Genomic DNA, 72,089 nt, shown 5'->3' on the forward strand with positions numbered 1-72,089 from the left:
TGTAAATAATAATTTGTGCCTAAGATAGTGTAAATAATTTTCATTTGGAACCATCTTAATTCCATACTCTGTGTACATCTAAATGGTATAATGTTATAAGTTCTCCAATCTGATTCCTCAACGTTAGATTCAAGTATGGTTTCCCATTTTAAATTTGAGGCTGATTTCTTGAATATTGACGGGAAAAGAGTAAATATAAAACAAATTGCTACTCTTATCAGAATGTAACAGTTTATGGATGTAGTAAGGAACTATAGGCAATTCTAATGATAAGTGGTCTGAGTTAAGGGTAGCAAGATTATAATTTTTTTGTAGTTGTTTCACACAACTGATCAGACTTTGGTAAGATAAGAAATTGGCATTGCAATGAAATTTAACTACAAATTCATTAAAATCTAAATATTTTCCATCATTATACAGTAGATCTTTAACCGACCGTACTCCTTTCTTGTACCAATCTGAGTAAAAAGGTGTTTCATCACCAATAATTAGTTGTTGTTGAACCAAAAAGGAAATGTCAGAAATTCCTCTACACTTGAGGTGTATAGTTGCAATAAGCTTTCAATGTAAGCTGCCCAAGCCATAAGTACATCGCTCCAAAAAGGATTATTCATGTTGTCTGCATATTCTCTTATTGGACTTGGGCCAATTTCAAAGAAACTTTAATACTGGTAGTGGAGGTAGATTTACGCAAAGAAGATTTTGAAGGTTTGAGTCTTTTGTCAAGATTCTTTTTTATCCAAGACAGTTTTTGTGACTGGATTGTTTTAAAGATATGTGGTACATTAATTCCTCCATCTTTATGTGTACAGTACATTTTCTCTCTCTTTATTTTATCAGTCTTTCCACCCCAAATAAATTGAAAATAGTTCCTTCGCAGTTTGTCAACAATATTCTGAGTTGGATTAGGTAACAGTGAGAAGAGATGGTACAATTTAAGCAAGAGAAGTGATTTTAGTATTGTATTTCTTCCCAATGGAGTTAATGTCCGGAATGACCCGATTTTCATTAAATTTAATTTGTTTTGTAGTTTTGTCATAAAAAAATTTTCTACCATTACATCAACGTCTACATCAAAGTCTATTCCAAGCAAGTTAAAGCTCTCTACCCATTCAAGATTCCATGTGTTACATAGTTTAGGTTTGATCTCTTTTTAGATCCAATCCATATAATTTTACTTTAAGTCCTGAAACCCTAGCGAAGAAAGTTAGTTCATAAATTGTTGTATATAAAGATTTCTCAGTTCCATCGAGAATAATAGTTATGTCATCAGCAAATTGTGAGAGAATATATTCAATATGTCCAATTTATACACCCTTAATTTTTGTTATTTTTCAGCATAATGGCAAGGATTTCTATACACAATAAAACAATGTATGCTGATAATGGGTCGCCTTGACGACAGCCACGTGATATTGGAAAGAAAGGAGTAGCAAATCCATTCACAAGGATACAAGATTTTATATCTTTGTAGAGTATGTTTATCCATTTTTTTATTACTGGGCCAAAATTGAAAAACTTAGTACTTTATCAATATATTTCCAATCAACTGTATCAAACGCTTTTTTCAAAATCTAGTTGAAGAAGCAAGCCTGGAATATGATAGTTTTCAGTGTAATGCATGATGTCATAGATAAGCTGGGTGGCTTCGCCAATATAACGGCCTGCCATAAATCCTTTTTTTCATTTATAACGATGCCAATAAATGATTTATGCATTTGTACCCCCCTAGAGTATATGTGATCTTTAGGAGACCCTTTCTTCACTAAAGCCCTCCAGTGACTCTTTATTTTCCTTGTACATGTACATAGGCTCTCAGCGCAGCGAGCATGCATTCGTGGGCGGACACTGGCGCTTTATGAATATCTTTATTATTATGAACTCGCATGCTACATGAATGTTGGAAATGACAGTTTTCATCATCATTTCCATAAGTTCAGTTATTGCAAATGCACAATTAGACTTCAAGTTTCTTCCTACTTCTCGTGGTGGATGATATACTTTTTGTTGTAAATGGTTATCATGTTCATTGTGAAATAGAGGGAAAGAGGAGAATAGATCTCGTGGAGATGCATTCAGAAAGACTGCAGATCAACAGTCTCAACTGTGAACGATATAATTTCTCAAATTCCTAAAGACCACAACTACGGACCTGTACACAACGAAGTCAAGGTAAATCTTTTCGACTGTAGCAACAATAACGATAATTTCTAAGAAGATACAAATGTAAAAGCAAAATCAATCTTGAATATATTGTGTATTCCTCAAAGTCTAATATAAAGACTACTTTCATAGATATTAATACTGTGGATATTTTAATGTATAGTTTAAAAATATGTATTCAAGTAATCATGACGGGATTGGCAAACAAGCATAATCAAGATTATATCAATGCCGCTCCCTAACAATAATACATAGTGACGTACACTGTGTGCAAAACATAATGGGAATCTACAAGGGTAATATTGAAATATGTGATCATTAACAAAGAATCGTTGAAGGCAAATAAACTCAGTTTAAAATTTAGTAGCTGTTGTGATGTCATGATATCAGCATATACAATAGAACGAAGTTTGATAAATTGCGAGAATTTCTTGGAAGATATGATATCGTTATTTGATTTAAGTGAAATGATCAATGATATTCAAAAGAAAATGGTCATTTGTAGTGCTATAAACGTTTTATGTAAATAATGTAAGATTGTGCATTGTATGTTATTTAAAGATAGCAAACCGAAACATGAGTCTCATTAACTTATTCAGACAATGACCTACTTTTCAGCCGATCCGAATTTTCTTGTGTGAAAGTGAAAAGACACCACACACAATTGGTTACACTGAATTCTAATTTCTTGTTTCATAAGAAAATGGTATTTATAAGTTAATTTTAATTAAAAACTTTAATAACATCGTAGTTCTATATTTTATGGCGAGGTGTAGGCAGCATGACCTTAACTAAGACGTCACAGACTGCCCCTGTTTGATGAGGTCGTAAAATGATTCACAATTCATCTGGCTCACTGCTTACACATGTTATGTGTTCTTTGCGCTTATTCATTGTAGTTTGTAACGCACAATGTGATTGATATAATATCAAGTCCGTACCAGACCGCCAAACTGTTCTAGCGGGATAGCCTCGTTTTGAGATTTCCACGATTTCCAGATTTCCGTTTGTCAGTGCACGCTGTACGACAGAGCCCGCTGCAAGACGTGTTTGTAAGGATTAAAAGGAGCGTAGTGTTGGAATATACTGTATCAAATAATACAGATTACTATTTATGTATCCAGTTGAATGAACTGGTCTCAAACTTCTGGGCTGGTTATTGTACTAAGTTGCACAATAGGACGGAACCCAGTCAGCAGGAAACGAGACTGTTGTTTAATCCATGTTTTGACTTGTTTATCAATAAAACGTTCGCATGAAACGTTGCTTATTTTAGTCTGTAAACTTTTAATGTATATATTGTGGTTTATGTATATGTATTATTTATCATGTAGATAATAGAAATTACTGTCCGAATGAATGTATAATAAATATGACACTACACAGCGTGATTCTTGTTCAGTTATTTGCCAGTGAACATTTTAGCATTACCATTGTCAACCTTTTCGACCTTAACGACATACCCCTGCAAACCGACCAGTTTGTTTCGGCCTTACGGGACCTAACCATGTGTACAATACGTACAAAAAGTAGTAAAGGTAAAGGCTACATTTAACGGAAATGCACGTTTGAAATAGTAATGAAAGCGCAGTGTATATACCAAATAATGGAATGTGTTTTGCGCACAGTCGGTGAATACTTTGAACAGACTGGCCACCAGAAGTAACTCCACTGTTGTACTTTCTGAAAAGGATTTCCAGATAGACCGTTTGCAAGCATCTTACTCTGCATACATCGAATAAATTTGCAAGCGTTTAAAACAGCGAACAGGAAATCCCGGGCGAAGGAAAGCCGGGCAAACGGATTACTAATAATGGAAACAAATATTAAAACGAAACGTGCAAACCTGGGTAGTTACACCTCCAGAGTTCGCAAGTGTTGGGTTTTGCCCATGTTAGAATTTATTCAACAATGAAATAAAAAGAAAACTATGACTACATACCAAGTGTCACGTAGAAAAAAATCCAACAGTTTTCATGCTATATGTTTCCTTTGATATGTTAGTAGTGAGAAGGTTTGTCGAGGCCCTTAGCTCGTGTCATGTGACGTCCTGGGCAGGAACTGACAGTGTTTTGACGTCTTTCCTTAATTACCCAATAGGGGCTCGATAATTAAGCTTTAATGGTTCTGAAGCAGGACAGAATATTTATTCTCAGAAGAGCAAAATGGCTTCAGCAAGGATAGGAGCTGTCTTGAGCACATATATTCACTGTATACAATCGCCAAAGACAGAACGATAGCAAAAAAAAGCACTTTCACATGTTTCATTGACCTGAAAAAGGCTTTTGACAATGTGAACGGTGACTGTCTGTGGTTTAAGTTATGTCAAACTGGAATCAGTGGAGAAAATCTATTCACCAATCACATTGCTGTATGAAGATGTTAAATGTTCTGTGAGGGTTAATGGTCATATGAGGTCAATGTTTGGTATCGACAATGGTGTGAAACAGGGATGCTCCTTATCCCCCACTCTAGTCTCAGTATACATTAATGACCTTGTGGAAGATATAAATGCTCTAAATTGTGGAATTCGTGTTGATAATACCTGTGTGTCATTGTTGCTGTTTGCAGATGACATTGTACTCCTTGCCCCAAGTGAAGAATGATTACAGAACATGTTAAACACAGTGTCAATGTTGTGCTCTAAATGCCGTCTTCCCTCAACAGTGATAAAACAAAGATAATACACTTCAGAAGTAAGAATATCAGCGTAACTGAAAGTAAATATTTCTGCGGACAACATGAAATTATGACTGACAACAAATATAAATATTTGGCTAATGTTTATTATAGATATTTTAGATAACTGTTGATTAACACATGTATTAAAAACGCCCAAATATACGATGGCCAATGACTGGCTTCTACAATTGAAAGAATACTTAAAGACCAACTTATACAATCCCGGCGTAGTGAAATTGAAAATAGTACAAAAGCTAACTACTACAGAGTCTTCAAAATTATTCCATCTTTCGATAATTATCTGTTCCTTCCATCTGTTCGTCACTATCATACTCTTAACTGACATTCATAACCTCAAACCATTACTTTCCTGTAGAGACCCGTAGTTGGTATAATGTACCACGCGATCAGAGGGCATGCCCTCTTTGTAATCCATCTGCTATTGCTGAAGAATTTCATTACTTCTTCCGATGTTCAGCCTTTACAGAACTTAGATCAAAGTTCATCAGTCCACATTTTATAATTTTTCTAACATGTAGCCTTCAGGAGAAAACAAACATCATTTAAAGAAAATGTTGTTAAATTTTCAAAAGATGGTGTCTACTTTTATCCAATTAAGATAATTCTGGTGGTGAAATAAAACAGTCTGCCAGAAATAGAGGTCAAATTACATAGGCTTCAGACAATGCTACATTCGGGAATCAAACCCGTGATCTCAGAGTGAAGGGCAAATGCTGAAGGTACCGCCCCTACGAAAACTACGAAAAGAGATAGTGATGGCATAAGATCAAAGGCCCCACTTTGCCCATTATAATAATTAATTAGGGGATATGCGTTTAAACGGAGTACGATGTCTGTAATTTCATTCATAATAGTATGTGGGACCATGCCATTTAAAGACGTTTCCCTCTGTGTTAGTCATAGGATATATATTATGAGTAGTTTGATAGTGTAAATCATGCTGAGTAAGAATGCAGATAGAATAGATTGTACGTATTATAAGTCCAAAGTGTCCCTATTATAGCGATCTATCTTTGGATGCTTTCTTCAGCTTGTAATACTCAAAATATGACTGGAAAACTGCGGATGTGACTCCACCTTTTAACTTACTCACTCAGGAGACGCATGGTATTCAGAGGTCAATTCAAAGCAGGATGCATGTGGTCTTGAGATGAGCCAAGCTGAGACATCCAGTAACATTGTAATCATAAGATTCTGATTGAATGTAAACGAAATTACTTCAAGGGGAGCTATCAATTCACGACGATAGTAATTCCCTTAAGAGTAATTAATCCACCGTGGCTTGATACAGTTGAAGCTGTGCGTGTACTCAGTGCACTGATTAAAGAGATCCATTTCATTATCAAGTTTGAAAGTTACTAAACTGGTAATAAATCTGATAAAATGATAACCTTAAGTGCAATTGTTCTTTTGGAGTTCAGTTATGGACAATCTTAAGTATAATTGGTTCTTCGGACTTCAAAGCATGAATCCTGTAGGAATCTCTTATGGCAGTGTGTAAATCCTAATGATGATTTACGCCCGCCCAAAATGTAACCTGTATATTAAACACTTCACAGATATGACAGCTTTACTACCTACATGTAAGAGGCACCAACAAGTTTTGAAAGTTACTGTGTTATGGCCGTTCTAGTCATGGAACAGATAAACCGTACACAATTTATTCATGGATTCTTGGAACATATTATACACATGTACGCTGATAGAGTCTTATTTTATGCATATATTCATATGAATGCGCAGCGTTCAAGACCTCTTTTGTGTTGTTTTCTTTTGTTTGATATTTAATGTATTTATATTCTTTCGTATCAAACATAGAAAATGCTTACAAATGAAAGAACTGAATGATACAAACGATACATAAGACTTTTGGACTTCAAAGTCATCGGCAAGGGTCACGCAACACATGGAATTCATGCAAGTCAATATGTTCTTTAGAAGAACGTTATTTCAATTCATTACCTTCAGTCAGCCTGTGCTGATGACACTCCACCGTCGACTGAAGCCGCCTCGTTTATGTCATACTTGCTGGAGATCAAAGCAAACTGGCTGCATTACGTAAGTGTCCATCAAGTCAGACGCAATCCGAATGCATAGGGGCAAAAGTCAACATTGGAATTTAATATGAAAAAGCACTTCAATCTATGTTGTGCGAATAATTGACCTTAGTGTTGACATGATCGTCTGCTGGAAATGGGATGTATTTGAAACATTACTGCTAAGTAGACATTCCTGCAAGAATATGTTTCAAAGCGTAATTAACTTCACAGCCCAAGTGTGAAGACCGTGGACGTATCCATTGTGCACAGCAAACACCCTTAGGTACATCAAAAGTTCATCATGAAAGATATGATTGTACATGTTTCTTCTGCATCTCTATTTCAAGAAACACTAGACATGAAGTATAGAACTTTGTAGCTCATATTCACCAATCTGGAAGAGGAAGGTTTCTCAACTTCACACGAGAAGAGAGTATAGTGGGAAATTAGGATCACCTTCGTCATGATCGCACGTGCGTGCTAAGCCATAGGAAGATATGTATTTCACATCTCATTAATTTTATTATTTTTCCAAAATTATGTTGAAATTATTATCAATATTACAAAATAAAGGACGGACAGAAAAGGTCAGATCATCAGAGTAAAGTTAAAACTAACTGGCACAATACTTCCAACCAATAGTCCAGATGACGTGAAATAGAACAGCCCATTTCTCTGTACCATTTGATATACATTTGATATTCTACCCAGTCAGTCAACTTTGCTGCATCACTGAATTATGATTTCTCATATATCAGCAGCACAGCAAATAAATGAAGAAATGATTGATCCATAATACATAATTATGAATTATGCCATACATGAAGAAATTGTCAAATGCACTTACCATTAATTTTAATCACTTGTCATAAAGTCAGTAAGAAGCTACACAAACCGGGATTTGGGCAAGGTCATATCAAGCTGCAGGTGCAGGTCTATGTCAATATACCAGGAACATCGCGGGTCACGCACAGTCATTGGCTCACTTCTCTGGCATAATTACTGAAAGGCATCAAACTGATGGAGATGTCATTAAGGAAATGCTCTTATCGCCAAATCGAATATGTGAAGTTGACTGTTGTCTACTGAGTAGCTCATCAGCGCCATGTACTAACCAATGTTAATCTATAACTAATAAAACTAGTTCTGTGTGTGTCGGCTTTGGCTTATTGTGCTGCTTGATGAGTAATCAGAGAATGTATTATCTACGATACGCTGATTCATGATTATTCCTTTTCAAAAGTGTTCTTGCATAAACACTATCCTTAATGTCATGGTAACCCGGAAAGGTAGAATATATTGATATAAGTTATTAGCACATCGTAGAGGTTTATACAGCTGAATATCGCCTGTTAAACGACATGTTCCAATACTATCCTGAGAACTCCGGAAACACCACTGAGAAGAAAAATATTCCACTTTATACATTCCATACATGTTATCATGACTTTGTTCTTGTTTGATTTTCTATGGCAAAATGTTCGTGTGATTCGGCTGAATTGATGATGTGTGAGTCTGGTATTAATCCTGTAATGCAGTGCTTTCACAACCATATAAACCATACATTTAATCATGGTGGCAACTTGAATCAGTTGTTAATGCGTTAATGCAGACACGTGCCTTCTTGTTATTTCTTGAGAAGAATTCCCAAAGAAAAACTTAGAATATATAACCCATGGTTATAGTTCCAACAATTTAGGATCTCGTTTTCTTTTTTCTGGGAGTTAAACTGACTTTCAGACAAGTGAAGATATGAGCGTATATTATTTATGATCATTTGCAGCAAACGCTTTTGACATTGTATAGTTAGAATTGATAGAATTATAACTGGGCGGCAAGGTATTTGGCAAAGGACAGGCATTGTAATATCTCCTTATATCTTTATGCACACATTTGGTTCAATTAAATGAGTTACGTTCCCGCAGACAATCTGCATATAAACATCTGCGTAAACAAACATGACACCATTGAGCATTCCTTGCTTTCAATAGGATAGACCCTTTCAAAATACTCTAAATCACATCTGTTTACCAAAGTGCTCCAAATCATGGTTTTTTCGATTAACTTTTTCATTGTGTGAGATAGCGTTTTGGCGGGTACTACCGGTTCGACCGGTCATGAATTCCCTTTTCTGGAACCCCTGACGATTTCCAGTGAACCAGTTATAGAAATTCCATCACTATTTTGTCAGTTGCATCTGTTTGGATGAAGCCAGTTGTTCGAAATTTGATGCCTGTCCAGCACTACCGGTAACACCCGCCACTCATACATTTGACATAAGACGGAGGTCTGTAAATAATCGAGTCTGAGTCAGACATTCAACAGGTGATTGTAGCCTAACGTCGCACCCAGCAATTTACAAAAGGCAAGAAGGAATGTGAATAAATCAAGTCGGGACTGGAAAAGATCATGATCAAGGTTTCTTCGATGTCAAGCACCCACATGGTGCTTGAAGGTTGCATGACTGTGGTCTACTACCTACTTTCCGTCCATGTTACGCCAACATTATAAAAAAAATCAGCAATGTTAATCAGCTTTTTCAAACTTAACCTCTGCCCTCAGGTTGACAATCCCAAACGTTTACCACTGAAACTCACAAGAACCCGGTATCCAAGGTGCTGTAGTTTGACGCAAGGAACGACCGGATCGGAGAATTGTTAATAGCCATTAGATGCTGAGTGGAGCACTTAAAGCTACTTGGTTGCCTTCCATCGTCTATTTACGAATATGCATAAGTCATGGCGATCTATGATCTAGCTCGAATATTACTGAGTGCGTCGTAAAATACTCAATTGTTCAATATCCCCACTTGGAAGCAGTTATTTCCCAATCAAGATGTATTTCATTCGAATGCAATTTACAATTCCAAATAATTTCATGTTATTTCTATTCAAACATATCTTACTTTACTTTTATCCTGTCTATTTTGGACTCAACTAAACTGATGTCAGACAAAGGACGTGCATATGAAGGTATACATTTGGCGGCTGTCTGTCCAAAGTACACTGAAGAAAATGGCCCACGAAAACAACCGAACTCATTTACCTTGCAAAATACTGTCTGCGTGTTTATATGTAATGTTGGAGGCAAATAACCACTAATCTCAAGTTTCTCATTTACCTAGGGTACATTGTCTCTGATGCAAGAATCTTCGTTATGTAATTTTCTTTCATGCTACCCTCACGGAAGAACATTCCAATCAAGGCTTGACTTAATAGTACATGTGCACTTCCAGACAAACCCATTTCTTCCAATGTCGCATTAGTTGAGCGATATATGTTATGATTCTTGCGCTCAAAGTGGCTTTCATCTCGATGTGTAATTTACACCAAAACAAAAGTTTTACTCTACAGCAGTTATGGAGCGCCATCCCGATATTATCCACTTCAAATCCATTTGCCTTTGCGTCAAAGTACATGGATATACACAGACAATCTGGAAAGTATAATATCTCTTTTTCTAAAATGTCATCAAAACCTTTTATGTTGATTGCCTTTAGCTATAGTTGTAGAGTGGGTAAGTGAGTTAAAATTTAAAGTCACATCGGCAGTATTTCAGCCATATCGTGAGTAAGAAAGTTGTAAGTTTATTGATGAATAAAAACAAAGTTAGAAAATATACTTAACTGTCTGCAAAGGACAGTAAAACAACTAGATTATTACAGAAATAAATTTAAAACTAGTAATTAAATCTAAATCATTTTAACTATAAATGACAATACAATACAAAAAACAGGGCTGTAGATTGCCAACAACTGAAAGTAGATCACCATACTACCATGGGGAATCTCTACATATAATGGGATCTAATAAAAAGCAGTTTCTATGATGCGATACACAGGCTATATGCCTATGGCTTTTCATCAAACACCAAATCCAGCTTCCTCCCGATCATGATACATGGTATTTTCACACAAGATTCCTTGTGGCGGGTACGTCTTTCTGGGAATGTTTTTTCCTGTATTGATCTCATCCGTCTTGCACAGAAAAGAACTAAATTTCAAAGTGGTGAAATACCAGACTTCTTTCAATTTGCCAATGCTCAACGTTTCATGTCACAAAAAGACGCACCTTCTCCAACTCTTGCTAATGTTAATATTGAAAATATGCTACTGATTTATCATAAATCAAACTGATAATTAAATACAGCTGCCACCATACCTTTCCACGCTGTACATCTAAGAGCAGTAAATGAGAGGAAATGATGTGTATGATGCATATAATATGACTCGGAGTAGTTGCACTACATGTTACATGTATAGTACTCCGGATCCCAGAAATATTTGAGAAAGTTGTTTCGGCAAATATCTAATACATGTATATAAACTATAGAAGATTTACTTAAATGAATTTGTTGAGATGATTTTACAGTCTCAGTGCCTTTTCAGTACATTGTGAGACCTCTGGAATGCACGACTGAATGCGCCTAGGTACACAACCGATCAAAGTTTGTAGGAAATCGTGAAATATCCCAATATTCGATCACTTCTTTCTTCATAACCTCAATAGTTCTAAGTACTTTTTGGTTTATTCTGTCCTTCATTAGTCCCCGCACTTTCTCAATAGTGAGTGAGTGAGTTTAGTTTTACGCCGCACTCAGCAATATTCCAGCCATTTTCAATAGGGTTAATATCTGGGCTGTAGCTGGGCCAGTCTAACACTGGAACATTTCCGTCCAACATCCACTGTTTTGTGTAGCCCGGAGTCTGTTTTGGGCCGTTATCATGCCGGAAAATCCAATTATCTTCATACAGGGTGCGGTGGGGTAGCCTAGTGGTTAAAGCGTTGGCTCGTCACGCCGAAGACCCGGGTTCGAATCCCCACATGGGTACAATGTGTGAAGTCCATTTCTGGTGTCGCCCGCCGTGATGTTGCTGGAATATTGCTAAAAGCGGCGTAAAACCACACTCAGTCAGTCAGTCATACAGTGTTCGGGCAATTGGAAGGAGATGGCCATTTAAGATGTCAACATACCGTTCCTTCGTCAAATTTCCAGTGTAAATATACACCGGCGTCATTGCATGTGATGATATCCCACCCCACATGTGGAATTTCGGGCTATGTTTTGGGCGTTGGTAGATAGGTTTTGCGGTATCTTTTGTCCAAATGTTCACACATTTCGGAAAAGGCCAGACAGAACTTTTATCAGGAAAGAAAACATTATCCCAATCTTTATTTTCGTGAGCCCTACACCAGTTTAAATGTCTTTCTGTTGTGCATCTGTCATCAATGGTGAGGGCATACCGCGCTTTTTCACCCAGTTAAGTCTTTGTAATTCTTGTCTTAGGGTTTCATTACATACCCGAGGACTTCCTTTATTAATCATCTCATTTCTGATATTCTCAACGCTCTTCAATTTTCTCCTACTCACAATCTGACCGAGTCGCCGGCGATCCGTAGTACTGAATTTTTTGGCCTCCCTGTCCCTGTCTTGTGCTCAATCCCAACTCCTGACTTAGTATTCTTCAAATTTCTGCATACTGTCGACAGAGAAATGTCATGTCTACCAGCTAACACTTTTGCATTAGTCACATACCTTTCAAAATCATTTCGAAACAGCTTTCTATTCTCTTCTGCTGTCAAATCTGCCATGTCAACAAAGAAATCCGTCTGCTACACCAAGGGAAATAACTCTTGATGTAGTAAGGTTCATTCCTACGCCTTCAAGAGTTGCCTCCCATATTGAGTACCTTACTACATAACGCAACACCTATTTGAGAATTCTATAATCAGTTTTAGGAAACAAAGATTTTCTCAATAATTTCTGGGAAAACTGTACATGTGCAATAGTACGATATTATAACAATGCACCCGTTGCTATGCCACTGACTGCCAGTATGCATGGAAATATCGTCGTTTGAGCTGATATTTCGACCCCCAAACACGGGGTGCTAAAGACCAAAGATACTATAATACGTGTCTTGAGTTGAAACACTTTAATGAAAGCTTTTATCACTGACAATCTGTAATATCTGCTTCCAGATGTTACGGATCACGTTATCACGTGTGCGACTGCCTCATTTGGAAGAAAGTCTGTCTTACAGCTATTGTCAGTCTTATAAGTACAAGTATGAAAGTTACATTAGTCGTAGAGCATATCTCCTAAGATACACCCTGTTGCAATGAACATATTCCGTTTCACGTGACAGTGTTTTCACCCAGCAAAAGTTATTCGTAATCATACATTTTCACTTTCCATTGTATACTTTCGGGGAAATGACAGTAAATCACAGGTACATTTTTCAAATTGGAAACAAGTAAAGACGTTGATTTTACACTGTGTGTCGATACTGCCTTTCATTCAAAACGAAGTATTAATATTAGCAGATTGCCTGGAATGCATAGTAATCATTGGCTTGTTTTGTTTCAGTTCTTGTTGGTTTCTTGCTGTTGTTGTTATGTGAAGAATACGCATAGAAACGTTTGTTGTATTTGGACCATGGTTTCAGAGATGTCGTTACGCCAACACAACAAAAAGTCTGAAGGATAAAACGGAAGTGAGGGTGAATAAGAGCTATTCTTTGCCACTTTTCCCATATCCATACTCTTCCAATAATTATGGAAGTACGAAGAATTACCAAAAGTAATGACATCGCGATCAACACGAATGATGCCAACAGACTTGATTAAGTTCTTTGAGGGGCATTTTAGAAGTTGTAAGATTGATTATGCAGGTTTGTCTTTCCAGTTTCAATATGCTATGAAAGATGATATCAGCTGTTTACACCATGAATAATTGCCAATGGGGACACGTGTGCTTCAGTTCTAGATTATTTCTGGTACATTAAAAATGTATAGCCATATAGGAATTAAACTATCAAGTATCACCATAAAATGTAGGATTTACGTGTCCTTCATCAATGTTTTTTTCCGTTTGAGTAGGCTTTAGATAGTAAGCCTCACTTATTAACTTTGCTAATCATAGGAATGGGAAATTGGGGACACATGTGGGCCAAATCCTTTTCTAATGCACTACGTAATGCATAGCCACGTGAGTACTAAACTAAAAGGTCGTATTTAAGACGTCAAATAATGTAATCATTATTTATATTGATAGGATCTTTTGTTGATTTTGAAGCTTGGAGTCAGTATAATGTGTCAGAGTGGGTTATTCATTTTCAGATTGTACCTCACTGGGCTGCAGCTATCAAACTGGGCTGGTAGAAGCATAAGAACCCTTGCATTATTCAAATATGAACGTCAAAACCCTTTGAATTCAAATCATAAGAAACCTCTGCCACAAACAGATTCCGGTGTACAGAGCCAACTACATCATTGCCGTGTGCTTATGAATAGTGATGACGCTAGGTCGTTAAAGGGTATGCAAATCTTTTACATGACGTTTTCATCTCACCTTGATGCAGCAGAACGAGCAATTGACCCCGCTTTGCCGACGGCGACTGAGCTGGATGCAACCGTTGTAGAGACTATAGATATTGTAATAGAATCTAAAGTATAAGTATTAAAAACATCATGTAAACTTTGTCAATCACAAGTGTCACCTATTTTCGTTATATCACGATCTATCTGCAAATGTCAATCCATATTTTTAACATTAAAGTAAATTTTAACCTAACAACATCATAGACAGTTACCTGATTCTGAAGTTCACTGATCTGAGGCATCTTTAAGGGGGCATATTCACTGTTGACAGTTGTTTTATCAAGCACTGAACGTTCGCGGTAGCAACACTTGTCAGACATGACCTAATTACCACTGTGTGTCACTACGCTATTTACATCCATGAAGGATTCTACTACTGATGTCATTGTGTACTATTATTGTACAGACTTATGTATTTCATGTCTCCAAATGATATATTTATTCACTGTCTTGAATCATTGTGTATTTTGAGTGTTAACACCGATGTTTGTCAGGGACTATTTCTTGTGTACACTCCTGCTTCGTGGCTATTTATAGAAAGTAAGTGTGACTTTTGACCCAGATAAACAATGACTTATTACACTTGTTAATGACGATTTTCTGATAACTTTCTTGCTCAGAAGTGTTGTAAAGTGTATTCCATGATACATACTAATAAAAATTACACTTGATTGAACTGAATAACGAATTTGATCTGTTTGACATTTCTCGGGTTACGGTGACCTGTCAACAACATTTACGTTAGGCTGAGTGACTAATTATAAATTGGATGTCCGTTTTTATATGAAAGCCACATATTCATTATCTGGTATTTTCCTGCATTCTATGGTAGAAATTACGATATAGAGGACAATGTATAACCACCTGTATTTCCTACATTTGTACCTGCAATATGACAGTCGTTTCGTGTTTTGACATTTGTTGCCGACAATCATTCTAGGCACTAATTGACAGTCTGCTGTCCGTTTTCTCTGTTTGCATTTACAAAATATTTTAGCAAACTTGTTCGTGTCCGAATTGTTAAAGGACACATAGGACAACATCAATTCCTGGATACAGGGCATATTGATGCTACACTGGGCCAAAGTTGTCAATGGTCTTAGTATACATTTGACGTCTGTCAAAATGTCGTCCCGCCGCTTGACCTGAATATAATCGTTGTCCTTATTCTTGTTATATAACATGTTTACACAAATCTCACTTGTCCATCATGGTTGATCTTTTCGGACACTTTATTTAACATAAGGACAACACCATATGATAAAGGAAACTGATGCTTTTGTAAATTTCACTTGTCATAGAGCCGACCACAAACCAAGATGGCGGCCACTGACGATACGTTGACGGAAAGATATTGTCCGTTTTATTATAACAAATTGTCTCGATGTCCTGATCATTTCTACTGTGTCCTTATTGTATTCGGACAAGAAGGACAACATAAGGACAATTAGTAGTCACTTACTTGTGTTAGAAATGAAACTGCCTATGCAGCGTTTCTTGTATGCAAGCCATCAAACCTGTGTTCTGATTGGTTGAGAAAGGTCACATGACCTCCTGATGATGCCTATAAATACGATCACTGGTCAAGGCCTGACACACTCGATACACACTCGATTCGGATTCGATTCACTCGGGTCACTTGATTTAGATACAATAAGACTTTCAGTCTGATTAAAGGCTCCTGCTCTAGTTTTTACCTGGCACCTACTGACTTAGATTTATCACCATAACTGCTTCTAGGTATATATTTTAAGTCAAATTACAATCAATTTAATAACTATATTACATACTCAGTAACATTTCTGCAAGATATTTGAGTTGAAATAACAAAATAACTATTTCCTTGGAGACTGAGCTTTGTCATTAGATATATATATATAGGTCGAGTAGTGTGTGATATTTATTGGCATCATTTATTTTATTTCATTGCTAACAAAATCCCATCTACATTCTTGCCATTGAAACAAAATTAAAACAAAGTTTGCATATATCACGGCAAACTTTGCTCTCTACTTCATCGTCTCCTTGTGTTATTTGTTTTCCCACGTGCACCCCAAGGGTGTTACAATATAGAGAATTATGTATTTCATTGCCTCAAATTCCGTTGGTGGCCTTTAGGGTTGGGAATTCTATTTTTGCGACATGATATTTCCCTCCATGAACCAAAAAATAAACACTTTGGAAGTTAAAATGTGGTATCAAAGAGAATGTCTACCTTACAAAGCTATATTTTGTATCAGTCAATCAATCCTATTTTCTGCACTGGTGAGGCCACAGTTATACATATAATTTATGCTGTAGACATTTGCGAATGTATTTTTGTCAGTGTAACTAAGCATAATGGATCTAGATGTTGACATGTACGAAAGCCTAATGCTGCCACATTTGTAACATTTGTTTCCGACACATTTCTCGTTGTGTGGACTATTTTGTCGGCGCTTGGGAGTATTTTTCTCGTTATGTCAATTGTTTTCTCGTTTTCACATTTGTTTTCTCGTTTTCTCAATTGCTTTCACGTTATTTCAATTATGTTCTCGTTGTTTTGAGTATTTTCTCGTTACATTAGGTTTCTGTCAAAAAATGAAATTTCGCGTATTTTCTCATACCTTGTGAAGAAACCTGGAAAACAATAAAGGAACACTTGTACTTTCATGTGTTCCCTTATTCGTTTCTATGAGTATATTACAAGAGGTACATGTGATTCGATGTGCATGTCAATATCACGTTTATGTGAATGATATAACCCCTTCTTCTAAATCATACATGTATTTTCAAATAAAATTGTTTTAATATTGTCTATAGTGATGGTTAGATCTCACTTATTCAACGTTGTTCCAGTACATTGATCTCATTCTCTATGCACGTATTGTTCAGGAAAAGGATAATATCATCAGCAAATTGAAACAATGCAACTGGGTTGTATGATAATGTAACTGAATACTATTGGTGCAGTTATCATGGATCTGATTTGCCAATTCTAAAATTCAGAAAGACTTTATTTTGTAGATGAGTATATTATGAATGTAACAGGATATGTGTTCCATGAGACAGTAGCGGGTATTTGGTTTTAAGAGCTCATATGTACGTGTGTATGGGTTTAAACAGACTTTCAACTGACTGACTAGCTGGCCAAATAGCTGGATTCTTCGACGGGTAAGGATAACGGTATTCCACAAGTATTTTAAGAAACAGCGCATTATACAAAGCAAATATACTGCTCCTGATTTTATATTGCGCGGGGTATTCCGGCAAAACTGTCGGGTCTTGGCGCACTGTAACATCACTGTAACACAATGAATTGTTTAAAAGATTGATTATTCAATCTTTTTCAACTTCAAATGAAGACATCTTCAAATATCACAATGGTAAATTAAAATATAATCAGTGTTTCTAGCCAGAGGCCTTGGATTAGGAACTGTGGAAGTCAATGTGCGCAAGAATCTGTTTACTTTATTGATTCAAAACGAATACCGCAGAGCATAAGAATCCCGTATTGCAATTAACCGGATCTGGATGCTTTGAAAAATGGTTTCTGTAAAGGTGTTTGGGCAACCATGAATCAATACTGCACAAATGGAATACTTGAACCAGCAATAGTCTGAAAGCAGTACAGCGGATTATCAAAGAACAATGACAATGTCTTGTGAATGAGCTTCTTTGTCGATATTAGATTGGCCAATTAAAGGATTGGTCACTTATTCTAATGGATGTTCACTACTGAAGAAATGGTGATTGGGAGCACTGCCGGTCGATTAAGCTTTATTGGACAGATCAGTCGTGATTAGTTCGTATGTGCACTGTGGCGAAGTGTATTGCCTGATTGATTTTGTAATTTCCCCTTTGAATATATTTACTTTTCAGAAGGTCAAACATTCGCGCCGCTTTGTACCTCGGTATGCAGGTAACTCCGTATGTCTTGATACAACTTAATGTTAACACAATAAATCGTTTCTCCAGTTTTGTAGAAAAAGGTAGTCTATGCAAGTCTCTAACTAAAGATAATTAGTTTGTCTTTCGATTCTTTTAGTTTGCATTGTACATTAATATAGAACATATAGTTGACTCAGTGAGTGAGTGAGTGAGTTATGGAGTGGAAGTGAAGACCACTTTGAACAGTATTTCAGCTATGTGATATGACATGTCAACTCGATGTGACAGGAGATTCTGGAGTGGTGCAGGTATCCCATGAATATCATCTTAACATCAACGCCACAACGACAAAACAGAAGTTTCATTACGCCCAGGACGGTATACTCGGCGTAAGAGGTACAAATATACATATAGAATACATAGGATGACGCAATGGTTTACATGGGTTATTGTACAGTGTTCGTGATGGTATAACAGAATATACACAGGGTTTTTTAAAGCACAGTTTTTACAGTGAAACAATTGTGACGTTATATCCTTCCAAAGTACAGACCTTCATCATTTTTACATCTATGTATCCATGGCCATTGATTGTACGCGATGAAACAGAATGGACAGTTGCAATAAATACAGCCTAAAATATCAATACCGTCTCTGAATCAGACGTATAATTTTAAAGATGTATGTCAGGCATAATCCTTCTATTCATCGTTTTGCCATCTGGCGTTGCCCTACACAAATTGATATGGAATTGCATAATGTGACTGAATGTATTTACTGCTTTAGGCTTGCTCCTGTCAGATGAAATCATCAATAAATGTTAACGGCTATTCTGTCACACATGCAGTTCCAAAACGTGGGCAAAAGGTCAGGGTAACCGAAAGTTTGGCAGTTGACTATAACTTCCCTCACACATAATTGATTTCCTTTGCTGGGTAGTAAACGTGATTAATTACTAAAAACTGCATCTTGACAAGCTGTTAAATTGGATGCCATGTCAATGAACACGCGCGTCTTAGCTATCCACTCAGTCACGAAATGTGGTATCGGCACATCTTTGAAATACCCTCTTTGTACCTTCTCTAGTCAAGAGAATTAGTTGTCACATTGATAGTCGCATGTCAATATCAAAGACAGGGCACACATCACTCAGCATTACTGGGTTCCTCAGTCTTTAACGGCCCTTACTGACGTCAAATGTTATTATTCATGGCAATCAACATTTTATCCCTTCCAGAGAGTCAAAACCAAATTAACACTATCCCGTAACAACCAATGTACACAAACCATGATGATGACCAATCTATGTAGTGAGAATAGATTCATTTTAGGATCCATACAAGCTTCATTTTTAAGACACGTTTAACGCATCAGTGTCGTAAATGCAATTATGCCTTATGCTATTACCTAACATAATGGGTAGTTGACCTATCCATGGTAAGACAATTGTAAATTTCTTTGTATTTTAAGGCCGCACTCTGTAATATTACAGCTACATGGCGTCGGTCTGTAAATAAAATGTCTGGACTAGACAATCCAGTGATCAACAGCATGATCATCGATCTACGCATTTGGAATACTATGACATGTGTCAACCAAATCAGCGAGCCTGACCACCCGATACCGTTAGTCGCCTCTTACGACAAGCATGGGTTGCTAAAGACCAATTTTAACCCGGATCTTCACGGGTAACAAACGTAAATTTCATGCGTTCAAGATAACACATGTCTGAGTTTTAAACTGAAGGTCATATCATTAGACTGTTACACAATTCACAATGCTCCACGATGTTTCACGTGGGAACAATACCAGTAACAATAACGTCATATGATCACGCATTTCCCGATGATCCTGTGCTGTGATGGGGTCACGTTTGCATTAAAGTCAATGTCAGACCACTCAAATCAACAGTGAAGGACAAGCAGCAATCACCCTAAAACATGGGCTATCTGCCTCATGCCCAGAGATTGTCCACACTTCATTAATGACAAATTAAGTCTAATTTGCGATTTATTTTGTGTATACAATGTAAGGACATGCAAACAGTATCAAACACGAACAGACAAGTCTTCAATACTGTATATAAAGCGAATGATGGTATAATTGTGTTTCAGTCACCACTTTTGAGTTTTGATCTGCACAGAACTACATACTACCATGAACTCCACTTCCATAAATGGTACAGTCAATTCGACGACTGTTCCAACAGAAGCATCTACAGCTGAACCAGAACCTAGTGTATCTTTCTCAGGATTTGGCTATGACATTATTGGCTTTATACAGTTTTCACTTGCCTTTTGTAGCTTCTTTGGAAATGGTATGGCCGTTCTGATATTCTTAAAGCATAAGCAGCTACGGTCTCCGACCAACACTTTCATCATGAACTTAATCTTCTGTGATATGTTGATGGGGATGGTGGCCTTTATATCAGCATCTGCTGCCTTCAACCATGGATGGGTATTCGGGCACAATGTGTGTGTTTTTGAAGGATTTATGGTGTATTTCCTTGGCCTGGCATCAATGTACCTCTTGGCATCTATTGCACTTGACAGATATGTTGTAATATCCAAACCACTGTCAGCCTCCAAGATTACCCAGAACGTAGCCCTACTATGTACTGGTGTCTGTTGGGTGCTTGGCTTCCTGTGGGCACTATTTCCCATTTTGGGATGGAATGAATATACCGTTGAGGGTATTGGGATCTCATGTAGTGTGATCTGGCAGAGTGACGACCCATTCTACTCCAGCTACATCATCACCATCTTCTTTTCGTGCCTTGTAATTCCCGTCTGTTTGATGTCCTTCTCCTACTACCACGTATACATGGCTGTAAGTATTGCTTGAGTGAGTAACCCCGCATCAGTGATTTTGCTCAATTTCGCGGCTACTGTAAGTATTGTTGGTAACTGAACTCCAATATTGGAGATATATGAAGGCGATCAGTAAATAACCGAGCGTGGACCAAACAACCCAGTGATTGACATTTCAAGTATCGATCTACGCATTTAGGATATGATGACACGTGTCAACTAAGTCAGCGAGCCTGACCACCTAATTCCGTCAGACTGTTTCCTATAATACGTACAATGTTTGAAACTGAAAGCTAGGTATGGGTTAAGTTCAATATGCATTGGCTGCTCAAAATCGATTCTAACCCGGATCTTCATGGGTCTGCAATTATTTAAGTTGATGCCAAGAAACAGAAGGCAGATTGGAATCTTAACGTCGAAGGTTAAAAACAAATATCGGGAAAGTTTTTTGGCGAGATGTTTTCTTGGAGTATATTTTGTATCATCGAACATTTATTTGACAAACGTTTGTTGTTTTGAACAAAGCAATACTGTTTCACCCTTACAACCGCTGGCATACTACTGAAATAAGAGGAAGATGATAGGATTTGTCTGATAATTGTTTTAGGCTGTATATCGGCTAAATTAATTATATTGTGAAATGACAAACTAGTATTACTGTGGTAGGTAAGTATGACAAGGGTCAAATGATCAAAGTAGATGATTCACAATCATCCTGCTTACTCATTCTAATCACCCGATCTCCATTAATCGGCTCACTCTTGATATCAATGCATGGGTATTCGTGACTTACGCTGTTCATGGATTCATTTTAATAGCTGATAATGTTCTACACACGAACATAAGATTACATAAAAAGAATAATGCCAAAAGCGGTGTGTCATTGAACTCTGTTACTTCATATTAAACTGAACCTTAGCAAGTCAGGGGCTAAGATAGAGCGCCTCTTTTTAGTAGTTTTGTGTCCAACTGTCAACTATTTTGTGAATTCAGATATAGCCCCGGATAGATTTAATAACAATTTATTTCCCACAAAAAATATCTTGGGACCTTTGTGATGCTGGAATGCATCCCAGAGTCCGATGATCGAGAATACAAATCTCACTTTCGCTCTGCTTAAGTTCCAAGATTTGTGAACATTACATCGTTATGCCCCTGGATTCCAGTAACTGTGAGCTTGCAAGACCTCCATCACATGTGCAATGCGGCGGACATTAAGTTAAAACGACGGGGGTAAACTGAAATACTGATCAAGCCAACTAATTCACTCACTCACTCACTGATTGAATAGTCACATGCTTTTTGCAACATTTGTGTTAGTTCTGTTTGGATCTTGTGTGGCCTTTTTGTGTAAATTACAAATTTGATGGTATTTTTTTCAATTTCTGTATTATCACTGAACCAAGCATGACGAGTGAGGGAGTTAAAGTTTATAGTCACAGCGGCAGTATTTCAGCCATATCGTGACCTACAATAGTTTTAAATTCATGATAAATGCGCAAATTTTAAAAACGTGTCGACGAAGTACAGTAAAACCAACTAGTATATCACAGTAATAAGAAATATAACTGGCATATATCTCTAAACTAGGATTTCAAATTAGGACAATATAATATGAAAAAGACTGAGGATCGCCAACAACTTAAAGTAGATCACCCAAGCATGACGAAGTAAACAAATATGACAAAAATATTAATCAATGACTTCATGCACGTACTCTCAGTCGCACTCTGAAACGTGTTGTTGATGTGTTAGTACAGTAACGCTTTTAACACTACTGACTGATCCAACAACATTGATACTACGCAAACATATATTAATTCTACTATCTCATTTTGGCAGGTGCGAAACGTCTCGAGGAACAGTGTGTGGGACACCAAGAGCCGAGTCGCCAGGAAAAAACTGAAAGTAGAGAAGAAGATGTTGAAGACGTGTGTAGCGATGGTTTGTGAGTAATCCTTGCTAACACTATATATGATACAGAACAAGCTTTATGGATGACAACTTCTTTTTATTCGTGAGTGCGACGCTTCGATACAGATTTTTGCACCGTTGTCAAGCAGGAATGGAACATGAAGAAGGGGGATGTATATATACACATGTATACTGAATGTAACAATATAATAAAGACAACAACTTAATTAACATAATTGGCTAGGCAGTAAGCTGATGGAACCAGAGAGTAGACAAAGGACGGGCGTGGAAGCCAATGATGTACAAATAATAATGAGATGTTTATACAGTAGAGTTTATACAGTAGATTGGACTTGGTGGATGAGTGCATCATAAGCGGATGGAATGAAGTATCCTTGGTCTCGGTTGATGGTGGGCGTTTGATGTGGATGGCTTCGGTGAGCTTGCTTGTTAGCGAGAATGGTGATGTCAGACCACTCTATTTGATGATTGGGGCTTGCTTTGATGTGGTCTGAGATGGCTGATTTGCTGTCGGAATTGGTAACAGAGGTCTGATGTTCTTTCAATCGGGTGTTGATGGGTCGGGACGTTTCGCCTATGTAGGTCTGTCCACAATCACTCATCCACCAAGCCCAATCTACTGTATAAACATCATTATCATTATTACATCATTGGCTTCCACGCCCGTCCTTTGTCTACTCTCTGGCTCCATCAGCTTACTGCCTAGCCAATTATGTTAATTACTAGTATGTTGTTTTCTTTGTTACAGGGTTACATTCAGTATAATTATATATATAATTATATATATATATATATATATATATATATATATATATATATATATATAGATATATATATATATCTATATCTATATCTATATCTATATCTATATATATATATATATATAGAGAGAGAGAGAGAGAGAGACAAAGTCGACCTTTGGGCGACATTTGTGCGACCTTTAGGCGACAGCTGTCGCCCTAAGGATATATTTCTGTCGCCTAAATATCTGCATGTCACAACTATGTTCATTTTCCTTAATAACTATTCCTATATATATACATCCCCCTTCTTCATGTTCCATTCCTGCTTGACAACGGTACAAGAATCTGTAACGAAACGTTGCATCACGAATAAAAAGAAGTTGTCATCCATAAAGCTTGTTCTTTATTGTACTTCCCAACTTCTAAAATGCCACTCAAAGAAGTTAACACTATATATGTGTTTTAATTGTTAACACACAATGATTTAATAGGACTTTATTTCTGCAGTACATAGCCATTGAATACGCATCCTTTAACAATATGCCCATAATACCAATACACGTGGGTTTAAACGTTGCTCACATATGTAATATGATCGAGCACCTAAAGTAAAGTATCTTGAGTAGCATCTAATAGGACTTTGTATCATTTAACACAGCGTTGACGTTTGGGTTTCAATTTCTTCGTCTGAAGCATACAAGGCTATCTGCATTCATCCAGCGCGTGACCATTTATCACATCTGGTAATGGTTTCTCTAAAAAAAATTAAACTGAAAAAGTGTTAGATTTGACAAATTAATTTATTAATCTTTCTCCGAAGACAACATTTTAAATATTCAACGTGGTAATTTTGCTTGTTCTGTGTGCGTTGGCTTCTCGCGCCGTGTCTCTGCAGCTGTCATCACCTGGGGCTTCGTTCCCAAATTAAACTCAAAATGTTGTTCAACCCAACTCGCTCTCTCGTTATGACTTTTTCCTCACCCATTTTTATGACTTGGTGCAGTTTTATCCCATATCTGTCACGCATTTTCCAATGAGATTAGGTTTCATTGAAATTGAAGACTCGATAATGCATTTCAATTAGTTCATTACGCAATGCGATCAGATTATCCTTTTCCTACATACCGTTCGTGTATGGCATTAACATAAATTTACACGTGTCTTCGGCAAATATGTTTCTGTGGGAAAGTACCTTATTTGAACCATTAGAGTGATAAAATATTATTAAGGTAAAACACGAATCCTGGACCTCAAACAATCAATTTTGCACCGAAAGATATCATCACTTGCTTGATAACGGCGTCAGCATCTACACCGAAGCGTCGCAGGTATTGTTCAGGGCCTCTTTTCACAAAGCACTAAGGTGATCGTAAGTCACTAAGGTAACCTTCGTGCAATGTTAACGAATGGGAGTGACGGTTAAGCTCAGTAAAGGATGCATCATGAAAGGAGCCCCTGAACGATATTGTCCGTCCGCTTCACACACCTCTCGCTTGATATGTTGTATGAACAGTTTATTTCTTGTTCAACGCCGCACTCAGCATTATTCCAGCTACACATGACGGCGGTCTTAAAATAGCCGAGTGCAGATGATGACACGACCCAGAGCATCGACCTAGGCTATGACATCCATCATCAGCCACGTCAGTGACGGTGACCACCCTATCGTGTCAGTAGCGTCTTACGACAAACATGGGTTGTTGAAGACCAATATTTTTTTCTAACCCGGATCTTCATGGAGAACGTCTATATGAGGTTGGTTATAGTTTAACGCCGCACTCAGCAATATTCAAGCTATATGGCGGTGGTCTGTAAATATAATCGAGTCTGGACCAGAAAATTCAGTGATCAACAGCATGGGCATCAATCTACGCAATTAGATCAGCTGAAGACCAATTCTTACCCGGATCTTGACGGGTGAGTTTATCAGAGCATACTATGAGGTGATGATGAGAAGTAGCCGATGGGATAGGTATACGTATACTCTGTTAATCGTAAACATCTGACTACAATAGCCTTGCGACAAGACGGTGAACAATATTTTCTTGAAGATCAATTCTAACGTGTGACAAACTAAACACTTCCGTATTGGTAACTGCGGAAACCTCTTTACGACAAATGTGTATTTGTGACGTGTCATTATTTTGTGACCGCCTCCGTGGTGTAGTGGCCAGAGCGTCCACAAGGAGAGCGGAGGTCGCGGGTTCGATCCCCGACCGAATCATACCAAAATACGTTAAAATATGGTACTTATTGGTCCCTGCCTGGCGCTCGGCATGAATGGGTACAACAAGGACTGGTCGGCTCGGAGTCAGTATAATGTGTCTGAGTGGGGTATTCATGCTTCACTGCGGCGTGATATCTCAGTGGGCTAGCACTATAAAACCAGTTTCAGTCTGGGCTAGTACAAGCAGCCGCACATACACATACACACGCATGCACGTCGTCATATGAGCGAAATATTCTCAAGCACGACGTTAAACCCAATTTCACCTCACCTCATAATGTATTGTACTGTGAAGCATTTCGAATCGGGGGTCATCTCAAAACAATATTTATTTAATCTTTAACCCTCGCAAAGACACGAGGGACTGTGCCCCTACCCTGCACATTGACACAATGTTATGTCTGTCTGTGATATGCTAACACCACTCGTCAGTTTACTCTCAGTTTGCATTTAGCGGTCGCTCTAACCACTACACCACGGAGGCGGTCACAATGCATTATGTCATAATGTATTGTACTTTGAAGCATTTCGAGTCGGTGGGTCATCTCAAATATATATATATATATTTGTTTTAGCACAAAGATACGAGGGCCTGTGGGTAGGGGTGGGGATGATTGTTGGTGATGAATATCGGGTATAGATGAATACTGTATGCACACCTTCCCGGTGTTTATGCCTCTTAGAATGAATGCTAGTAGTCTATGCGGGCATCATGTTTCATTCGGCCGGATGATGTGGATCTTAAATGTCACAATAACAAGCCATTAAACTGAACAATAAAAACTTCTTTCGACCGAGAACTGGACCAGGTGTAAAAGTCAATACGCCCACAGTATTTGTTTTTGTCACTGACATTTGTTGCGCAGCAACAATATCTTTAGAAATATGTGAATGTTTTGTTGTTTTGTTTTACGCTCTAAGTATTTTTAGGCCGTCAAGGAAAATGAGACGGGCAATGTTTCAACACTGGACTACCAGTGTTAAAAACATAGCCCGTCTCACCGTCCTTGACGGTCTATTTTTGTGAAGGACGGGCTATTAAATAAGTAAGGCAGTCCTTTGGTCGGGCGGAAATATTTGAAAAAATATACTTAACTTGGTTTGAACTTCGTCTTATCTATTATTATTTCATTGTTTTAGTTTTTGGGACTGGCTGTGTTTGTTAAGGGCTGATCACTTTTTTTTGGACAGCCAGTCCGTGGAAAGGCCATATTTCAATCTATTTTATACGAATTCGGTTCGAGCACGATGACATTTCACAATACTGATAAGCCGTATCGATCCCATGTAAGGAATGGAACCAAATGATTTGCCAAATCACAAGGCTACACAACCGTGCATATAATACTAAGAGCAAAGCCAATATGTTCTAAAAATATTATTTCTTCAAAAGTGTTAAAAACATATAAGACGAATGTCAAAATATGCAATAAAGGTTAATTGCATCTTTCAGCTATATTTCTCCTGTCCTGGCTGCCCTACACCGTTGTGTCCTTCATCTCAGCCTTCGGCGACCCTACCCTGATCTCCCCGCTGATGGCGACAATACCCGCCCTGGTGGCCAAGTCGGCTGGCCTGTGGAACCCTCTGATATACGTGGCAACCAACAAGCAATTCCGCTATGGCTTCTACGCCATCATTCCATGCAAAGGGATCAAAGACTCGCTGGTGAAGAAGGAAGAAAAACAGCCAGAGTCCTCGGAGGAATCGGATCTGGATGAAGAAGACGACAAGAAGAATACTAAAAAGGTAACGCTTGTAAGTTCCCGACCTGATAACGGACCCTGTGTCAGACCGGAACACTGGTGCACAGAGAATCCATCAATGATGAGCATTGGATTGCCTGGCCCAGACTCGATTATTAACACTGCAGCCAGATAGCTAGAATAGTGCTGGGTGCAGCGTTGAACAAGAGCAAAACAAACAAAAATGAAAATCTACGGATGTCAATACACAATACCATTTAGAAACTGGTCAAATGTCATATATGTTATATTTGGGATTACACTTTCTTAGTACACATTCTAGTACTTTTGTTTGGTGAGACCCATCCGGGATTCGAACCCACCCCCCTCAGAGTCAGGCACCTAATCGCCAGCACCCAAGTCTGCCGCCTAACCCGCTCAGCCACTGATCAGCCACATATGAAAGCCGCGGTAGCTGAGTGGGTTAGACGGCTAACTGTGTGCTGGCGATTAGGTGCCTGACTCTGGGGGTGTGGGTTCGAATCCCGGATGGTACTCAACGGAAACAATCCACGGATATGACGGGAACATGTCTGTAGGGGTCACACAAGGTGCATGTATGAGACGTAAGCAGGGTCGTATTATGACGCTCAGGAGTGAGTGAGTAATGTATTAATGCGATCATGAGAATAGACATAACCGCATCGATTCGATAATCAAACAGATCAACTGCGCTCCTGCCTGCCTCTCTCACAGGAATGTGCCTGTACGTAGTTTCGACCTATGTGAAAACTGTACCTGAATATATATTTAAAGGATGCGTCCCTCGTTATCTGAAAATAGTGGCGTCTACTTTTGAGTCATGGATTAAACTTTATCTGAACTGAGGGATCAGTAATGCATTGCTTATGAGCGTGGTGTTACGGGCGTGATACCTACGTTAATTAAACTATCAAACTCAGTTAGGTGATAAAATTCAGAGCATCGAGTATCATTCATTCACTTAATATAGTTAACATTATGTGCAGTTGGGGGAAAACATAGGTTAAAGTACGACCTAAGCATCTCCAGTTTTGCTTAGCAAATGCACTTGTTATCGCAGATGTGAATACGTATACATACTAGTATATCGGTTAATAATATCGAGTGCAGCGTGTATATACCTCCGTCTTCTGACATCCGACCGTCGGATCTTCAAAATCTATCTGATCAGCTTCCAAAGCCATTTATCATCATGGGCGACCTCAACGGACACAATCCGCTTTGGGGAAGTGACCACACTAATAATAAAGGTAAAATACTTGAGGAATTCATTTCCGATAATAATTTATGTATTTTCAATGATGGTTCAGCCACTTATCTACATCCAGCTGCGGGAACATATTCTTCCCTGGATCTGTCACTCACCGATTCGAACTTATATAATGAATTTGAATGGATGGTTCATGATGACCTGTGTGGGAGTGATCACTTCCCCACCATTCTCAAAACAATCAACCCTGGTGATGATCCACCTATATCACGACGGAACTTCGCCAGGGCTAACTGGTCATTATATAAGACCCTATGTACTGATCACTTAAAACATGACATTTTTGCGAACAGCGAAGATCCTATACAGTTATTTTCAGATATACAGAACAACATTGCTGACCAAACTATACCCAAGTCCTCTGCAATTCCACATTCGTAAACCATGGTTCACTAATGAATGTAAACAGGCCAGAGAGTGTAGGAAGAAAGCGGAAAAGTATTTTCGCCGACATCCTATTGTCCATAATCTAGACAAAGTTAAAATTTTAAATGCCAAGGCTAGACGTGCTTTTAAACAAAATAACTGTCAGTCTTGGCGAAATTATGTTTCTAAGAAGGATTCACGCACACCTATGTCAAAGGTGTGGAACATGATTCAAAGAATAAAGGGCGAAAGTTCCAAGTCTACCGTTCACCATCTGAAGGATGCTGATAATTTATTAACTAATAAATCTGACATTGCCAATAAACTTGGTGAAACTCTGGCCAAGCATTCATCGTCATCAAATTATGTCCCTGAGTTTCAAAAGTTTCAGAAACGACAGGAGAAGAAATGATTAAATTTTAACTCAGACACTACATGAGCTAAATACAGCCCTTGAGCAAGCTCATGATACAGTGACAGGAGCTGATAACATACAGTATCAGCTCTTGAAGCATTTACCGGAATCATGTTTGGAAACACTTCTAACTATTTTTGATTCAATATGGATTACAGGGAATTTCCCAACGTCGTGGCGTAATGCCATTGTAGTCCCTATTCCAAAGCCTGGCCGGGATCATACTGATCCTTCTAATTACAGACCAATCTCTTTAACGAGTTGTGTTTGTAAAACCATGGAACGAAAGGTAAACAATAGATTAACATGGTATCGTGAAACCAATAACCTTATAACCAATATTCAATGTGGTTTCAGGAAATATCGTATTAGCATTGATCATTTGGTACGTTTAGAATCCTTTGTTAACAATGCTATAGTAAATAAACAGCCAGTAAATTCTTTGATCTCGATAAAGCATACGATACCACCTGGAAGCATGGCATTTTAAAGGATTTACATGATTTTGGTTTGAAGGGTCGTTTACCTCTTTTTATATCACAGTTTTTATCAGACAGGCAATTTTAAGTCCGAGTGGGTTCACCCTGTCTGACCATTACAATCAGGATCAGGGTGTCCCACAAGGAAGTATTATGTATGTCACTTTATTTAGCGTAAAGATCAACAGTTTATCCAAGGTTTTAAACAATTCAATTGATGGATCACTCGCGGTAAGAATATGCATACTATTGAACGGCAACTGCAGTTGTGTTTAAACAAGATAAATAAATGGTGTCTTGAAAACGGCTTTAAATTTTCTAAATCCAAAACTAATTGTATACATTTCTGCCGTAAATACAAACCGCATAAAAACCCTGAACTCTCTCTAAATGGCACACCCATCAAAGTTGTGAAGGAGGCCAAGTTCTTGGGTATTATTTTTGACTCGTACTTAACGTTTCTACCACATATTAAATCCCTAAAACTAATGCCTGAAGGCACTTGACTTGTTGAAAGTCGTTTCCAATTCTAAGTGGGGAGGGGATCAAGCTACCCTCCTACATCTATATCGATCACGGGTACGTTCCAAACTTGATTATGGTTCCATCGTTTATGGTGGAGCCTGCAAAAGCAACCTCAAACTATTAGATTCTGTCCACCACCAAGGTCTAAGACTTTGTCTTAGGTCCTTTAGAACTTCTCCTGTTGACAGTCTCTACGTCGAGGCCGATGAGCCATCTCTTACACAATGCCGTATACAATTATCCTTGCAGTATGTAACAAAACTATATTCTAATGAGTCAAATCCTGCATTTAACTGTGTTTTTAATCCTCTTTATGAGGATCTGTACAACAAAAAGCCTTCTCTTGTTCCGCCTCTTGGTTTGAGAATTAAACCATTCATTTCTGTTGCCGGCAGTGAGCTGGAAAATATATCTCCTTCCCGTCTTCTTTCTTCTCCTCCTTGGCAACTGGTGAGGCCAGAAGTGGACCTAACTCTGACAAAGTTTAAGAAATCTGAAACTAATGAATTACAGTATAAACATGAATATAATCAATCAAAAAGTAAATATAATACATACAAATGCTTATTTACAGATGGGTTCAAGGATGGTGGCGCGGTGGCATGTGCCACTGTCATTGGATCCAAAACAATATCTTCTCGACTACCAAATAACAGCTCTATTTTCACAGCAGAAGCTAACGCCATATTAATAGCTCTTAAATATATTAATAAACACCGTAACTATAAACAATACATAATATTTTTCCGATTCTCTTTCGTGTCTTCAGGCTATTAAAAATCTTTCTTCTAAACATCCACTTTTATTAGAAATTATTGAATTGTATAATGAACTTGCTACTGGCCGATGCGACATCGTCTTTTGTTGGCTACCCAGCCACGTTTGCATTTCTGGGAACACAATGGCCGATCTTGCTGCTAAGGCAGCACTCAACAAATCTGTGACACCACTTCTGATTCCATATTCTGATTACAAAGCTGCTAATAGATCTTATATCCGTGATCTGATGCAAAAGAAGTGGGACACCCAAGTAGGTATCAATAAATTACATGCAATAAAACCAACTATCGGTTACACTTACTTGGGTTGTCAGTCCAGATTTGAAGAGGTCATCATACGGCGATATCGTATTGGCCACACAAGATATACTCATGCATACCTATTAAAAGGTGAGGATCCTCCGTTTTGTATCCCTTGTGATGAAAGAATCACAGTCAAGCATGTCCTGCTTGACTGTGTTGAATATTCCATCACAATGGATATCTATTTCAAATCACAAACTCTGAAGGATCTTTCTAGTAATATAAGTTCTCATTTAATTATTGCATTTTTAAAAGAATTTGACTTGTTAACTGATTTGTAAATAGATACATATTTTATTATTGGTAGTTTAGATTAGTAACTTAGATTGTCAGTGGCTGTACCCTCAAAGGGGGTTGAAGTAGTGTAAAATTATTGTGCTTCTGAGAGGGTACGTAAGTCCCGAAACATTCAATGGAAATTTAAATTTACCAGTTGTTTTAAATGTGGTATTCTTGTCATTTTAATTTTGGCTAAATTTGACTTCAATCGCCATCGGCTGAAGGTATGATATAAATCCAACTAGGGTCCATGCAGGTAGCAAAAGTACTGTAAGTCCCCATGGTCCCTAGTTTGGTGATACACCTTCAGTTGTTGGCGATCTATAGCCAGTTTTTATATTGTATTGTCCAAATAGTGCTATTAGTTTTAATTTTCCACACCAGTTTTAGTTGTAATTGTGATATGCTAGTTGTTTTACTGTCCTTTGTCGACAGGTTTTTATAATATACATCTATTCCATTTCAATGTCAGATTTGTTCTCGTCACGATATGGTTGAAATATTGCCGATGTGCCGTTAAATAATAACTCACTCACTCACTAATGATATCGATAACTACATGATCTCAAAGATCCATGGCGCACCATCTAAGTCACAGTACACCGGACCCTACCTGAATGCTCAAGAAACAGAAGACTGACGTATTATTTGGCTTAAGGTGAATGTTCAATTACTAGCAATATCACTGTAAATGCAATCAGTTTTCACTTGTACACTATCGCTGGGTCATTGATCGACAGCCAGAGATAGGAGTCACAGGTCTTGACAGATATTCGTGGTTGAAGGGGTTTCAGACAGGCACATTTCCGGTATAGATCTCCGAATTACAATGAATCAAAAGCATCAAGTCATTCAACCCTAATCTTGTTTTCATTTTTGTCACGTTTGCAGGAAAGAACCATTTTCTATAATATTGTACCCGGCTGGTCATTTCAGGAAAAGAAAGACGAGAAGCCAGGGACATCCGGGCGACCTAAAGGCAACGCTGTTGCTCCGGCACCTGAGGAGGACTCCGGCAATGAGCCTACGGTAATAGAGGATGTTTCACACATGGATGAGGCGGACGTTGAACTCAAGGACATCAAGAAGAAATAGGTCACTAGACTATGCGTATTGATTTATCATCTAGTGAGCGAGTATACATTCTATGTCGGCAATGGTTTTTCATTTTGGCGTCATTTACGAGGCCTAAGATCAGAGAAGAAAGACAAGCTTTTGCCCTTATTACGCAGAGACAAGTCTTAAATTAACACAACTTACAACATGTGGACTTATTCTGGAAACAGGCACCAGACCTTGGTGTCCTACAGAACTCTGCTTACCTGCGAACATCATAACGTATTTCTGTAAAGATGTATTTCATCCTATGTTGTCAATTACACGTCACTGATTACAGTGATTACAAGCTACAGACGTTGCTGTATAGATATGTATGTAACATACATTTACTGTATAAAAGAGATGAAACGATTTCGATAATGACAGGAAATCTGAGATCACAGTCCATTGTACGATTCCGACCATATCATAAGCGTGTGTTCAAAAATCACTATCAGATAGTGATGCTATCAGGTAACACATGCAAAGGGACGGAAATTGTGCATTGAAAAAAGCCTGGAATATAAAGGAGATGTCAGAATTGCATCAGACATCATTTTTGCACAAGCAAAAACTGAGGCGTCTTCCACATGTCTTAAAGGCATCATGGTTGTCATGGTGATCATTGGTGAGGACGAATCCTGCCGTTACACTACATGCACTTTAAATCTAATTATATACATAAATGTGGAATGTAGCAAAGGTACTGTGTATATAACAATGGTGAAACTAATGCTTTTGAAATCTTGTATCCCGAATACAGACTATTAAATACATAGGGTTTGTAATTTCGTACCATGTTTGAAAGTCTTGCATCAAAATGCACTTTTACCTGACAATTGCAGTCTGTGCATGCACTAACAATATCACAATAATGAACTATGTATTATCTATGGTATCTATGGTAAACGACTGTCCAGCAGACATGACAAGCACTCATGTATTTGTTTAGGGGCCGCATGGGTATATTCCTGTCATATTTCTTCATAAATTCCACAAATTTCTCATAAGTTTTAGGACTGAACCACAAACATATATTTACCTTTTATCTATAACGCCACTTATGGGGTACAATGTATACAACGATTGGTGTCTCCACGTCCATGCATTTTTGCAATATATACGTTTTCTCCTAGTTACTGTGAATGTCTTGTAACTTTCAATATACATGTGATATATTTGCTATACAGTAAACCTATGGCTATATCATAATATACAGTTAAAACAGATGACCACTGACTGTCTATAGGACGGTGGAGTATTGAATCAGACTTCTATTCTTCGTGTCTACTATTATGTAACTATTGAGGACACAGGTTCACTTGGCCAGTGAGATTATTTTCATTACCTGTGTATGTCAAACTATATCTTTACCAAGTAGTACAATAAAATAAAATACTGATAAAACCGTGATTGTATTTTTCGTCTTTTTGTGTAATATCTGACACAAAACAGAAAGTGCCACCTTGAATATCAATGAAATCATAGTGTTATATGATTAATAATGATTATGTCATCGCTGGACAAAGCGATTATTATGTTAAAACAGTCAAATTATCAGTTAAGTAAGACCATTGCTGTCATCCGCCAACATTAATATCCATACACCACTTTTCGTTTTCAAAGGGCAAATATTGTTGAAATTCAGGCAGTAAATATACAATATGATAGGGGTGGTTCATTTGCTCACCATACAATCGTTATGCATGCAGCAATGCCACTGTTCTGATTCCAGCCTTACACCCAGGCTCCCAGATGAAGAACCCGCCAATAGACAATGGAGAAGCAATATCCGAGAAAAAGGGGTAAAATCCAACTTACATAGCTACAAGAACCAACGACGAAATCCGATCACGTTGAGTAAACGTGTGCATACAGTTAACATGTTAACATATGTAAACTTCATGTACAAAAATAAAAATACACAATTACTGTACTGGAGACACTTGAATGGATTAGGTGTCAAAGTCAAAAGCTGCAAGAAATCTCCTTTCCTCAGGAAACTTTTGGGTGTCAACAGTTTTATCTGTTGACCACGACCGCACTCCTGACAATAGAGAAGTTGATATCCAAACATCTTTGGCTCATGTTCATCACTTCTTAATGCGCTTAAAAGGACTCCGGAAACTTAAGGTTTTTTAATATGGATTGCTATATGACGAAATGATGTTCTCTGATGAAATTATGTAAAGCTATATCTCGTCGAAATTAGAATATATAAACACAACAGACACGATCAGTGGAATTAAATTTGGCTGACAGGCGATACTGGATACTATCAAGCAATGATGTTAAGTACTTATGTATATTGAATATTTGTGTAGTATTGCGGCAAAGACGTTGGGAGGTCTAAAATATTAAAGTAACGATAATACCATTGTCAATATCAAGCGGTTTGGATCGCACCAAAATGCACCGAATCGATGGCACCTGCTAACACGTTAATTGCCAGGAGTCAAAGTACATTGTACATTTATTCATCCCAAACAGGATTGTGTGGTGCCCGTTCGTCATTGCCGAACATGTGCCAGAAGCCGTAGTTCAAGGTTTCTTGGCACAATGGGTTTTACCAAAGTAATAAGCTTCTAACTACAGCTTGATCACTAGGAGTTTCCTTCCATTCCAAGGTGACTCAGTAATGTTCCAAGCAGCGTGTTCTGGAGCGTTGCGGTAGGCAAAGTGTTTAGAAATATGTTTACAAACGCCAAAAAACTCCCCATGGGAGGCATAGTTTAAATTTTAAACTTTTGACAAACAAAATTGAAAAAAAGGTTTTTCATCCTTCGTACGTTAAAATGACACCAGGACCCGGTTGTATCAAACTTTAATAAAGCTTTAATCGTTAATTAAACTATGATTAGTTAATCATTGATTATCTTCAGTTGCATGAAACCCTAATAAAGGAATCCCTTCATTAATCCATCATTAAGCTAATGAAGGTTTGGGGGTATCATTAACTCGTCATTAGCTGTATCAACATGGCATGGATCTCTACACTTTGAGCTTCTGCAAATAGATAGGATTTTTGGTTTTGGTTTTTTAAATTAGATATAAAATATGCCACCGTTCCACAAAGTCACTGAAAATAAAATAAAAATTACAAATGCAAATACGGACCCGAGCCAAAAAAAATTGCCACTTAACTTAATTTCAATAGACTTACATGTGAATTTAGTGTAGAAAACACAATTTTAATTTAATTAATTCTGGTGGAACGGAAAATTCTGTCGAAATTATGTGGGTGTAGCTGAGATGATTACTGTGCTCACTTTAATTAGGACCCAATGAAAATTAAATTCATGGAAAATATTTATGCTTCACAAAATTAACATACCGTATAAGTCACATTACTAATACTGTTGACACAGGCCTGTATTTCCTCAAGCGCTTTTTATTTGATGTAATTACATTACGAGTTTTCGATGATAATTCCCTGAAATATTCTAAATTTTAAAGCATAATTAATAATGACAGCAGCGTCAAATGCTTCTGTCTGTTACTAACTTTGCTATATTTTTGCACAACCTTTTTAATATTGTCGCTTCTTAAATATTTGCATTGTGAGAAACATAATAGGAAGCGTATGCAAAGTGTAACGGGATGGGTTCCAGATACAAAAATAGTAACAGGGGGACTTCACTCTTGTGAGAAAAGAGTGAACGGCCTTCACATTGATTTGGATATTCGTTGGAAGAGGACGAACGTTATGTACAGCGGGTGAAATGTGATTGAATAAAGTTCAACTGCATTGTACAGAAGGTAAGAATATGAAATGAAACTGTCCGCAATTTCGACATTATGTTTTGAAGTCGCAAGCTAGCCTATGTCTTCGTCTACTTGCTATTTTGTTTTAATATTTGCATCGACATACATAGAGAATACTACACGAGGTTCATTACATACGAATTATAGGCGAAATGAGTGTCCTTCCTATGGTATCTGACCGAGCGAAAGCGAGGTCAGAAACCATAGGAAGGTCACAAGCTTCGTATAATTCGTATGTTATCAGACCGAGTGTGGTATTTTATGTATTACCCACGTTTTACATGCTTTAAATTGACAAAATAGCCCACTCCGGCCACACCGTTGAAACATGCGGAATCCGAATAAATATCCATGATTTTCTCGATGGATGAGAAAACAGGCTTGGGACATGGACCGCCACCTGTTTTTTTCGTTTGAATTTTTCTACCTGAAAACTCTTTTTTTTGCATTTTGAAAAATATTATTCCATTTTTGTCTTGATTTCTTTGGACGTCCCATTGCTTACCCCAAGGCTATTGATCTCGGCCGTTATTTTGTCCCATATCTGCTTCTTTTTGTCATTAATTATGGAGTTGGTAAGTTTGCTGTTTAGCACACCGATATGATCTTCAACTAGATCTGTTAGAAGTTGTATTTCACAACTTTCAAAGTTTTTGCTGCGATTTCTGAAGGCAGCCATGATGCAGACGATCGATGAGTGTTTACATGCATGGCATCATGGATAATAATTAGGGGATTCCCCTAAGTTAATCATGGTTTAATGACGGGACCTTTATTAGAGGCATACTTAATTAATGGGTGTTTAAATAAGGGTTTATACAACCGTATTTAAACACTTCATTAACTAATCAAACATTAAGTATTTAATCAGTGATTAGTGTTTAATTGATGATTACATAATTACGTGTTGATACAACCGGGTCCAGTCCTTTGTCTGTGTTATGAACACTTGTCAGTTGGGCACATTTACCATTTGAGACTATATAATGGTTTAGAAATTGAAAAGTGATAGTATTCGATAAATTCTCCATGTTTTAAAGTTATAGTAATATTTTGTTACTAAGCGCCATAACATCTACAACCAATAGTTGCACTATCACTGTTAAGGGTGTTTGGCTGTCGAAATTTCAGAATAGAGGTAACCGTTCAAGAATTCAGGAATCCTCCACCTATATTCGCTGTTCAGAGCTCCCACCATTGGGGTCATCTTGCGCATAAGTTGCCAGATCTTCAGGCAGAGGGGTATCCTTTCGGAAGAAATTATCTGTTTTAATGGTTTACAGAAAAAAACAAGTTGGCAATGTAATTTCTGATATCCTGTTGACCCGTGAAAATCTGGGCTGGAATCGGTTTTCAGCGACCCATGTTTGTCGTAAGAGGCCACTACCGGGATCAGACTCGCTGACTTGGTTGATACATGTCATCGTTTCCCAATGACCGATGATCATACTGTTTATCGTTAGATTGTCTGATCCAGACTCTATTATTTACAGACCGCCGCAATATAGCTGGATTATTAAGGGCGGGGTTAAAACAACAAACAACATCTTGCTGTCTGACGAACTGTTTCTTCCAGATGATAGTTTTTGACGATGCTCACCCTGTGTTCATCCTCAGAAATATTTGATTTTCAGGAGAAAGGAAGGGATATTTAAAACATAAACTTAATCAGGACTGAAATTACATGTTCACCACATTTCTGGAAAACAAAAGTGCGTTTTCGTCAGACTAAACTAAAGTGTCCATAGAATACTTATTACTATTAAAATATGGAGCTCCTGTTTGTGGAAAATATAACTAAGCCCCTGAACATTCAGTTAATTCTGATGATGATGATGATTATGATGATGATGATTGGTTATCTAAAACCGGTGCACCCACGTGTACGTGAATGACACACACCATTGATCGCAGGTGTACGGCGAGATTCGGCATTGAATGGCAAGTGTCCTGGCAGGAGACTGCACTAGTTGCACTCATTTCATGGACGTCCATTAACATCAAGACAAAGGCTCTGGTACTGGACGTTGTATTATCTATCAGCATGCGCACTCATTTCATGGACGTCCATTAACATCAAGACAAAGGCTCTGGTACTGGACGTTGTATTATCTATCAGCATGCACTCATTTCATGGACGTCCATTAACATCAAGACAAAGGCTCTGGTACTGGACGTTGTATTATCTATCAGCATGCGCACTCATTTCATGGACGTCCATTAACATCAAGACAAAGGCTCTGGTACTGGACGTTGTATTATCTATCAGCATGCGCACTCATTTCATGGACGTCCATTAACATCAAGACAAAGGCTCTGGTACTGGACGTTGTATTATCTATCAGCATGCAATCAGTTTGAACCGCATTGTTTCTTCCAGTGTCGGAATATTTAGTGAAAAATAAGAACACAATCTGCTTTCTCTTCCCCGCCCCCTTTGCTTAAGCCCAAATGAATCTGTTCGGTGGATAATCGAGACTGGCTATTTTCTGGCGTTGACGCTTAATTCATAGTTACCTGAAATGGGAAGAGATTTTTAGAAGGGGGCTGAAGTCGCCGAGTTTCACGCTCAGTTGCATATATCAGTTATGTTAAGTTAATTACACAAGAGATGTTTGGACTAAAGCATTTAAACTGCCCTATCTCTGTTGAAAAAGAGCAATGCTTGAAACATGCATATTAGTAGTGAGTGAGTTTAGTTTTACGCCGCAACCAGCAATATTCCAGCTATATGGCGGTGGTCTGTAAATAATCAAGTCTGGACCAGACATTCGAGTGATCAACAGCGTGAGCATCGATCTATTTCTATATAATTGGGATACGGTGACATATGTCAACCAAGTCAGCGAGTCTGATCGGCCGATCCCGTTAGTCGCCTCTTACGACAAGCATAGGTTATTGAAAATCTATTCTAACCTGGATCTTCACGGGTATATGGACTTGAAGACGACAGTGAGTGAGTGAGTGAGTTTATATTTATCGTCACATCGGCAATATTTCAGCCATATCGTGACGAGAACAATTAATGATTATATCATATATCAATAAAATTTAAAATTAAAACCTGTTGACGAAGAACAGTAAAACTACTAGTGTATCACATATATCCATTTAAAACTAGTGATGAAATCTAAAACATGTTAACTAGAAATGATAAGATAATGTAAAAACAGGCCATAGATCGACAACAACTGAAGGTAGACCACCACACTAGGGACCATGGGGACTTACATCACATTTGCTTCCCGCATGGACCTCAGCTGGATTTACACCATCCCTTCAGCCGTCAGCATTTTAGACACATCTAGCCATACATTAAAAACACATATTCTACGATTAAAAAGTTGGATAGATTTAAATTGACTTCGAATGCCTTGGGGCTCACGCACCCTCTCAGAGGGGACAATAATTCTACAACGCTTCAACCCCCTTTGAAGGCACAGCCCCTAACAATCTCAGTCACCAATCTAAACTACCAATAATAAAATATTTATCTATTTACAAATCATTCAACAAATTTAATTATTTTCAAAATGCAATAATTAAATGAGAACTTATATTATTAAAAAGATCTTTCATAGTTCGTGATTTTAAATAGTTATCCCTTGTGATGGAATATTCAACACAGTCAAGCAAGACATGCTTGACCGTGATTCTTTCATCACAAGGGATGCAAAACGGAGGATCCTCACCTTTCAATAGGTATTCATGAGTATATCTTGTGTTGCCAATACGACATCGTCGCACGATGTCGTGACCTCTTCAAATCAGAACTGACAACCCAAGTAAGTGTAAGCAATATAGGGTTTTATTTCATGTAACTTATTGATACCTACTTGGGTGCCCCGCTTCTTCTGCATCAGATCGCGGATGTAAGTTCTAATGCAAGCTTTGTAATCAGAGTATAGGATAAGAAGTGGTGTCACAGATTTGTTGAGTGCTGCCTTGGCAGCAAGATCGGATATTGTGTTCCCAGAAATGCCAACGTGGCTGGGTAACCAACAAAAGACGATGTCGTATTAGCCATTAGCAAGATCATTATACAATTCCATAATTTCTATTAAAAGTGGATGTTTACAAGAAAGATTTTTAAAAGCCTGAAGGCACGAAAGAGAGTCTGAATACATTGTATATTGTTTGTATTTAGGGTGTTTTTGAATATATGTTAAGTCTGTTAATATGGCGTTTGCTTCTGCTGTGAAAATTGAGCTGTTATCTGGTAATCGAGAAGATATTGTTCTGGATCCAATGACAATGGCACAAGCTACTGCGCCACCATCCTTGGACCCATCTGTGAATAAGGACTTATATGTATTTTATTTACTCTTAATTGATTATATTCTTGTTTATATTGTAATTCATTAGTTTCTGATTTTTTAAATGTAGTAAGTGTTAGGTCGACTTGTGGCCTAACCAATTGCCAAGGAGGAGAAGAAAGAAGACGGGTAGGAGATCAATTCCAGCTCAATGCCGGTAGCAGAAATGAATGGTTTAATTCTTAAACCATGAGGCGGAACAAGAAAAGACTTTTTGTTGTATAAATCCTCATAAAGAGGGTTAAAGACACAGTTAAATGCATGATTAGACTCATTAGAGTATAGTTTTGTAATGTATTGTAAAGATAATTTTATACGGCGTTGGGTAAGAAAAGATTCATCTGCCTCGACGTACAGACTGTCAACAGGAGAGGTTCTGAAAGATCCAAGACAAAGTCTTAGACCTTGATGGTGTACTGAATCTAATATACTAAGCAGCAAAAGAAACATTAGTTTGGAATTTTCCTTCGCAGAAACGGATAACTGTAAACTCATTTCATGTTTTGATTGTATATTTTTGACAACATCTCCAACTTTACCTGAGCAAAGACATTCCTTCCCAAACTCAGAATGGAACCCAGGAAATGGTCTCAAAAACGCAACCTGATCTCGGAGACGGTACGGTGTTCGCCATGTTTTTCATGCAACTCATGCTGCACGTGCTGTTCACAAGGACCAGCCCTGTAACATGCACCCCCATACTTGGTTGAAACATTCACATTACAACGTCAGCAGGATGACGCGACTCACAACAGCTCAGAGGAACCAGGCGCTAGGAAGACTTGAAGTTGGCCACACTGCACAAGCCGTTGCCAATCACTTCCAGGTCAACTTTCGGACCATCTACAGGCTCCAGCAACGTTTCCGAGCCACCAACACCACAATGATCGCCCCCGTACTGGCAGCCCAAGGGTGACCACATGACGACAAGGCCGCCATGTTGTGCGACAGCATGTACAGAATCCCTTCATGCAGGCATCCGAAACAGCACGCCAGACAGTGGGAACACACGGAAGACCAATCAGTACTGATACAGCACGCCGACGTCTTAACAGCGGGAACCTCCATTGCCGTAGACCTTACCGTTGACCTATTCTCACCCTTCGTCATCGGCGTGAACGTCTACAGTTTGCCCTACAACACCCAAACTGGCGATACAGGCAATGGAGAACTGTTCCGTTCACAGGTGAGAGTCGGTACTGCGTATCAACTGCAGATGGTAGAACAAGAATATGGCGACGATGTGGACAGCGTTACTCCGACAAATGTGTTATGGAAAGAGACTCATGGGGAGGTGCAAGCATCATGGTATGGGGTAGAATAGGCCTGAACCAGAGAGTGGGTCCTGTTGTGTTCCAGAACCTTGGTCCAGGGAGAGGAGGCGGCACCACAGCGGTGCGCTACATCGACCAAGCTCTCAGACCCCACGTCATACCACATTTCGCACGTCACGGGAACAACATTTTCCAGCATGATAACTCCCGGGTCCATACTGCTAGAGCTACACGGGACTTCCTACAGCAGACCGGTGTCAACATTAATCAGTGTCCAGCCCTTAGTCCCTATTTAAACCCAATTTAACATTTTTGGGAAGAAATTCAGTGGAGACTGAATAATGTCATTCCAAGGCCGAACACAGCCGATTTATTGCGCAAGGCCTTTCTCAGAGTGTGGTTTCAGGTGCCAATGGCCTCCATCAATCGATTGGTGCACTCCATGCATAGACGCTGTGCTGCAATTATTGCCGCTCGTGGTGGTGACACTAGATACTGAAGTCACGGGTCTGACTGGACTGCAAACGTTCACGTAGTGTCTTGAAATTGTGCTGAGTTATTCATTGATGTGTCAAGATATTGTACACCAAAAAATTTTTGATCCGCTTATTATATCCAATTCTGTAATGATTTGATTACATTGCCTATCTAATTTTGAATTCGTACTGACGTGTTTTTTTGCTGCTGAGTATAGTTTAAGGTTGCTTTTGCAGGCTCCACCATATATGATGGAGCCATAATCAAGCTTCGAGCGGATGAAGACAACAGGCTGAAATCGGAATTCGTCAGGTATCCTGAGCGTTATTAAGTTTATGCTAGAGGAAATGGTGAAGCGATACCCTGAAGATCTTCGAAGTTTACTACTTTGAACCTCAAAGCACGGGTATAGTTCGGAAAAAAAATATCTGGTATCCGCAATTCTGATCACAGCACTCTATAGTGATTATGGAACGAGGAGAGACTCAGAAAATAATTAGCAGGTCTCGAGACAGTCATTGAAAATATATTCCGTATTTGACAAAACCACATGCCCTTTAAGCCCAAATGAAGGTTTCCCATTTTTATGGAATGAAACATCTTCGCTGTGTACTGTTAGAAGGACGTTCAAAGATAGTACGATCTGTCCATGGATTTGGGGATTTCCACCTCGCATGTTCAACTGCTAACAATCTCACAAGAACCTTTTTTCAAAACTACGTTTTGTAGCACATACTGTAATGCGTTTAAGTACTTGACCTTATTCATATAGTGAACCAGTTTTGCACAAGATATAATATATTTACAGAAATATTTTTGGGCCAATTGTTTTGGTTTATTTCTTGAAATGTCAAAATACTCAATTGAAATTTCAAGATAGCGAAAGTGTGAAGAATTCAGTTGGAAGAATTGAAAACCTGATATGCTTAATTCTAACCCGAGACTTTGGTGGTAGTTTTTGTTGTTTAACCCCGCACTCGACTATAGTGTAGCTGTATGACGGCGGTTAGTGTATAGTCGGGTCCTGACCTGACAATCGGGTGATATCATAAGCATCTATTTACGTAACTGGGATACGATGACACGCAACAACCATGCCAGTGAGCCTGACCACCCGATCCCGTTAGGCAACTCTTACGACAAGCACGGGTACCTGAAGACCAATTCTAAGCCGAGTTTTGTCCCAAAGGTTACCTGGTGTAAATGTGCCACTTATGTTTCATTGACTCATGTGACTGATCTGATTTTCCTGCAACTCACCCCATTTTGTCTCTCGTCGAGAATTATACTTCCCATCAAAAGTTTAGACTCACTAGTGTAAATATAGCCACTAACTCAGGCAACTGTTCTAAACTAAATTTTGCAAGATATGCCATACTGTTTAAGGTACTGTTTACACAAGAACTGATGTATTGTAAAAAATATCCGTAACGTTGAAAAGTTTATTGTAATGTGTTCAGTAAAGGATAAAAATCAATGAAAATTGAAGAATTCTTGACAAAACTTTACACCAAAACGCAGCTGTTCACATGCACGATATTTGCACATGCTTTTCAGCAATTTGATGCATGATCCTCGTGCAGTTCATCTGGATAAAGTTTGCAGTTGGTACCCCCAAGTTAGTGGAGAAATATATACATACTTAACATATAGTCAGTGTTTTAAGTGAGTCTAAACTTTTGATGGGACGTATATTTAAAAAAACATAAACCGCCACCTGCTTCTTGAAGTTCTTGAACACGTCGCGTAAGTCATTCTGACATTTACGTGCGCTTCCATCACGACTTGCTATATAAAACGCACGACAATACTTCGAACCAGAATGCCCCTCATATGGCGATAAATCATACAACTTCGTTTCCAGATGCCATATGATCTTTACTTACATGTCACAGACATCTGGTAACCAAATATAGTTTCATGGCTTTGACACAACGACTGTTCTCGAGCTGTAATGTACAATCCATCAGTCTTTAAAATCAACTGAGCCCTAACCTTTACCATAACACAATGACTGGATGGGTCTTACGTTTCCTATGAAAAGTTTATTCATCATATCAACGGCTCTTTTGTATTGACCAGAATCTATTGTTTGCAGTCTGCCTTGATACAACTGATTACAGTCTAAGTAAACTTAGGCTCAGTATAGCAGTGTAACGAATAATACTGAGTCTAACAAAACCTAGTAGAAGGTCGCGTCAGCTAACCTTTGAGCGACCTATGGCCGTCCAGTCAAACGCGAGACGGCCGAATGGATTTAACCAGTCAGACAACGACTACTTGTAAGGGTTCGGCGGGACTTACAAAACGGTTTTTGGATTTTCTCTTCCCTGGTTGCTGACACTGATCTATCAACAAACGAAAATCCGCATAAAACACAGATATTTGGCCTGCAGTATCTACGCTTATGGGTTTCGAATGACATGGTTACTATTTGCTTATATTTTCGCAAGATGACATCCTTGAATATTGACTAAAACGCTATTTTCAGCGACTGTTTACTCATTGCGTGTATCACTTGGAAGCGATCGTGCGGAAAATAGCATGCGGAATCGTTCGAGTTTTTGAGGTAAAGGTTCAAACGGTATGTGCGAATGTTAACTTTCGCGATATGGTAAGCTGTGTTCTGATTGGTCAGTCCAAAAGGTTATCTGACGCGACCATCTACTAGGTTTTGTTATACTCAGTATAGCAGTGTAACGAATACTACTGAGCCTAAGTTTACTTAGACTGCAGCTGATTAGTATTGTCTTTGGCGTTAAGCAACAAACCGCAAACCAGTGACCTTGACCTGTGACCTGACCTATTTCATTGGTCCTCATCATTCACTCATATGTACAGTTGTCACTGTTGGAACTTCGTCACTATATGGCTAAAATATTGCCGATGTGGCGTAAATTTTAACTCACTCACTCTCTCTGTTGGAACTATCTTGACTCAGTAAAAATAGTTTTATACAGTTTACATGATTTGTTTCGAAAAATCACCATTTATTTATTTTTTTTAATCATATTTAACGATTGAGGAAATGACACTACTTACATCTAAACTTTGATTAAAAAAAGCAGCTTTCTGTTGTACTGGCAGCACCTCCTTCACTCCATGATACATCCCCACCTCGAGCTCACTCAAACCTGCACCCCTCCCCAGCCACACACCCCGCCACACCAGTTCCCTGTTCCCTGGGAAGTGGGTTTTCAAGTTTGGAATTGTTTAACAGTGTCGGAAATATAGCAACCCTGATTTGGTTGGGTCAATCTAGTTGTATGTCCATGATTATCTTGACGAATATACATCTAATCTCCATTTAAATATATATCAGGAAATATTCATATTAACTATAATATTTTGAGTAAAAGTAAATATTCTCGCCCATGGGCCAACATATTTTTCGCCCATGGGCGAGATTTTTTAATATCGTTCTACGTTAGTCGAATTAAGTCAAAATGAGTTGAAATTTGTGTCATGATGCTTATAAACATACACTCATTCATTTATAACCTCCTAAACATGAATTCTGAGCAAACTTAAACATTCTCGCCCATGGGCCAATGTTCGCGAGTTTAAATCTAAAGTTTTCGCAAAAAAAATGTTTTCATTTTTTCATCCTTGGCATATATTCATAACAACTGCAACTGTTTAATTTGGTCAAATCCCTTGTCAGAAAGTGCCCACAGTGCGGAGAGTTTCTGGACTTTTGTGAGTCCAGAATTAAATTGTGACGTGTTAATTGTTTTTTTCACATGTTACTATTTTAAATATATAAAAAGTGTTTATATGTATCTTTTTATGAACACAACACTGATATCATACCGTAATTCTCTCTGTGAGTGTCGCTATTTGTTGTTTGTACAAATAGCTGTCAATTCTACATCACTGTCCCATAAATTACGTTTATTACTGTTTGTGCACGTGTATGATTATCAATTATAGTGTCCAGACATCGTATTCATTTAAATTCTATATTCGCACCTGCAGCTGCTCGTAGTTTAAAAGAACACAATGTTTTATGTGGCAAGTTGTTTGTACTTTCAACGTAATTTGCCGTCTTCCCAATGTCGATATTCGTTGCCAAGACAAACATCAGAGGTTGTCCCCAATTCAGGATATTGCTTGTTGCAATTATTTATGTGGGAAGCAGTTTACGCTTTCCACGTCACCTGCTGTCTTCTCGGGTGTTGGTTTCAGGAAAAACATCAGAGGTTGTCCCCGTTCAGGATATTGCTTGTCGCACAAGTTGTGTGGGTTTGCAAGCTCGAGCGTTGTTACATAACTCTTTGCGATTGAGTCGAGTCGAGGTGATATATGGCTTTCGGTCGAAGAGGGGAACCCAAGAACACATTTACAGTCTTTATTCAGTCATAAATAATAGAAAAATATCAAGGTTGTCAACATATGTGTGTTTTATTGATATCAAGAAGGCATTTGATAGTGTTGATCGTGAATGTCTGTGGTTTAAGCTCAAACAACTTGGTATAAATGGAAAATTCTTGAACGCAGTACAAGCAATGTATGACAACACTTGGTCAAGTGTCCGTGTCAACAACTGTTTAACAGAGGCATTCCCTGTAATATCTGGGGTACGACAGGGCTGTGTTTTGTCCCTCGTCTTTATTCTCAATTTATGTCAACGACCTTGCAAAACGGAAATCAATAACTTAGACTGTGGTATTAAAATTGAGAATAAGATGCTGAGTATCCTACTATATGCAGATGATATTGCTCTCTTAGCTCCAAGCGAGGAATCCTTCAACGCATGTTAGACTGTGCAGCGAACTGGTGTTCAAGGTGGCGACTACAAGTCAACATAAAGAAAACGAGAGTAGTCCATTACCGTTCGCCATCCATACCCCGATCTTCATATCAATTTTCCATTGAGAAGATGATAACGGCTTCAGTGGTGCTTATAAGTATCTGGGCATTTCGTTTCAAGAACATCTTGACCTCAACTTTACAGCCAAAGAAATTGCAAAATCAGCAAATAGAGCACTCGGAGTAATAATATGTAAATTTAAATCAGCTGGTGGAATGGTATGAAGTTTTTAATACATTGTATAATAATCTTGTTCAGCCTATACTGTCTTACGGTTCTGCTATTTGGGGGACAAGAGAATATTCATCAATTAACGCTGTACAGAACAAGGCCTGCCGCTTCTTCCTTGCTGTTGGACGTAAAACTCCTAATCTTTCAGTCCGAGGTGAAATGGGTTGGACAGCTCCTCCATGAAGCATAAACTTGAAACGATACAACTTTGGCGAAAACTGTGTAATATGGACTCTGACAGAATCCCAAGTACGATTAATCTCTGGTCGAGTAGATTTCGCAAATCATGGCATAGCAAAGTAAAGGACTTTCTACTTAGCCTTCAAGTTGATATAAGAGACATATTTACTATTACAGATAATGAATTTATGTGCATTAAGGAATGGCTTTTATTGAAAGATCACAATGACTGGATCAACGGCTTATGGAATGATCATAATAATCCAAATGGCAACAAATTACGATTTTACAGGCTATTCAAGTATACCTTATCACCTGAACTCTATGTCAAATCTACTCTTAATCGTTCACAACGAAGTATTCTCAGCAAACTACGATGTGGCTCCTTACCACTGGAAGTAGAAGTCGGACGCTTCACACGACCTGTAACACCACTGAAAGATCGCATATGCAAACTGTGCAGTAGTAGCTCCGTGGAAGATGAGGTGCATTTTCTTGTTGAGTGCAGCATTTATAATGAGATCAGAACTGAGCTCTTTGATAAGATATATATACATGATAACACTTTCAGTAACTTATCACAAGTGGATAAAGCTGCATATCTAATGTCAAATGAACATCATATAAAATCCATAGCCGCAACAGTGTCGAAAATGTTTTTATTTAGACAAAACCTTAGACATACATAGCATAATGGGCCATTATTTTACAAAAGTATGTCATGTTACATTTTAAAATATTATTTTATGTATGATGTATTTTATGCTCTAAGTGTCTCATAGGCCAGTCTGGCCGGACACATAATTATGTGTGTGACACTATAATAAAATAATTTTCTTCTTCTTCTTTCTTCTTCTTCTATATCACACCGGGCTCTATTGTGTCAAGTGGCTGATGATGTCAGTGTTCTTGAGCAGCACGTGACAGCGTCAACTCTCAGCTGCTGGTTATTGACCACACTCATTGTTCCAGGGTTTGTTGCCCTGATTGGTGCAGTAACCGAGTACACAAAGATACCTCCACAACTGTTAGTTTTGTTCATATCGCATCATATTCTCACACTAATATTATAACTTTCATTCAGATTCTCCCTCTCTGTCAACATGAACAGATTTCTGCAAGGTTTGGGCCTGGTGTCAGGCGTCCCTCCAGCTCCACGGGTCGGACCGCAAGTCCCCCAAGCAGGACCTTCGAGCCAGGTGACAAGAACTGCCCCTGTCGCCAACCAGCCACCTTCATCCACCACCTCGACTCCATATTCTACACCGCTGACGTCCACGCTTATATTATTACTTTCATTCAGATTCTCCCCTCTCTGTCAACATGCACAGGTTTCTGCAAGGGTTGGGCCTGGTGTCAGGCTTCCCTCCAGCTCCACAGACCGGACCGCAAGTCCCCCAAGCAGGACCATCGAGCCAGGTGACAAGAAGTACCCCTGTCGCCAACCAGAGACCTTCGTCAACCACCTCGACTCCATTTTCTACCCCGATGACGTCCACACCATACTGTACGCCAGGACAGGGGACTGGGGCAACTGGCGGAGTGGCGTCTCAGTTGGATGTGAGTAGACATAATACTTTTGCTTAGTCTTTGTACCGATACTACTTTATACCACTAAATCTACTTTATCACGCTCAACTTGGCATGTCTGCTGATTGTATCCATATGTCTTGCCTTCTGCTGTCGGTTGAAGTTTACAACCTAACATTGTATTTGCAAGCTTAGACTTTCCAGGATGTTTCACATCGTGTTAACTGTGAGAATGTCTAGAATAATGGCGGGCTCAAGACTGTTTATTACGTCATCAATTCCGTTGTACATCATGATGTGTCACGCATTACACAAATGGTCTAAGGGAGGCAACTCCAACTGGCCTATGTCACATTAACCATCTCTAAGGTGTGCAAAGAATTAAAGCAACCTTTAAAGAAATATCGTACACGGAAGTTTGATGTACTGATGTAATGCAACAAAGATTTTAAAAAACGGTGTGATGCTGTGGCCTGCCTTCATTTTGTCATTTTACCCACCGATCTTGTCCGCCATTGCTAGTCAAGCTAACAATGGAAGAATCTACACCGAAACGTCGCTCTGTGCAATAAATAAGAAGCTGTCATTCATAAAGCTGTATGTTCCATTTTTCACTCTCCGACTTCCAGAATACTGATTAAACTATTGGTATTAATGGGTTCTTGCATTCGCATTGAACAGACGTCATGTGGAGTAACAATTATGATGGTGACGTGTATGTTATAGACGTTCTCATCTTTGTCTCTCCACATTTTAATGAAACCCTTCTTTCTTCAGATGTAATCACCACGCATCAATGAGCCTTTCATCAGAAAAAGGCAACCTTACATACCTCGGGCCCAGTTGCAATCTTCTGTTGTCATCCACACTCAGCATCCACCGCTGGACCCCGAAGTTTGCAGTCTCAGCCGGCATCCATCAACCCGGTAATCCCAGGTCATCAACCACACATTGCCATCAGTCCCTCCCTGACCGTCAACGACAACGAAAATATTCTGCTACCCCTCCAGGGAAACAGTTGTGATAATCAAACCACTTAAAACTTTTAAGAATCATTGGCAACTGTCTCAAACTGTTTTTGGTTTGCATTCCCATAATTATTCCGCCGAATATCTAAACCATGCATTTAGGAACCTACAAGTTAATTCATCATCAGCTTTTCAGTTATTCTCGTCCTAACAAAATATTATCCCAATGACACCGAGCCATGTGCAAGAATACTTACCATTTCATATACTGTATTATCATTCTCAAAAACCATGATCTCCGAAATAAAGAGGACTCTTTTGAGTTACTGTTTGGCCAAATCTCCCACGTTGATGTGTATCGTGTACCTACTGATAAACCGGCAACTTTGAGATGTTGAGGGGTGTTTCATGTTTCATGGCTCACACTCCTACATGAAACACCCGCTAACACCTTCTAGTTGAATGATGACTTGGTGGTATTCGTTCGCATTGTCTCAGTTGGTTGTATTTGGTGAGCATTTTGAAAGACAACTGTCAACAGGAAACATTATCATTGTAATAAGAATGTCAGATCATACTGATATTTCGTATACATGTGGAACCGTAAAATGTTTTTATTCATTTTAATATACTATATTGACTAATCCTTGAAACTAGTCCAAGAGGATAGTTTGTTCCTAATCATGTGCGGTCATATTGTTGGTATCATGAAGTGCTTTGCTCATCTTACCCGTCTTATCGGATCAATTTCTGTGGAGTACTGCCTCATCAGATGCAATAAGTGGACCACGCAGTCATCGGCTTTCCTAAATAGACAATGTCTTGGGCCTCGACCAGAGATACCTCACTCCAGGTAATCCAGATCATGGCCTACCACAAGGATATACATCCCGATCTCTGCCAACTGCTATGATGTACTTACATATCCTAGCCGACCGCAAACATAGACATAGTCATGGGAATCTGCCAGATGCTGTCAAACATAAGATCTCATGCATGGATGTCTTGACAGCAGAAGGTGAGTTTCTACTCATTACACTATACGTCCAATAACGTCCAATAACGAATGACTGAATTGTAGTTTCTCGTACTTATCATTTGATAAAGGAAGTATTTTTTCTAATATACTCCTCACACAAAAATTAAGCAACAAGTATTTTCAGAGTATTATCTTTATCAATCTCGATAGCGATTTTTGCCGGCATGTTACTGAAAGGTAAATATTCAAAGAATAGATAACCTTTAGAGACTGTCAAATTGATTTATCTGATAACATTGATAACATCACCCGAACACAACCGCCCTTTGAAACAACATGCAGACTGTGTGGCATTAATGTGCTCCACATTTCACACATACAGTCTGATCGGTTAACACCTACCTGTAATCATTCCTCTGGTACAACAAGCGGGTCTTAACTTCATTTTTATGGATGATAATGCCCGTCCATGGAAAATAATGCCCGTGAAAGAGTTGTTAATGATGTTGTTTAGATCAACAACATCACACATATTGACTGGCCTGCAAGGTCACCTGATCTTAGTCCCACAGAACATGCTTGGGACATTATTGGTAGTCGTGTTTACGGTCTCCATGTTCATCCCCAGATTCTGGATGACCTTGAACAGGCGTTACAGAGAGAATGGCAGAACATTCCACAACAGCAACTTTAAAGGCTCATTTGGTCAATGCAAAGACGTGTAGAAGCTGCATTCGTGCTCACGATGGTCATACGCGTATGACACGCGTTACTGAACACTGCTTTACTGTCCAAAACTGACTTGAAACTTAATGTTAACATTTTGCTCCATCAATGCAGCACATTTTGCACGACTGTTTCACTGGTACATGCTTTTTATGATTTGTAAGTCTATTATTGCTCAATACCATTTCATATAACTTTGTGAATCGTGTGTACATATGTTTCACCTTTCTATTGCATCATACCATGATTTGCAATTTCAAGAAATGAAAACTGCATGAGGCTAAAAATTTGTGTTGCTTAACTTTTTGTGAGGAGTATATTCTGAAATAATGGTCAAATTATTTAAACCATACCAGTGGAATAGCGATCCAGTGAAACAACAAAATCACTGCTGCCAAGTTTAATTTACTAGTTCCCGAAACAACTTATTGCACGAAAACGTGTTTTATACACTGTCAACTATATATATATAGCATATTTACAGCTGTTTATGAGCATGCTTAATGTGGGGTTTATGTTGCGGGTTCATAGTTCGTAAATATGTAATGACTCAGGTGTTGTATCTGATCAAGAGGAGCTTTTGAGCGTGTTAATACATTTGATATTTTGCATTGCTCTATTGTTCGGAAACAGGTCTACATTCAACGTTACTTTATGGCATAACTGGATACAGCGTTGATTAAGTCTGTTAAGTGTTTGTTTTCTTTCAGGCTCAAGTAGCTGACAAAGCTGTCAGGTGATAATTGCCGAAGTGAGACGAGAGTATAATTATAGCAACACCTTTACCAACTGCAACAAGAGAACCAACAACACTTCTGACGGCAAGAACTCCAGCAGCAACGGCAACTGCATAAAAAACAGCAGACGAGCACACATCGTACGAGGAGTTGTTACGTCTTCTTGTTGAGGCTCAGAGGACCGAGATTTCTTACCTGCCTTTCGTGAATGGTAAATGTGTTACAATTTTCTCAACTACTACTGTTGTGGCTCGCACTCCTGCATGAAACACCCGCTAACACCTTTAATTCTATTCGTAGGCATCGTCTCGGTTGGTTGTATTTGGTGAGAATGTTTGAAGAAAACTGTCAACAGGAGAGGTTCAATGTCATCGATATATACTGAGTCAAAAAAGAAACTTCACATTCTTTCTTCAGGGCACTATAAAGAGAACAAGAGATGGTAAGATGCTGAGATCTGTGTGATGTACTCGATACACTGACAGTGCCATAATCAGTTCCATTAGGCTACACCGCCGTTCCAAAACATGGGTATACAGAATGTCAAGTCACAAGAATAAAAATGCGAAATTTCTCAGTTCAATATCGTGTATGGCCGCCCCGCGCATTCACCACTGCCAAACACCGTCTCCTCATTGACTGCCTGATGCTTGTGAACACGTGGTTGGGGATTCTGCGCCATTGCTCTTGCAAGGCAGCGCCAAGTTCCTGCAAATTCTGAGGTTGGTTCCTAAGACCACGAAGCCTTCTCCCAAGTGCATCCCAAACGTGCTCTATTGGATTAAGGTCAGGGGACCTCGATGGCCAGTCCATGACGTTGATTCCAGCGTTTTGAAGGAAATTTCGTGTCAACATCGCGGTATGCGGCCGAGCATTATCATGCTGGAACTGTAGACCTGGGCCATGACCCGCCATGAAAGGAACGAGTTCAGGGCTGAGCACCTGGTCGCGGTAAGCAGCAGCTGTGAGGTTTCCACGGATGACAAGAAGTCGGGAACGGTTGTTCCCACAGAAAGCACCCCACACCATGCAACTTCCGCCCCCCGAATCTGTCGACTTCCTGTACACAACATTTGGCATACCGTTCACGACGTCGTCCTCCAGACTCTATGCCTGCCGTCCGCGAATCTGAAGGTAAACCTGGATTCATCGCTAAAGACGACTCGATTCCAGTCTCTCTGGGTCCATCGGAGGTGACGTTGGGCCCACAGCAGACGTTGACGTTGATGAAACGGCGTCAATATTGGCCCACGATATGGACGTCGAGAATGGAGATTGGCAGCCCGCAACCGATTTCGAATGGTCTGTGAGGACAGTCGACCTCTAAACATCTCAGCCCTGATTCGTGTAGCCGGCAGAAATCAGTCACGTAGGTGACGTAGGACGATTTGACGGTCTTCTGCTCGTGACGTCACACGTTGACGACCCGACCTGACCTTGGGCGATCAGAAGTGGTCCCAGTTTGTTGTAGACGACCTCGCAAGTCATACACAGTACGACGGCTGCATCCCATTGCTCTTGCGACGTCAATAACTGATCTTCCCGCTTGCAACATGCCAACGGCACGTTCACGTTGCACATTTGACAATCGTGGCATTTCAAGTACCGTTAGAACTATGGTTTAAAAGTGTTTTTTTCAATTCTTGAGGCCAATGCAAACACGTGCATATGAAGAAAACTTCGACGCGAAGATCACGTGATCGACTGCACGTGCAAAACCTGATTTGGCACTAACGTCATTTGCACGACGAATGGATGGGTTTGAGTGGGTTTTGCTCACGTTTTTCTAGAGTCGAAAGATAGGGATCCCATTTCGGATATATAGATGTATCATCAGAGAAAAATTATTCATCATTTTTCAAATTACATTTTGTGAAGTTTCTTTTTTGACTCAGTATATAATTATGGGGTATCAGACTCACTAAATTCTTTGCTCATCTGACCTGTCTTATCGGACCCACTTCTGTCGAATACTGCCTCATCAGATGTATTAAGCGGAACACATAGACTTCAGCCAACCAAAATGGACACTGCATAGGGCCAGGGTCAGAGATGCATCGTTCACCACTTGATGAAAATCCAGATTATGGCAAACCACTTAGATATACTTACCGATATCTTCCAACCACTAAGAGGATATGTAACCCCTCCGTCGTCTACATCAGTGTATAGTAGCATTTCTAAAGTGGTCAAATTGTATGATACTGTCCAACTCTCTATAGCACACCAGCATCAAGGCTCGGGGCGTTGGCTGCGAAAATTTCAATTCTATGCCAACCTTACCAGAGCTCTTCGCATACACGTGTGACATGTCGGCACCCAAATCGTGCGTTAAATCGAACACAAACAGCGTAGTACCGTCTAAAAATTCTTCCAGAGTCACTGTGTGCGTGGAATTTCTCCCCAAACCACCCGTATTTCTAAACAGCTCCAGGTATGTCTGATACATTCGCGTAGAGTCGGGCTCGAAATTGACCGTATGACATCTTTTACCTACCTCCTGACCGTTCACTTTCACGGCTTTTTCAGTCAACGCAAAAGGTTGGAAATTAAAGGATTTTATTAGAAACCCCGCAAAGGATTCATTGTCGACGAGACCTAGTACTATTCTTTTTTAGGTATATGACCCATTATTAAGTGTTCAGAATTATATTCTCTCAAGCCTTGAGGGATGTCGTGTGCCGTGGTTTTCACTTGGGCTATAGGATACTTTACAGTGCTACCACGCGTCAAACCCCTGATATGACTGTCTCTAATGGCGGGTGCTACGTTTACCTGTCTCACATGAAACTCGGCCGATAGTATGTGGCAAGCATAGCCGGGTATGCGAGTACCAGCCTGGTCTGTGCTACCGTGTAGCATGTAGAAATTATGCGGACTACGTATCAGTTCAATTTTTAAAGGCACGCCATCTATGAGATATCTATGCTGCATAAACAAATCAGAGTGTAATTTCCCTACGAGCTCTACGAGTCTACTGGGGACGCATTTGCGTCGTCGTTCCTCGAATGCCGGGTTAGAATTCCTCTGTCCTAGAGTGAAGTTATTGAAACAACCCGCCTTATCTTTAATGAAATTCTGCGCTACCAGGTTGCTGTCTATTTGCGATTGATCGCAACTCAGTAGCGTCTCGATAAACGCTCTGTACGGGTATGTACCCAGGCTGTCCGTTAATTCTAGCTGGTTAGACCCCGCTATCACCCTTACCTCACGAAATAGAGAATGTAGAGTGTTTGTCACTGGTGCGCACACGTCTCTGAGTCTAGTCACCGTCTCACCATCCTCGCCCACCACATTGTCAGCCACGGTAGCGCGACCATCCGCCGTCTTAAATTCGCATACAATTCTCAGGTAAAATTCGGCCAGGTCTACGTAGCTGTTTATAGGGTTATTGATATCAAACCTTATGGTACCGTCCAACTGTCCCAGACCCGTAACCGGACTATATTTGGTCCAGTGTGAATCCGTCATCGTTGAAACCATACCCGGTAGCGAAAATAAATCCAGCTCACTCTTACCACATTGCACGTGATCCATATTCCCCGACATCATCATTTGAAACTACGTTTAATCTTTACTAGAATACCAAGCTTCTCTTAACCTTTCTCCTACGCTTCTTTCTTTTCAGCAGGGAGCCACGTCCCACGCCAGCCGTAGAAATCTCTCTGTTTTCCTACGTTTTATCGGTGTCTGAGTACTCCGTACTAATTCGTCTGGCGCTTACCGTTCGACGTTCCTGTCTGAAATGGTCCCAAAACGCCCGACATTGTGCTTTTTAAAGCCCTACTACCACGCCGCCTTATACTTTCTGCCGCTTTTGCACTACCCGACACCACATCGCCCACAACACCCGAGGCAGCTTTGGCACCCTCCCTCAGTAATACTTTACCCGTCGACTTTAGCAGAGGCATTGCTATTCTACCTATAGCGCCTAATATATTTCCGAGACCAGCACCACCCTGTCCGTAATGTCTACCGACGTACACCGGTATGTGACCTCCATAATTACCGTACATTGTTAGTATGTCACCCCTCGCTTTTAAAATGCAGTATCACCACCAACCAACCGCCAGCAAATGACACGGGTCGTCCGCGATCGTCCCTTATAAGAATAGTCACAGAACGAATCTCGTCAAATTTTAAAGACAAATATTGTATAGGATTTTTTTCGCTGACGTATACTACATCTTTCATCATTTTCCTTTTCACGGGTATCAACGTCAGCAGAGGTGCCAGCGTGTGCACGTATTGGCTACGGGAGTCGTTCTGGGGTCTAGTATGCATACACGGGTGTCGCCCACAGTCTCGGGCACGGTGGTAGTGAAACCCAACATAGAAGCCAGGTAGGGCGACACGTCGAATCTAGGACCACATTTACCTAAAACGTGTCTCACCTCGTCAACATCCACCCCAACGAAATCGCTCTCCTCAAAGCCCGAGGCCATGTAAACTAAATCGTCCCGGGAGTACAAATATTTACAGGTCTCTTTAGGCGTTATCAATTCTATATCTATTTCCACACCACCCCCGGCATTACTATGTTTATGATATTCTTCCACGCCACGCTTGCAACCGCGCGTTAATGGAACTATTCATGGTATCTAACAGTCTCGCCATCGTTATAATAATTCCTTTGCGGTAGCATTATCGGTCTCAGAAATTTAGTTTGTAAACCGCATTTATCCTTGATCACCCTACCACTCTTATACACTCTCTCACGTACGGGTACGGTAATATACCAGCGCTGAAAGTATTGTGAGAGGAGCGGTAAATTGATGCCATGTCAATGGTATCTGTACAGTACTAACGCCCACTCTCAATTATTTTTTCTATCTACCTTCAGAGGGTATGGTAAATCTACACGTAATGCATGTGCTGTACATTATCCGTCGAAGTTTCTGGGCTGGCATCGCTAGGTAGGGTAAGGTAAAAATCTGTCGGTTTCGCACCATTACTCATAATGTACGGTCTCGTTCTCCCATACGCTGACGTTCGATGACAGACGAGGGTTGTCGCTGCTTAGCAAACCGGGAGAGCTATGAACCGTGCGCGTAGACAGTGATATTTTTAGTAATTCAAACAACGGTTCCTCCACCTTCTTTATATCCTCGGCTAGATCGGGCGGCGTGATCCCGCACCCCGAGCTCGTCACGGATGGTTACCACGTCGCTAGGCTTACATCCGATGGTAGTGTGGTAAGCGTTATTGTACGCTTTCAATATTTTAGGCAACACCTCCACGTACCGAGGTTGCGATACCGTGGTAAAATATCTCCATAAGCGTGTCTTTAGGGTTCTCTGAAATCTTTCCACGACAGCGCATTTCACGTCGTCGTTTTGACTAGTATAAAACGATTTCCTCAGAACCTTCTCAACGTGATGTCTAAAAGTACTATTCACAAATTCGCTACCTTTATCGGTCATTAAGCTAAGAAACATACCAGGCTTTAGCCCGGGCCAATATCCTTTTGAAACCATCGGTCACGGTTTTAGCTTTTTATCCTCGAAGCGGTTCGGGCAAACGCCAGTATCTGCTAAACACGCCAATCACGCGATAATATGAATTTGTAACCATTATTCACTTTACTGATACGCGACACGTCCGACAAGTCAGCCTGCCACAATTGATCTTTTCTACACTGTGTGGCGGAATAAGGTGTTCTGGGAAAGCTTTGGTGGGTGGGGTCTATGCAGACTGTACGCGGGTTGTCTCTTTAACCAAACGGTTACCTGCGCGGGGGTAGGTTTGACGGTACCCTTTACTCCTTTAGCCTCAGACAATTTTCTTGAGAGACCCACGCGAATCAAAACCTCTCGCCACATCGTAATAAACACGCTTCAACCATTTCAACCAGTAAGGTTTAATAGGTTTCCCATTTCGCTGTCGGTCGGTGCCCTCGACTGCGCCTTCCCTCTTTTTCCTCCCCAAAATCGTTCGAGCTCTTACTTTTCCTCATTACCCGCTTCTTCTTTTGTGACCTCCCGGTACTATTGCTCTTCGACGTACATCGCGTTTTTAATACCAGCCAGAAGTGCTTCGCTCCAGACTCGCCATTCTCGACGACAGGAAACCCGCTACTTCGCTGTTGTATTTACTCCCGCTACCTTTTCTCTTAGTCAATTCCTGTAATATCGTCGCGGCAACGTATCCGTCCCCAGAGACGATCCCTTTATAGCTCAAAGTTCCCTCGTCAGACACTTCCAGATCAGGATCACTTTTAATGAAGTCGGTAATATGTTTAGCATCTTGTCTGTATGCGTTTTAGGAAAAAACGAACAAAAGCTGTTGCATCTAAACCCGACGGTTTTACTTCAGTAGCAGACACGGTCGTCGCTGCGGTGCTAGTCCCGGTCATCATTTATCCGTCCCCGGGAAAAAGCGCGATCTCCTCCACTCTTGACTAAACAGCCCTCTGACGCGACGGGCTCTCGATTGTAAATCTAGAGCGCCTTTCCAATAGAGCATTATAGCCGCCATTTTCTCGTAGTAGTTAATCGGCACCGATAACGCCCTATCATCGGGATTTTCGGTGTCGGTGTCGCCACATTTCTCAAGTCGCCTAAATTTTCCCATTTTCTTTCAGTAAAAGAGCGTTTCCCGAAGAGGAGAGTATTCCGTCCGAGACTCCGTCGATGCGCGTCGAGAGGAATCTACGAGGCGGGAATACGCTGTCTGTGGTAACACGACCATTTTGGTAAAGGAGGAAGGCATGGTATGGTATTAAGAGCCGGTAAAAGACCCTACCACCCTCGATACAAGCTTTGTTACGACTGGTGCTAAAAGGGGTAATAACAGAGGTAATATACCACCCTTTTGCGCCAGTATTTTCCTCTTACCAGCCTGCGAAACCCTGTGTCTCTGACATAGGGTATGAAGAGCTCTTTTCTTACAATTTAATCGGCGCCTCTGGTCATCAGTCATAGGTAGATTGCCGGAATACACGTTAACGGCAGTCTCTCTAAACGCGTCTACATAAGTAATGTAGAATGTCCGCGTTAGCTTTTACCCTGTTGGACGAATCGCCTTTGGCAATACCGTTTCTCTTAATAGCCGTCGTCCTCCGCGGGGTCGGCATACCCCGCAGTAATTTACCGTTAGAACGAGGCATGTTGTCCATCAATTTTGCCCGAGGGGATGTCGCACTACGCTGGGGGATATCCGCCAAATGACGACTAAAACGCGTGACCGTTATATTTATGATTATTTATTTCCTTTTCAAAATACGCTTGGGTGGCGGTATCGGAGGGATAGCCGAGTCCGTAGTGTCACCATCGCCGTCCACCCTGCTCGAGGTGAACGTCACAGAAGGGGAGTCCCCTCGACATCTGCGTGGCTGGTACATCATCCCCGGTATCGTCGCTGCTACTCTCGCCGCGTGCAAGTTCTACATCGTCGCGGCAATACCATAGCGTGTCACTATCGCCGTCCCAGACGATGACGATGCAGAAGAAGAAGAAGAAGAAGTAGAACTGGTCGTCACATCGTCATCGGTCATACTAGAGCCGTCGGTGTATCCGTCGGGAGATGTCGAAGAATAGTCGTCATAGCTGCTACTACTACTACTACCACTACTACTACTACTACTACCGTCTTCGTCCGCTGGTGTTCGTGGCGACAACCTCCCGTCGTCCGCGGAGCATTTCTTTCCCCGACACGCAACCCTTATCATTGAGGCAATCCATATTATTCACTTTTGCTTAGGCTGGTATATCGTCTATTTCCGTGTTCCCTGTTAAACTGGTGACCACGACTCTAAACTCGCCGGGTGTGTTTGGCGCTAAATCCAGCATTATATAGGTGTGGGGTTGTGACGCAGCATAGTGGCATCTCTTTATAACCCGATTTGACCCGGGAATATCTGTCTAGCTAAATGGTCTATCTGGCTTCTATCCCGAGGGTTCTTGTACACAACCACGTGCGTGTAATTTAAGCTGATTGTTTCTGTGGAACGTGTCCGCGCGAAAATGTTCTGTTGTAAGTATAGAATGCTGGTCTGTCTGTGATGGGACCTTTTAACGAACCATCTAAGTAGCTCTTTTTCGTCCTCCCGGTCAAATCACCCGCAGCGCCGTCAATCACTAGCCAGTAATGCTTGGAAGCCGTCTCACGTAGCCTTCTTACGCCGTCGCTAATCTTCTTGACGAAATGAATTTCAATACCACCCCTTGGCGCATATCGTTTTTATAGCGTCGTATATATAGGCTGCATTTCGCTATACACCCACACTACGACATGTCGGTAGCTTTTGTAGTAAGGCCAATGACCATCGATATCGTTTTCTAGCATGTGCTTTACGAATGTGGTTTTACCCGCCCCGCTAGGACCTTCTATTAAGAGTCTGAATATCTTAGGGAACTGGAAATGAGTTCTGACTCTATCAACCGCTCCTGTCCTGGTGCGCGATAGCCAGCCATGTCTATAGGGGGCGGAGGACGTGACAACGCTCTCTCTCTCTCTCTCTCTCTCTCTCTCTCTCTCTCTCTCTCTCTCTCTCTCTCTCTCTCTCTACGCAGGTGCGCGCATATATATATAGAAGGGGAGGAAGTGTGAATGGTCAGTGTTTGGAACGATTCGCGTAGTGTTGTTGTGTCCAAAACAATGCTGCTAACCGCTGCTACAAATTCTCATCGCGTTTATTCGGAGAATGGAGATGATGGATAAAACGGGGAAACTTCCACGCCGAGACGAAAATCGCCATTAAAGCGTGAGTGTGTCTCTGTCCTCGCGCTATTGGCGACTACTCTAGTTATCGTGTGCCGCGCTGCTGATCTTGATAACTTTACCACATTCGTCGAGAACGGTACACCCTCGAGACAATCGTAACGCCGACCATCGGTGTGAACCTAACGGATACCGGTGTATGCGAATCAGCTATGCCTTTCGGCAACAGAACGCGTTTCCGTTTGTATGAAAGAAAACCTCCCTATAATCGATATTAGACAATTTCTAGCCGGCAAAGCGACAATTTTAGGTATATCTATTTTCAGAAGAATGGCGGCGATTAACCGAAGATATTTCGAGTATAAATAAACGTATAAAAGCGCTTATGTGATGCTTTTATAACGAATCCATAGCTGTTTGTTTGTTGTTGTTTTTCCCTGCGTGAAAACAGAGAGACAGAGACACGAGCGAAAATAACGACAGAAATTATGGGTTTTACATTTCAACGGACCACACGGTCCGTTCGTTTATTACGTCATGGGGAGGGTGCGCTTTCACTCGTCGCTACCCCCCATCAGCTCAGCCACGAGCCTCTGTAATTCACCGTCGAGTTCGACAGTTGTTTCTTCTTCTTCTTTGGGAGGAGAAGAAGGCGCCGTCTTTTGTTTCTTCCAGGGTTTTTTTCTTCCTCGCTGGCAGCCGTCGCCGCTTGTCGCTATGCCGCTCGTCTTCTTCCTTTCTTCTCGCGACACGCGGGTGTCGATCGCTTCGAGTTTGGATGGTCGGCCGAGGTGTTGGTGGTGGTGTTGGTGGTGGTGGTGGTGGGGGCCGGTGGGTTTTGGTGCTGGTGTTGGGGGGCCGGTGGGTTTTGGTGCTGGTGTTGGTGGGTGTTGTTGTTGTTGTTGTTGTTGTTGTTGTTGTTGTTGTTGTTGTTGTTGTTGTTGTTGTTGGTGGTGGTGGTGACGGTGGTGGCAGGTTGTCCGGTGATGGGACGGTCTGTGTGGGGTGTGGCGTCTCTTTCGCGTTGTCGTTGAGGGGTTGGTTTGGAGGAGCCCATGCTGTGTCGGAGGGCTACCATGACGTGCGACAGAGCGCTAGTGAGGGCGTAATTGATTTGAAACATGTCGTCCTGGTACACCCCATCGCTCGGCTGTGGTGACATGACGATAGATAGTAAACGGCGGCCGAAGTGGTGGTGCTGGCCTGTCTGCGCTGTATGGGGGGTGTGTGGCTCACTAAAGTAGAGAGATGGCTTAATTTGGCGGATGCCAGACTATTTACCAACCGAGCGCGATGGACGAATCACGCTGGGTTGGTGTCGAATCAGAGGGTACCGTAGGGTCAAGCTAGAGGTTACCGGTCGGCGATGATGCGACGTTTGCTGTAGCAAAACCCGTAATCTTTAGATTGACTCACGGTATGTATGTCCAGCCCCTCGCTTTAGGCCCCGCCCTCTTCAGAAAATGAGGGCACGTAACGCGAATTTTCGTGCGAGCTTTGGGGTCTGGAGAGCTGTGTTGACCATGGCCTTGAAATTCAAAAGAGTCGAGGCGTGATAATTTAAGGTAAAACCTCTAATCTTACAAACTTCCTGAGGGCCTTTACACGATCGATGATGTAATCGATAATCGTAATTTTTCGGTCCACAGGTCACGAATTCGTCGATCCACTGTTCTTTTCTATCTCGTCAGTCCATTCGCCCAGAGAATCTCCGAAGTTTCAGAGGTCGAGGCTCGCTCTCCTTCTCCACGTAAATGACCGAATCCGTGTCAAAGCACAACACGGCATCGCCTAGGCACTCCAAGGCTTCGTACAGTTTTTAGCTCAGCTTTGCGCCCGTGACCCACGCCAGGCTATGACGGGATTGCTGGCGTGTGTGGAACTCGGTGTGCTTCAATGGGAGCGAAGGTGACGAGTAGAGTGTCAGGGTTGACCAATACGACATCTTTCATATCTATGCACCTATCGTGAAAGAGGTCGTAGAAGTCGCGCTCGTTTGTGATAAAACCGACACTGGGTCTTGTCATTAGACTGACCAAATTTGCCCCAGTGACTGTTCAACATAAACTTGGCTATTGCTCGCATACCCGGATTGAATCTGATATTGGAAGGATCCATACGAAATCCCTCCTTTCGGAAAATATCATCGACGAAACTGCGTTGGCTATCCTCCGTGACACACTCGGGAGGGTAGCCGCTCGCTTCTTGTTTCAGCTTGTAAAAGTTGTCGACATATCCGGCGAACAATCCCGGGGTGTCTGCGATGTCGGGGTCGTAAACCTCGAACCGGGAAAAGTGCCATGCGGAGAAAATACGCCTGACTACATAACCCAGTTCTCGAACAGCTTTATGCACTTCTACGGTGGTGTAGGCACCCACCCATGACCTCTCATCGTCGGTATGCGGCCCTTCTTACACACGTACGGGTACAGCGAGCACACGTCGGCGTACCGTATCTTTTCACCCTCCCCACACTTTTTGTGTAATTGGATACCATTAGTGCGACCCCCGTAAAACGCGTCCCGAGGTTGGAGAGGTACGGTAGCCTCGTCGGGTAGCTGGTCTTCCCTGACTCTACCGGCTCTGTATTGACACTCCCATATGGCGTGTATGGCAGACACTTCCGGGTGTTGTCGTAAAAGACCTAAACGATACATGGTGCGGTCGTGTCCGTCTGCCAGGGTAGTGCCCGAACCGTAGTGTATCGTTGATGTTCCGCCACGCTGAAACACGCCGCGGCACGCGCCGAAACACCTCTAGAATTCGTGTAGCTACTTTCACTAATCGGATCGTGAACCGTCTACTTTGTGGTATGCGGTCTCTGCGCCGCTGTGGTGTCGTCATCGCCGTGGACATCGACACCACAGGTGAAGGACACTTCATCATCCAGACGTAGACCCGGTTTCGCTCCAGAGACGCTAACCACTCGGGCGATATTTTCGACTGCCGTGGCTGGTTGTCCTGGTACCCACCGGAGGTATTATGGCTATGGTGTCGGGTCTCAGGTACTTCGCCTAAACGCCAACATACAAGCGTGGGGCAAAGTGATGCAGTCGTAAAAGGGTTGACGTCGTTCAGAGACAGGAATATGTTTATGAATTTCGCACAACCCCGCCTTTAAGATGGCCACGCCTTGCCCGACAATACTTTAAAAGCTCGACCTGCATGTTGAATCGATTTCCTTTGTTTTCCCCATACCACGAGGAAGGAAGGTCTCCCGATCGTCCCGACACTTACGCCATCTGCGCCGTAATAATGCACGGCGGGCAGATTGTTCAGAGAGCCGTCTGGTTGGCGCCGATTGTGTTAAAGAGATGTGGAAAATACCCCTTTTCACTGGCTTCAAACCAAAAGTCTTGCAAAATTCCTTTAGAGCCGCCGGGGATATAGTTGTGGGAGTCAGCGAATAGAAGTCTCCCTACAGACATGTTCAAAATTTTGCTCCCCGGTCAATATAACCTCCGCTTTTGGCGAAGATGTTCTAACAACGATTTCAAAATGAAATGGTTGTCATAACCCTTAGCGTAGTGAGCCACGACCACGATGGCTGGGTTACCACCCTCGTCGTCGTCGTCGTCGTCGTCGTCGTCGTCGTCGTGGTGGTCAGTCGCGTAGCATTTTGAACGCCGCTGTCCTCCTCGGGCGGCGCGTTGTGGTATTCGGCGTGTTTTCGGAGGTGGTGGTAGCACTAACCGAAAACTGACCGACGAAAGTGTCTCGGTATGGGGACCGTCTATGACTATTTCCGCTTTATTATCCTGGGTACGATTGAGTTATTTTCTCGGTAACGCCAAGGGCACGCCTCGCACAAGTATTCAGACTCTGAACCCATGCACTTACCGCGAACCCAACTGGAGAACGATAGGTTGGTATGTGTTTGCCGCTTTCGTCGCATTACGGATTCAAATCGTAAAATATATACTTGGTGAGATCATAGTCTATACGGGTCCTCGCTCTCGACGACGCCGACAGACATGTGGCATCGGTGAGAGGGTCCGAAAAGACTCTTACACCGACGACACACTTTGTTTTTTGTCAACTTCGACATTCGTGGTCCCGGATTTCTTTCGGTGCGCATTGAGGACACCAGATTCTCTTCTGCACGCGAAAATACGATTGGCGATATGAGCCTCGTGACAGTCCGCAGTAGGAAACCATACACGGCATCGCTGGCAAGGATGGCCGAGCAGCTCCAATCGATCACCGACATTACCACCGGGTACCACCCTATCGCCGCTGCTGTCGCCGAAAATCGTAAAGACAGCTTTTACCCTTACGTCCACATTTTCCGCGACGCGATACTCTCTAGTGCACGTTGTCTGTCGTCCGCTTTGTAAATCCCCTAAGGCATTGCCTGCAATACTTGTTATCGCCGTACAAACCCGCTACTGAATTGATACAATCTTAGTGACCATTTGTACCGCCTGGGGGTGTTAGCTGGCCACCAGAAAATATCAATGCACGGATGTGTTCACCCATGCCTAGCGCGGGTGTGCGGGCGCACAAAACAGAAGGACCGCTACCGGGTGTGATAGTGTACGTGCAAGCGCACCTCGTCCCTCAAACATGCTTGAAAAGCCTCCCACGCGGGACGATCCTTCCGTGCACGCCGCTGTCTGAGACCCGCCGTTCGCATAAAAGTTCGGTAGCCCTAGTTTGCACGCCTCTCGCATCCCTCAAGAATGCTTCGCATTCGGTGTATCGCTGTCTGCGTTCCTTCTGGTCACATCCCGGGTAACGAGGCCTGCCTGAGAAGGTACATTGCTACGGCTATAGACCGACCTAAGCACAAGTTATCGACATTGTCTATTTTAGTGATTGAGCCACCCCTACTGGTCTTACGCCTAGTAAACTCCTGTAGAGTAATTAATTGTTTCTTAGACAGACGGCCATTACCCCTACCCACAGCCGCAGGATCCCTAACTATATGCAGCTTGATCGTCATGGTACAGCCGAACGTGAAAGATGTATTGACTGGGCTTACGTGTTCCATAGCCCACAATATGGTGTCACCCGTTAGCTCACCAAACCTGACAAACGGTATGCAGACCGGCGCCCGCAGATCGTCGTTTTCTACGCACAGCATCACGACATCCGCTAATGCATTCTGCGAAAAATAAGATACATATATAAAAAACTAAAAACGCTTATACAAATATCGTTCGTGTGAACTGTTATGCTTTGATGTAAAGTTTTGTTAAGATTTCGACTATTTTCATTATTTACAGACGTACTGACAATGATATTTTCAGAGTCGTGGTTTTGTTTTACAATACATTAGCTGGTGTGTAAACAACACCATTACACTGAATTGAATATTTGTAAAAAATGGAGTTAGAACAGCCGACTGAAGTATGCAAAAATATCGTATATTATATTGGAAGATATGACGACTATCTAGTTTAAATTAATGACGTACCTTCCAAGCTACACTGATGAGCTATGAGGGTGTCGAACGCATATACAAATATCGTTCGTGTGAACAGACGTGTTTTCGTGTAAAGTTTTGTTAAGATTTCGACAATTTTCATTATTTACTGGCGCCATGACGACGATCTATTCAGCTGGTGGTTTTGTTTTACAATGCATTAGTTTGTGATGTAAACAACGCCTTTAAACTGGATTGAATATTTTGTAAAGATAGAGTTAGAACACCCGACTGAAGTATGCGAAAATAACGTATATTATATTGGAACAACATATGACGACTATCTAGTTTAAATTAATGACGTACCTTCCAAGCTCCCCAGATGAGCTTTCATGAGGGTGTCGAAGCCGCGTGTGAGGTCATGTTCGCATCCACACCGCCATGTACTCTGTCCAGGAATCGCTGTAGAAACCTGAACAAATACACGATGTTGACACCCTATATCGCCGACTGTCCATGCGACGTATTTGTCGTAAGAAAACACAGTGTCTGGCGTATAGTTAGTATGGGAGTGCTGGCCATCAGGGCCGTCTTCCTTCTGCCCTCATTCCTCCAGACCCTACATGGTCGCCGTAAGTTTCGCTTCTGGGTGGTGTTGTTGGTGGCTGACCTGCCCCGACTGATGATGTGTGTCGCTGATGACGCGCCAGACTCTCTCGCCGTCCGGCTGAAAAAATATATCACTATATCGTCGTCGTCTTGCTCATCGCCGTTCTAAGAGAGGCATGACCCTTTCATTATTTTCGAGTAATTCGTACCAGGGTCGTGCTCGTCCATGACGATGAAGACATCGTCATAACCACCATTCGCGTTTCCGTGCTCCATACTATGTAGTAGTAGTAATATAAATTTGCTCGTGTAACGTTATGTGCTACGTATTATGAGCGATGCACGGGTTGCGACAGCTTTGTTTGACGATACTTATATGTCGTAGACTCGATTAAAAGGTGTTAGCTCGTGGCTGTTTTGGACGGACTTTGCAATATATGTATGAAATCAATTTTCTGAGGACTTAACCTGTCCACGGTAGATTACGCGGTCACTGGTTAGTGTAATAGTGGATGGTACGATGTAGTAGCAGATTTGTTTTGTTTGTCATGGCTTAACCCGACCACAATAGTGTATACGGCCAAAGGATGGTGTAATAGCAGATCGCGCGACGTAGCATGACAGTTTCTCATCACTTAACCTGTCCGCGATAGACAATATGGCCAGCGGCCAATGCTATATTGAACCCGCTGATTTAGCATGTCAGTTTTCACCACTTGACGCGCCAACCAGGTGACGGCTGTCGGCGCTGTGACTACCACGCACGAGATAATACTCCCCTCTTATGCGCCGATGGTATATAAGCACGCTGCACTCCGCACAGAATAGTTGTGCTTGCTGTTCGCTCGTGGATTGACAACACATCTTTTTTTAACAGACTCACTCCCTGTATCTACGACTCAACATGGCTTCCAACGTTGTGAATACCGCTGCTGGTGCTGTTGCTACTGCCTGTACTGGTGAGCGTAAACATTGTTGGAAATGTCCGGGATCCAGCGACCATGTTTTTGAGCACTGCCCGAAGGCAGTGTGCGGGAACAGGTGCGGGGGTTCTGGACATTGGGGGATGCAGTGTCCCCAACCCTGCACGGTATGTAACATGCAGGGACATTACAGAAGAAACTGCCCTAAGCCAGGCGGCGGGTGATGACCGCCTCGCGAGTAGGATGGTCGACGCTTAAAGCCGCCAAACCGCCCGGTCCCGCTGTACACCCGGCAAATCCCGCACCCCCAGCCACGCCAATGCTACAGATGGGAGCGCGGATCATTGGTCTCCTAACTGCCCTGGGGCAGAGTGTTACAAGTGCGGGGGAAAAGGGACACTACGCCAGACGGTGCCCCAAATGATCCTGGGCGGTGTGCAAGAAACAGAAGGAGGTGGCAGAGAGCGACCTCTGGGATGGAGAAATGGTAATACCTGTTGAGAAGTGCTCCAAATGCCTCAAAAATGTGCGACGCGAGCACTCAGACAACAGGACGTTGGATGAGCTGCTCGCAGTTCAAGGGCTTAGGAGCACGCACCGGGTTGAGCGAGGATGGGGTGTGGGGACCACGGGGTGGTAGCTCCCACAAGACGTCCCGTAGTGTATACGGTAGAGGACGACTCTACCCGGAGAGTAGTCCACGCCGCTGGCCCACCACCCCTGACGATGTAACAGCCTCCGCCTACAAGATTCGACATCGGCCACTCACGTGGACACGGAGGATGATCGCCCCGGTTTCACGAGAACTCCCAGAGGTGGGACGACGAGTCCCCACCTGTGTGGTGATTGACTTATGTGTTATCTATTAAACTGAGCGTGTTTGTAAACATTTTGTTTGTCGTTGTTTGAGAGAGAGAGAGAGAGAGAGAGAGAGAGAGAGAGAGAGAGAGAGAGAGAGAGAGAGAGAGAGAGAGAGAGAGAGAGAGAGAGAGAGAGAGAGAGAGAGAGAGAGACGCCCCCGAGGCTTTGATGGTAGTGTACGGGTGTTTATCGCCCTGATGTGGAGCAACGTATGCCCTCGGGGGGTTTGACGATGATGTCACGCACGTGGTGATCCCTGACTGACAGACCTCCCAGATATGTCAAGCTGGACGTGAGTTAGAGCCCGACAGCCGGAGAGCGACACACGTCGCTACCCCTGGCTGACTGACCACGAGATAGTCAGTTAGAACCCGACAGTCGGAGAGCGAGGTTGTGTCCACCCACCATAGCAAAGATGTCTCAGTACTACGATACTCTTAAATACCAGAAGGATGGAGAAAGGGGTCAATTGTCCGATTGCTATGAGGATGATACAGACGCGAGGAAGCAGCCCGTGACTTTATCGGACCATGTATACGAGGACGGTGTAACTCTGGATGGTAAATATGATGTTCAACGTGGGCACGACACCTGTGGGAAACAACCATCGGTGGTGCACAGAAAGCTGCTGGTCGATTTAAGTCAGAACTACTGCCATGAAACGATGTTATGTGGCTACGACAGAATGGCTACTTTTAAGGACTGGCCCGAACAGCTGGTTCAGAAGGGTAGACAGCTAGCCTGGAAAGGGTTTTATTATACCGGTGTTTCGGACAAGGTGGCGTGTGCCTGGTGTGGATTACGATTGTGGAAATGGTGTGCCGAGGATGATATCGACTTTGAACATCACAGGTTTAGACCATCGTGCTCATTTCTGAAAATTAGGTGTCCCTTCAAATTCGATAGTGATACGAGGACTGTTTTGTGAACTGAGAGCTGAATCGTGAGTAATACGATGTAATATAACCATATTTATGAATAAAATTTGTGAAATGTTGTCTTGACTCTGTCTCTGTTGTGTTTTATAAAAGAAAAGTGTTGACGATGTCTACCTCGTGGGTACATTTTTTGGGGGGATGGTTTTAAACAATGAAGAATACGATGTTTGTACGGTCTTGTATTGTAGAGAGCTTTACATAGACTGTACGACTCGATGGTAGAATATAACCGCCTTCCCGTGATGTATTGTAGAGAGCTTTACATAAACCGGAGGGCGTGTTATTGAGCGTCTTGATGCATTTGTTTTGCTGTCTTGTATTGTAGAGAGCTTTACATCGACAGCACGACATTTACAGACCTCTTTTTCAAAAATTGTTCCCTGTTTGGGGTTTACTATACGAGGTAAAGAACGTAACACTCCGTACTGCTTTTTCTACCTCACAGATTTGTTTTTATGTAGAATATGACCGTCTTGTATTGTAGAGAGCTTTACACAGACGCGTGATTAAGAGTGTCTAGGTATGTCTTGCGGTCTAGTATTGTAGAGAGCTTTACATAGACTGTACGACATTCCCTAGCCTCCTTCAAAATTTAAATGGCACGCTAACGGTGAGGTGGAGGTTATTTGACGGATGCACTCGGATTTCTTATGGTCGCCATTTGTGTGTGTGTGTGTGTGTGTGATGTGACAGAGATGGCGAGTGAGCGCCTTTTTTCCCTACGTCAGACACTGTGACGCCTTTTTTTTTTCCTACGTCATCAGCGCGTGGTTAGCTCCTATTTTCCATCATGGCCTCCACGTGACGTCATGATGGTGGGTGTTTTTCCTACGTCACGGGTGGGTCAACGTCATAGTGGTGGCGAGTGTATTTCCGACGTCACGGGGAGGTCAACACCTCCCCGTGACGTCATGGTGGTGGTGAGTGTTTTTCCGACGTCACGGGGAGGTCAACACCTCCCCGTGACGTCATGGTGTTGGGCCAGCGCTTCCCCGAGGGCATATTACGTCACCTCGGAAAAGCGCTGGCACCTTACTACTAACATATAAAGCCAAGTCATTTCAGAAAATTTTTCCAAAGTGTCTAAAACGTGTGTATCTAAAATATACAAAATACAAAATACACAGGGCTGGGCATGACCAGCCGATTGATAGAACCGGGCCAGTTCTACCACCCGTCTAGGTGAAGTAAGGTCCGAAGTGGTGTGTTGGGCAAAGAAACGCTGTTCCTGGAACCAGTGCCCTCAACCACCAGACTCCCTTCCTCCACCGACACAGGGGCGCTACCCAAGGCAAATGTTGTTGTTGAGTTAGATGCTTTGGAGGTCGCCTTCGCCGGTTGGCATGTCGGCAGACCTATCCCTCCTTGGGATGCGTGGTTGCCAAATATACCCCCGGGTCCACAACGGTAGTTGAAGAGCGCTTAGCGTTACCCAGCACCCACCACGAGGAGGTGGCTCTTCACGGGAGCCCACTTATCATAATCCTCTTTAGAAATCCTTTTAAATATGTTTGATAACATTTGGACGTCGGGGGAAATTTCCTTTGTCATGACGAGATGCTATAGTAGTCCCAATACCTAAACCTGGACGTGATCATACCGATCCTTCAAATTATGGAC

At 41.1% G+C, this 72,089-nt stretch overlaps 1 protein-coding gene across 1 annotated transcript; it reads left to right on the forward strand.

Moving 5' to 3' along the window:
• Positions 1-20,312: 20,312 nt before the first annotated feature.
• On the forward strand, positions 20,313-33,110 carry LOC124270593 (visual pigment-like receptor peropsin). Its single transcript, XM_046705607.1, has 4 exons — positions 20,313-20,986; positions 22,810-22,915; positions 27,326-27,621; positions 32,952-33,110. The coding sequence occupies exons 1-4, from the start codon at positions 20,315-20,317 to the stop codon at positions 33,108-33,110; spliced, it is 1,233 nt and encodes a 410-aa protein (XP_046561563.1). The 5' UTR covers positions 20,313-20,314.
• Positions 33,111-72,089: the final 38,979 nt, after the last annotated feature.

The sequence above is a fragment of the Haliotis rubra genome, unplaced genomic scaffold (assembly GCF_003918875.1).
Source record: "Haliotis rubra isolate DU_JTF1 unplaced genomic scaffold, ASM391887v1 Scf153, whole genome shotgun sequence".
NCBI classification, from domain to species: domain Eukaryota; kingdom Metazoa; phylum Mollusca; class Gastropoda; order Lepetellida; family Haliotidae; genus Haliotis; species Haliotis rubra.

Coding starts and splice junctions, on each gene's coding strand:
- LOC124270593 (XM_046705607.1), top strand. CDS start 20,315: ATGAACTCCACTTCCATAAATGGTACAGTCAATTCGACGACTGTTCCA. Junction 20,987..22,809: donor ACTACCACGTATACATGGCT/GTAAGTATTGCT, acceptor TCATTTTGGCAG/GTGCGAAACGTCTCGAGGAA. Junction 27,622..32,951: donor ACAAGAAGAATACTAAAAAG/GTAACGCTTGTA, acceptor TGGTCATTTCAG/GAAAAGAAAGACGAGAAGCC.